Source organism: Microtus pennsylvanicus, chromosome 9 (assembly GCF_037038515.1).
Source record: "Microtus pennsylvanicus isolate mMicPen1 chromosome 9, mMicPen1.hap1, whole genome shotgun sequence".
NCBI classification, from domain to species: Eukaryota; Metazoa; Chordata; class Mammalia; order Rodentia; family Cricetidae; genus Microtus; species Microtus pennsylvanicus.
Window position 1 is genome coordinate 106843696 of NC_134587.1, and position 71218 is coordinate 106914913.

The following is a 71218-nucleotide window of genomic DNA, read 5'->3' on the forward strand; positions in this document are numbered from 1 at the left end:
TCTTATTGACCAGGCTGTCCTCAAACTCACAGGGATTCACCTGCCTCTGTTTCCCAAGTGCTGGGATTAAAGGCGTGTGCTACCACCGCCCGGCTGCATTAATTTTTAATCATTGTGTGTTCATAAACCTTTCACTGTTTCTGAATTTTTTCTTCTCTCACATTCAGTTATGCAACTCCTTTTGGAGTACTGGATTAAGAAGTTTTGATCTATCTTTATAATTTGAAGCTAATCTCCGTAGTGTATTTTGATTCTGGTCAGGTATGGCCAGCCCCTTCTGGTGGTACAGAAACTTGCTAACATTCAGATGCAATTAAATCAACAGCAATGAAATGAACACCATATTATTAACATAAACTTGAACACCATCTCTCTTCACAGGTTGGTGGGGTCCATTGGCATACCAGGCTGTAGGCCACAGAAAATGTGGGTCTCTGTTCTCAAGCTTTTCTAACAAAGTCTCAGGACACCTGCTGAAAACTCTCCTGTACGTGCTAAGTCTTGGGACTTTCTAATAGGAGATGTATCATCAGGCCTAATATAGAAAGCAGTTGAAGTGACCCAGCAGCACATTTGTTGACCTCATACATCCAGGGTTGCCCAGCTCCAGTCTAGCTCCAGAACTGCACTGTGAAAAGAGTTAAGCACAAATGGAGGGAGAAAGTGTGATGGCCACTACATATATTTGGGGAAACTTCAGCATTGTATGAACGTGTTACTGGTCAAATGCACATATCAAGTGCTTGACTCTCCCCATCCTTCCTGGAAATGGGTGGCGTGTTTTAGGAGTCTGTAACCTTTGAGGTTATAGCTGTGAACTTCACCCTCGATGAATGGGCTTTGCTGGATTCCTCCCAAAAGAAGCTCCACAAATATCTGATGCAAGAAATCATCAGAAACCTGAGTGGTCTGGGGGAGAGTGAGGGATTCCTCTGTCTAATCAATGAGAGGACAAGCATTTCAGCTGCACAATGCAAGCCCATGATGTGAAATGTGAAAGGACAAATGCTGTGAATGCATTATGCTCTGTCCTGTGCTGCCAGTGAACTAAAGTGCAATTCCTCTAATGCTGTACTTATTCAAAGAGATTTTCCTGGTCTGCATTTTAGGAAAAAGGCAAGACACAAAAATCTTAGAGATGATTATCAAAATTCAACGAGGAATCTATCACATTTAAGACTGCAAGCAAACAATGTGAGTATCAGGGAACTTCAGAGAAATTATATAAATGTAAGGAGTGTGAAAGATCCTTCATTTCTCCCCAGTGCTTCATGAAGCATGTGAATAACTCAAAATGGAGAGAAACTGTAAGAATGTCAGCAATGTGGGAAAGTCTTCAGTAGATACAATTGCTATGATTTCAGCCAAACCAACATGGCTGACACTTCTGGGTTCTAGGGCCATGCATTGCAGAAAAGTCCATTGCAGAAGTGTCTAATGGCCCCAGGGATCTTAAAGGACCCTGCCTGACCCACGTGCAGCATGGTTGCACCACCTACATCTGACACAACTGCATGAACACTTGCACGTATGCATGAGCTCCGTCAGCTGTCTATGATGTCACCAAATCATCCCTTTGTATCATGTGCTAGGCAGCCCTTAAAAGCTGGATGCACCATCTTAATGCTCTCTCTCTGCACACCGACCTTACCAGGCCTGTACATGTCCCCCTTCTAATAAGCCCCTAAGCAGGTTTGTTGTGTGTTCTGTGTTTTCTTTTCACTCACAGGTAATATCAACAATTATGTTCAAAGTCATACAAAAACTCACAATGGAGAGAAATCACATGTATGCAAGCAGTGTGGGAAATGCTTTTTTACACTTGCAGACATTCAGAGACATACGATCATGCGCCATGGAAATAAACAGTTTGTGTGTAAGATACATGGTAAAGGTTTTCACTGTTCCAGTTCATTTGTGATCCATGAAGGAATTCACACTAGGAGGAAGTTTTATGCATGTAAGCAATTTGATAAAGCTTTTACTTATCCTAGTAGCTTTTATCGCCATGAAGAGATACATAATGGAATGAATCCCTAAAATGTAGACAGTGTGGGAAAACCTTCACTTAGTTCTGTATCCTTCCACATCATGAAAGGGATCACAGTGGAGAGAAACCATATGAATGTAAACAAGTTACACAAGTGTTTTTCAAAATTGTTTTAAGTCATGAACAAATTCACACTGGATTGGATAAAAGAATGATGCATGTACACCATATGGGAAACTTTTCACTGATTGCAGCCCTCTTCGTTGTCATGAAAGGATTCACAGTGGGGAGAAATCCCATATATGTAAGTTATGTGGGAAAACCTTCAGTTGTAGTGATTCCCTTAGATACCATGAAAGGATTCACAGTTGAGAGAAACCCTATGTATGTAAGTTATGTGAAAAAGCTTAACTTACATTCATGTAAGTTCCTTACAAACACATGAACGAATCCATACTGGGGTTAAGTCCTATGAATACAAGCTTTGTTTAAAAAAAAAAAAAGCCCTCACCTATCATAGTTCCCAGTGGATATAAACCCTGTATCTATAAGTTGTGTGGGAAATCTTTCATGAATCACAATTATCTTCAATATAATGCTAAACTTCACAGTGGAGAGAAACCTCATTTTTAAACTATGTGGAAAAGCTTTTGTGTGGTCAAGTTCTTTACAAACACATGTATAAATTCATACTGACATTAATGGCTGTGAATGCAAGCTATGTGGGCAAATCTTTACTTATCATGGTTCTCTTCATTAGCATTTGAAGGTTCATAGTGCAGAAAACCCCTATAGATTGCAACAGGAGGAACTGTTTGTGAAAACCTAGATATATTTGTAGTAGGAGAAGCAGGCTGTGTCCTGCCACCTGGCTAACTTAATCCTTAAAATAACCACACAGAAATTGTATTAATTAAATTACTGCTTGGCCCATTAGTTCTAGCCTCTTAATGGCTAACTCTCACATCTTGATTCAACCCATTTCTAATAATTTGTGTAACACCATGAGGTCGTGGCTTACTGGTGGTCCTTGGACTTCCCACAGGGCAGGGAACCCTGATTGCTCTTTGGGCTGACGAGGGAGGGGGGCTTGACTGGGGGAGGGGGAGGGAAATGGGAGGCGGAAATCTTTAATAAAGACAGAAATCTTTAATAAATAAATAAATAAACACAAACAAACTAGTAATTTCTTTTCCAAAGTGGGAGAGGTGCAGAGTGTAGAAAAGCAGCAGGTGGCCGTTGGGCAAAGTCAGAGGCAAATTCTGCACAGAAGCAGTTACATCCAAGGTCAGCTGGTTTCCACGGAGAGAAGACTGGGCTGAGAACGACTGTGGCTGGAACGCGGGATTTGGTTCCAGCTTGTCGGGTTGGCATCCCTTATTCTGTCACAAAGGCTCAGTGTATGAATCAAGAGCACCAGTGAGACTTTCCTCATCCGCCCTAGTACTGTCCTAGTAGCTCAGGGAGTCCCGGACTGTTCAACAGCACGGTGTGACACTGACCCCCGAGTAACCATGAGGACAGCTGAAGCGGCCAGTGTGAGCTGTCCTACCGGGATCCCGTGAGCGAAACGGAAGACCGTCACTCGCCATCTTTCTTTCTGGTGCCGCCATAGTTGAGGCCCTGTCCTGTTAGTTTATGGAGTTTAAAGCTGTTAAGCTATTTTTTTTCTTTCATGACCTCCACACCAAGAAAGAGAGTCAGGTCGTAGTTGTCCAGCGATTCGGATTTAAAAAGTGGCGACCGATGCGACTTGCTTGATCAGGAGCGCCGGAGAACGGTGTGGAAGTTCCTCGTCCGCCATCTTTCTTCCTGGCACCACCCTCGCCGCGCCGTCCGGTCCGCTGAGGGCGTCCCGGGTCGCTGGACCTCAGCGGATGGACGAGCGCTGCAGCCGGGAGCCGCGTGAGGCCGCAGGAGGCCCGGAGCGCAGCCATGGTGAGCGCCCGGGTGCGGGGCGGGCGGCCGCTCAGGTCGCGGGGACCGCGGCGGAGCCTCTGCAGCTGCGCGCGGGCTCCCCGAGGACGCGGTGGCCGGGTTCGGGCCGCGGCGGGGCGACGCGCGCCCGCTTTGTTTCCCTGCCTTTCCGGTTCATGGGAAACCGTTTCTAAAATCCACGATTTTGTCCCCATCCGATGACTGTCGGTTGCGATCCTTCAGTTCCCAGGTCCAACCCACACTGCCGAGTTTACCGGACCGGGCGACCCCCGGGTCCTCTGAGAAACACGGAATGGAGACGTGTGGCCGTCTGTGATGCGCTGGGACTATTTCTGAGTTTTCTGCGCTTCCATTGGACCTTGCGTGTTTATGCAGTATTCTGTAGGGTTCTGTTCAGTTCTGTTCCGTTTTCTTTCGTTTGTTCTCTCACCTGCAGTGTGTTTTGAAGTCAGGTAATAGGAAACATGGAGCCTTGGGGATTGTTTCTGAACCCGGGTTTGGTGGCACACGCCTTTAATCGCAGCACTCGGAATGCAAAGGCGGGCGGTTTGTCTTGGACATTTTAGTTTGTCTATTCATGACTTCCTGACAATGTGTCTCTGGGAGATAGTTCATTATCCACTAGGAGAAAATGTATTGGGCATTACCTGTTGATTTTGTACCCTCCTGCCTTCCTAAATAGTTTATAACCTCAAAAAGTCTTTTTGGTGTTTTGTTGTTTGTTTGGTTGGTTGTTTGTTTGGTTGGTTGGTTGGTTGGTTGGTTGGTTTTTTTGAGACAGGGTTTCTCTGGTCCTGGAACTAGCTCTTGTATACCAGGCTTTAGACAAGACTGGCCTCGAACTCACAGAGATCTGCCTGCCTCTGCCTCGCAAGTGCTTTTTTAAAGACATGCATTTATTTTATTTATTTGAGTGCTCTATCTGCATGGATGACTTTTATGCCAGAAGAGGGCATCAGATCCCACTAGAGATAGTTGTGAACCACCATGTATGTGGTTGCTGGAAATTGAACTCCGGACCTCTGGAAGAGCAGCCAGTACTCTTAACCTCTAAAACATCTCTCCAGGGCCTGTTGTAATCTTTTGATCTGTTCGAGGTTTTGTTGGATATGTTGCTTTTTACACAGAGAATATAACTGTGTACCCCAGGCCGGGCGGTGGTGGCGCACGCCTTTAATCCCAGCACTCGGGAGGCAGAGGCAGGCGGATCTCTGTGAGTTCGAGACCAGCCTGGTCTACAGAGCTAGTTCCAGGACAGGCTCCAAAGCCACAGAGAAACCCTGTCTCGAAACACCAAAAAAAAAAATAATAATAATAACTGTGTACCTCAGCTGGCCTGGAACTCTAAATCCTGCTGTCTTAGCCTCCCATGTACTGTGATTCCTGGTGTATACTATAGTACCTGGTTATGGTTTTCTGTGTATTGAAACAGGAATAGTTTCACTTTCTTTCTGATTCATATACTGTTATTGCTTTTAGTTGCATAATTGCTCTGGCTAATTTAGTACTATATTCAAGAAGAGTCACGAGTAGTAACCTAGTAATTCTTTCTGATCGTTGAGAAAATGCTGTCTGTTTTTTCCCTTAGTTAGCATGTTGTTACTAGTCATGTGTTTGTCATGAAAACCTTTATTAGCTTAATGTATGCTTCTCGTTTCTACTAGATTCTGAGCTTTGAGCATGATGTGGAATAGAACATTATCAAAGGCTCTCTTGCTTCTATGTCTATTAGCTTTTTAATTCTTGATTTTGTATGGCAATCTACTTCTGCATATCTAAAGGAAACTTTACACATCGAAAGATACTTGACTATGATTTGTCAAAACACTTGACTGTCATCATTCCCATTTCAGTGTATAATTTGATTCTTTACGGGAAAGGGAAATGTGTGCATGTTTCCAAGTCAATATTAATTTGTCCTGGAATGTATTAAGTTGATTTCTGCCATTAATGTGTGTACTGGCTCATTTTATGTGAGCTTAATACCAGCTACAGTCATTTGGGAAGTGGGACCCTCAACTGAGAAAATACCTCCATCATGTTGGCCTGTGGGCAAGCCTGTGCTACATTTTCTTGATTGATACAGGAGGACCCATATTACTGAAATTTTTGAGGATTTATTATATGCATTCAATGTATTTTTATCATATTTACTTTCGCTTCTCCTAACTCCAGATTTATCCCCAGTCCCTACCTCTTCCCGATTCCCTGTCCGGCTTAGCCTCTCTTTCAACATTACATTATATTTGGTAAAGGTTTCTTTTCATCTATTTGTATTATCATATATTCATTCTACAAAACAATTAGCTTTATTTCCTAGAATAGTTTCACAACTACAGGTCTTACAAGTCCCCAGCACATGGTGTGTGCATCATGTATAAATTTTTAGGTGAGAACTAGGGATCAAAATTAGGTCTTTATGCTAATCTGTCTTCTTGGCCCTGGGTTTCTTAATATTTTTTCCAGATTAAACATTTTGAAAGTTGACAGTTTTCATCTGATACAATGTAAGAAAGCATTTCACAGTATATTTAGGTTGGGGGGGTATTATTTTTGTTAGTTTGGTTAGTTGCTTTGAGTGTGTGTGTGTGTCTGTGTGTTTGGATTTGCTAATACTTTATCACCTAATATGTGATGTGTTTTGGAAAATATTCCATCTGATGCTGAGAAGAATGTGTGTTCTGCAGTTTTTGATGGACTGTTCTGTAAATGCTGTTAAGTGCATTTGATCTATGGTGCAGTTTAACGCTGAAGTTCCTTGGTTGATTTTTCTTCTGGGTGACCTATTTGTGCTATCAGGGTATTGACACCACAAGCTGTTATTTTGTCTAAACCCTTTTGCCCAGTGCTGTTTGTCTATAAGATACTCAGTTCATATATATTTACATGGGACATTCTTTATGGACTTCCTCTTTACTTATGTATAGGGATCTTCTGATAAAAGAAATTCTGGGTTAGTAGTCAACTGGATAAAGATGTGTTGAGAAATAATTATATTTTCTAAATATATCTGTCAGTAAGCCTGTTCTAACAATGCCATTCCCCTCGTTTCTATTTCTCTTAGCCTTTTTGAGGAAAAACTAAAGTCTTTTCACATTATCATAGTAGATCATCCTTCATAGGGCTTTCAAACTATTTGATTGCCAATAAGATGTCAAGTACAAGACTTCTCAAGTTTTCTTTGTGCAAACAAAGATGTGCAGCTTCTTAAGGAAGAAGTTGAGAGATGAAGTGTTTGTTCTGTATTATCCGTCAAACCAGCTCCTTGGGAACTAATCCTCCAGAGCATATTATCATTCTGATCAAGTAGGATCCTTCTGATAAGCATGTCAGAAGCTTGCGGACATTTAGAGGGACAATGGGAGCTAAATAAGTAGTCCATTGCTGTCTCAAACTAGAACAGTGAGCCCCTTTCCACAGGTAGGCTAGTGAGGTCCATCCAAAATGCCAGTACCCAGACCCCAGGGAAAGTTGAAAATGTATCTTTTTTATATGTATGCTTACAGATGTTTACACAAGTACACATGCACATGTGTATACTTATGCATGCGGACGTTAGAGAACAGCCTTGGGTTATTCCTTGGAAATGACCTTTTGAGAAAGGACCTTCTTTTGCCTGGAGCTTACCAAGTGTAGGAGACTGCCTGGCCAGTATGCACCAGGGAGCCCCCTGTATTCATCTGGAATCTCCAGTGCTGTGTTCCACCATGTCCAGCAATTTTATGTTACTTGTGGGGGTTCAAACTCAGGCCCTCATGCTTGAGGGTCAAGCACTGTTCCAAGCCCTGTTCTAAGAATAGTCTCCATATAGCTGGTGTTAACTCTATTATGGATACTTACTAGTGGGATATGTTTTTAAGACAGAGCCTCACTATGTAAGGCTGACCTCAAGGAGACCTGCCTGCCTTTGCCTTCCAAGTGCTGGGAATAAGGCATGTACTGCTATGCCTGGCCTAGTAGAATTTTTTTTTTTATGAGAGGTGTAAAGAACCATTAAACAGACTTTCTGGATGACCAAACAGCATACCAGGCATCTGCTTTTCCTTTATAATATAGTTTCAGCGTAGCATTGGAATGATACTGTTAGAGTGTGGGCATTGACCAGAACGCTGATGAGCACTACCTGGGTTTAACAGTTAGACAGTACACCATTCTGTAAACACTGTGCACATGAGCAGAGTGCTCCAGTATGTCTCACCCCTCCTCATTTCTCAGGGGTCTGTATCGTTCGAGGATGTGGCTGTGAACTTCACCTCAGAGGAGTGGGCTTTACTGAATTCTTCCCAAAAGAAGCTGCACAGAGATGTGATGCAGGAAACCTTCAGGAACCTGGCTGCCGTAGGTAAGGTGGAAATCATTGCCTCATTTAGACCACGAGAATCAGATCAGTGTTTGCTGATCAGTGCAGCTCCATGTTTCATACAGAAACAGAAATTCTGATGAATAAACCAGTCATGGTCATGTTGTATCGGGAGCCTACTTAGAATCTAATACTTTCCTATAGTGCTGGATTAACTCAAAGTGATTTTTCTGGGTCTCCATTCCAGCAAAAAGGCAGGAAGATCAGACCCTTGAAGAGGATGATGAAAATTTAAGGAAAATTCTTCCCACTGAAGTTCAGACTGGATACAGTCTATGTGAGAATCAAAAATATGCCGAGAAACCAGGCTCTTACAAGGACTGTGGGAATGTCTATAGTCCTCCGCAGTGCTTTGTGGAACATCTAAAGACTCACACAGAAGAGGAAAGTTACGAATGTAAGCAAACTGAGGACGGTTTTAGTGGACACCGTGATGTTCATGACCCTGAAGGAATGCATGCTAAAGAAAAACTTTGTGTTTTAAAGCAGAGTAGGAAAGATTGTTTGACTCTTGCTGGTATCCAACAGCATGTAACATATGATGGACATGGGCCATATATATGTAAAGTATGTGGTAAAGCCTTTCACTCTTCGTGTTCTTTCTTGACACACGAAAGAACACATACTGGAGACCAGCTTTATACATGTAAGCAGTGTGGTAAGACCTTCACTTATTCCAGTGGCCTTCGCCGCCATGAAAGGACCCATAGTGGAGAGAAACCCTATAAATGCAAGCAATTTCTGAAAGTCTTTCCTTCTTTGAGTAAGGTTGAGGGTCATGAACAGACTCATAATGGAGTAGAATACATATGTAATCAATGTGGGGTAGCCTTCAGTGATCACAGTTCCCTTCAATGCCATGAAAAGATTCACAATTTGGAGAAACCCTATGTATACAAGCAATGTGGAAAAGCTTTCACTTGTTCTAGTGCCTTGCGAAGACATGAACGAATTCATACTGGGGTGAAACCCTATGAATGTAAGGTATGTGGGAAAGCCTTCATTGATTGCAGTTCTCTTCAATGTCATGAAAGGATTCATAGTGGAGAGAAACCTTATGTGTGTAAGCTGTGTGGAAAAGCGTTCAGTCGCCAAGGTTCTCTTAAATGCCATGAAAGGATTCATAGTGGAGAGAAGCCCTATGCATGCAAGCAATGTGGGAAGAACTTCATGCATCACAATGCTCTTAGATACCACGAACAGATTCACAGTGGAGAGAAATCCTATGGGTGCAAGCAATGTGGGAAAGCCTTTGTGTTGAGCAGCGCATTGAAAAAACATGAACGAATTCACAGCGGATTGAAACCTTGTTTGTGCAGGGTGTGCGGAAAAGCCTTCACGTTTCATAGTTCCCTTCATTGCCATGAAAGGACTCACACCGGAGAGAAACCCTATGTATGTAAACAGTGTGGGAAAGCATTTATGTATCACAGTTCTCTCCGTTGCCATGAAAATATTCACAGTGCAGAGAAACCCTATGTGTGTAAGCTGTGTGGGACAGCCTTCACTTTTCACAGTTCACTTCAGCGCCATGAGAGAATTCACAGGGGAGAGAAACCCTATGTATGTAAGTTCTGTGGGAAAGCCTTCACTGATCACAGTTCCCTTCGATGCCATGAGAGAATTCACACTGGAGAGAAACCCTATGAATGTAAACAGTGTGGAAAATCCTACAGTACTCATGGTTCTCTTCGATACCATGAAAGGATGCACTGTGTGTAAACTACATTGGAAGACGTTCTCCTCTTTGAATAGGTTTTAATCTCATTAACTAAAAAACAAAATATATGGTTATAAGCAATGTGAATAAGCCTTAACATGTTCTGGTTCGCTTCAAAAAACATGAGTGCAGACACATTGGAGAGTATCTCTAAATATGGAACAAAGGGAGCTCCTTTATTGCCAGCTTTTTCTAGCAAGCATTATGGCTTAACGAATTTAACCTGTATTAATGTAAAGATGTGGGATTATCTCCACTTGCCTCTGTTCAGTTTCAAAAAAAAAAAAACCACTAAGGGGATGGGGAGATGGCTCAGTCTATATAGTTCCAGCGACAGAAGTGTGGGTCCTGAGTTTAAATCCTCACTACCCATATAAAAGCCAGACGTGGTGGCACATGCCTGCAATCCCAGTGCAAGGGAGGCAGAGACAGAATATCCCTGAGCTTGCTGGTTATCTAGTCTCAAATCTGTTCAGGTTCAGTGAGAGATCTTTCAAAAAGTAAAGTGGAGAATGATTAAGGAAGACTTCCAACATTAACATCAACCTCTAGCCTCCCCTTGCAAGTATAATGTGAGCCACACACATGAACACTCATCCTCACATGAATGCGCACCACACACACACAAAGAACACAGTGATCAGAAGAAATCTATAAGTCTTCACTTGGCCAGCACATACACAATCAAAACCTTGTAAGTAGAATCGTCATTTGTAGCATGTGTCAGAGGCTGATGTAGAAGGATTCTATTAACAGAACTAATGTGAAGAGCCTAGCATAAAATAATGGATGGACTGCTTTAGAAATTGCACACTTCAAAGGAAATGTTGTAATGTTTATGAATGTTTGTCAATGGCACATTCTTAGGTGGATCTAAATTATGTGCTTCTAATTTTATTCTTGAAAGTAAATGTTTAAGTGAAGTTATTGCTAGGATTTACCCAGGTCCATATATTTAATCTGTAATTTCAGTATTGGTAATTCACTTAATAACTTTTTCTCCTTTTAATTTAAAATGTTGAAATGTCCTTTTAATATGTGAGCAGTTTTAATTTTTTTTAGTTTTAAAATAATTTTGTCCAATGAACCTGTAAAAAACATTTAATTTGGGCTGGGAAAATGACTCAGTGGATGAGCATCAGGACCTAGGTCAGATCCCTGGTACTCATGTAACAAGCCAGATATGGCCAAACATACCTGTGTCCCTAGTACTGAAAGTAGAGAGTAATGCAGGAAGGACTTGCTAACCAACCAGTCTAGGTGAGAAACGAGCTCCAAGGTTAGTGCAAGACCATGTCTCAAGCAATAGGCAGAGAATGGTAGGAGAGAATAGTTGGTGTCCTCTTCCATACAGACAAGTTTGGTACTCACAAATATGAAAAGTTATTAATACTTGGGATTTTCCTACGAGGCTTTTGTCATAGGTCATGTATATAAATTCAGAACAAATGACTTTAAAGTGGATTTAGCTATTTTTCATTTTTAATATTTTCTCCAAATAAGATTTCTGTACATATTTTATATTTTGACTGTTTTCAACAGTGTATACATTGATATGTGTTATCTTTTTCATATATGGACAGTATATCTGCAAAAAAAATCATAAAAGAGATCAATTTCACAATTTTTCAATTTTTTTCCTTTCATGTTAGAATCATTATTGTCAAAATATGGTGAAATTTTCTTGTATAGTAAAATCCTACTAACTAATGCTCTTTTCCTACATAAATTTTTCATATTTATGTTATAGCTTTTTATCATAATTTCCCCTCACTTCTCTTACCAGAAGATGCTTCCCACTGGCTGAAGTGTGCTCTGGCCAGAGATTACCAGGACCACAGCTTTAGTCACATGGAATGTAATGGATTCCAGAATAAGTCTATCTACACACCGTATCTGACTTGTTCATCAGAAAGTCATGTTCTTTTTTATTTTAAGTTTAGTATTTTGTGCACGTGCAGTGTATGTAAGAATTGTGAGTGTGGTGGGAACATTGGTGTATGTGGGTGTTTGTGTGTGTGCACCTTTGGAGACCAGAGGAGGATATTATCCTTCTGTATTACTCTTTGTGAGTGTGGTGGGAACATTGGTGTATGCGGGTGTTTGTGTGTGTGCACCTTTGGAGACCAGAGGAGGATATTATCCTTCTGTATTACTCTTTGTGAGTGTGGTGGGAACATTGGTGTATGCGGGTGTTTGTGTGTGTGCACCTTTGGAGACCAGAGGAGGATATTGTCCTTCTGTATTACTCTTTGTGAGTGTGGTGGGAACATTGGTGTATGCGGGTGTTTGTGTGTGTGCACCTTTGGAGACCAGAGGAGGATATTATCCTTCTGTATTACTCTTTGTGAGTGTGGTGGGAACATTGGTGTATGCGGGTGTTTGTGCCTGTGAACCTTTGGAGATCAGAGGAGGATATTGTCCTTCTGTATTACTCTTTGCCTTCCTCCCTTGAGACCAAGTTGCTCCCTGAACGACGAGCTAGGCTAATAGTCATCCCCTAGTTCTGTTTCTCTAGAGAACCCTGGCTAATGCACCAAGAAAGCAGTATGTTAGGTAAATTGCCAGAGTAGAAACCTAGGAAGGGGCATGAACAGTCCAGTATTGCGGTTTACTCTCACTGCACACAAGTTACACCTTTCACAGTAATTTTCAGACATTTCTTTGACAACTTTATAAAGTAGGAACATAGAAATGAGCACAGGTCATGTCGATGAATGTAAGAACATACTACTTGCCAATGGAAGTGAGACATTTTTGTGAGACAAGGGAATTGGTGAACCAGGGTTGAAACTGACTCAGTTATAAAGAAAGGTAGGTATTAGCAGGTGACATCATACTAAAATACATGTCAGTCTCCATGGAAACTTGCCGTGTAAAGAAGCTCTCACTGTTGGCCTAATGTGTCAGCCTGTGTCCTTGGTTCTGGCACACATAAACACAGGAGCTGGTGATAATCTTGTTCCGTGTTTTAGCAAATATGATAGCAGCTAGTCAACCTCTAATACTACAGTCGTTCACGCTGTTCCTGAGTGTAAACACGGTACTGTTTATGTATGGAAATCATCTTCCGTGGGGAGATGGCACAGTGAGAGGGAGTGCTCACTGTACATCTGTCTAGTGGTGCAAGCCAGCTTGCTCTATAGACCTCACGTCTCCAGCTTCCAAGGCTGTGATTACAACCAGGCCACAGAGGTCTCCATAAGTTATGAACTGATTGGCCCATTAGCTCGGGCTTCGTATTAGCTCTTATAACATATATTAACCCATTATCCTTATCTACGTTAGCCACATGGCTCGGTACCTTTTTCAGCAGGGTAGATCACATCTTGCTTCTTCTGTGTTCTGGGCAGGACTGGGAGGAATGGGCTTCCTTCTTCCCAGAATTCTCCTGTTCTCATTGTGCCACCTCTACTTCCTGTCTGATTGTCTCGCCTATACTTCCTGCTTGGCTACCAACCAATCAGCGTTTATTTAAAACATAATTGGCAGGTATAAAATTGTTCTACCGTACCACCTATCCAGCATTTCCTGGGTCTCAGGGGACCTAAACTGGCAAGCAATTAACTGCTGAGCCATCTGCCCAGACAAACATTTGGATTCTTTAGTATGCTAGGGGCCGGGCGGTGTTGGCGCACGCCTTTAATCTCAGCACTTGGGAGGCAGAGGCAGGCTGATCTCTGGGATTTCGAGGCCAGCCTGATCTACAAGAGCTAGTTCCAGGACAGGCACCAAAGCTATACAGAAACCCTGTCTCGAAAAACCAAAAAAAAAAAAAAATAGTATGCTAGGGGTGCTTTCTGGAATGACTGGATTCTTGGAGTTTCCAGCAGAAAAATGTCCATCCATATGGTCCAGACATCAGATCCCACACACCTGGAAACAGTGATACCCTTGCATTTACTCTGGTCGCAAGCACTAAAGCAGAGACACATCTAACATGAAGTGCCTTCAAGCATTCCTACAGGTCAAGGAAGAATTCCCAATGTCTTCAATGTTAAATACAAAAGGGGAGCAGCAGATATAGAAGGGAGGTATCACATAAATACCTCCAGGAATGTGTTCTATCAGGATAAAGGGCCTCAGGCAAGGATTGGGCCTTGGTTGGAGAGAGCATTAGAAAGGAATAGTATATCATGTTCGGGGTGGGAGGAGTCTTCAGAAAAAAAAACGTGAATAAAGGAAACTATGGCTTCTCTATCCTGTTGGGATAGCAGTAAACCCTACACCATGTTTTTCCATTTGAGATAGCCTACTGGCAAGGAATATGGAAGGGCCAGGTAATGGGTAGGGCCATAAATTAAAGGCTATGAAAACCACAGCACAGAGCAGCTTCTTAACACTGTGTCACAGAGGGAGCACTGCTTGGGAGTTGCCACACCAGCTCCAGTGTTGTCTGTGTGACATGACTTATGTCATTAGGCCGGACGGGAGCAACATGTCCCTCGGGGTTAGGCTTCCTGGCAGAGTGTTCAACCCCTGGCCTCATATCAGGCTATGGGTCTGTATAGTCTCTTTTATGACTATGTTTTTTCTCATGTATTAATCGAGCAATATCTCTTGGGAGATGGCTGATAGACGGGGAGGGACTTGATGTCCCAGAGGAACATGACGACAATAGAAAGATAGAAATGGAGCCAACAGTATCGAGTCAGGAAATTAATGACCTACTTACGAATTTAAGTAATAGCCAATCATGGAACATTTCCACAAAAGATCCACCCATAATCAGGGCCTTGTGAAGGTGGTCTGGAGGCAAAATGAAACTTTTGGGGACATTCTCAATGGATTGCAATAGGAGGAACTGTTTGTGAAAACCTAGATATATTTGATTGTAGTAGGAGAAGCAGGCTGCATCCTGCCTGCTGGCTAGCTTAACCCCCGAAATAACCACACAGAAATTGTATTAATTAAATTACTGCCTGGCTCATTAGTTCTAGCCTCTTATTGGCTAACTCTCACATCTTGATTCAACCCATTTCTAATAATCTGTATATCACCATGAGGTCGTGGATTACCGGGAAAGTTTCAGCATGTCTGACCAGGTAGCTCCATGGTGGCTCTCTCTTCCTGCCTTCTTTCTCCCAGAATTCAGTTCTGTCTCCCTGCCTACATAAGTTCTGCCCTATCAAAAGCTAAGGCAGTTTCTTTATTTAACCAATGAAAGCAACACAAATGCAGAAGAACCTCCTACACTACTTAATAGTGAAACCATAAAAGTCCAGGCACTTATTGGGAATGAACACTCAGATAGAAAGAGTCCATTGGTAATTCCCGCTACTATGATGTACGGTAGAAAGCATTATTTAATTCAAGGAAGGTAGTAGCCTCTTCCAAAAAAAAAAAATGAAACAACTCTGGTTGGTTTTTTGTTTTTTGTTTTATTGAAGCAGCATTTCTCTGTGTTGCCCTGGCCCAGGCTGGCCTAGAACTCAAGAAATCCATTTGCCTTTGCCTCCTAGTACTGAGATTAAAGGTGTGAGCCACCACCACCTAACAAATTGCGCTTTTTAAAAGAAAGAAAGGGATTTGAGCAGCCAGGCATGGCGTTTGCACACTGGTCCACCAGCACGGGGATCTGGAGGCCTGCCCCCATCATATGGCCTTCCAGTACCTTCATAAATTTTTATTTAGCTGCATGCCTTGATGTTGTAAAACGCTAAATTGTGTGGCTTTAAACCTTTCCTCCTGGGTCTCCAGCGTTTTGGGGGACTCTGCAGGACCTTCAGGCATTACCCCAACTCTGGATCTGAGCTTCAAGGAGGCTGTGCGGATTGGAAGTGGCACCGCGCCCCCTAGCGGCCACGGTGAGAAGCACGGTACAGAGCACAGATGCTTCAACCACAGCTCCTGCTTCCTGGTCCCTCCCTTCCCTCCCTTCCCTCCCTCCCTTCACCCCTTCCTCCCTCCTTCATTCCTTCTTCCGTTCTCTCTCCTTCCTCCATCTTCTCTCCTCTTTCTTTTCCCAGATCTTCCTCCCCTTTTCGTGCGTAGAGGATGAACCCAGGACCCATAACAAGCCAGGCAAGCACTTTTCTCCTGAACCACACACACAACTACAACTTCCAAATTCGTTGAGATTTTGCGGAGTCGCGGCTCAAGGCAGACGGTCAGTGTGTACATCTCACTGTGTAAGCCTGCTGGCTTGGCAGGACTATTCTCCTGCCTTAGCCTCCTTGGTCGTGGGACAGGGTTGCTTGATTATACTTTTGGGCTTTATCCTGTTGTAGATAGGCTCTAGATATGCAGGTCAGAATGGCTGAGGACTCTCCGTACTCCTGCCTCCTGCCTCCTCAGGGCTTGGATAGATGGTGAGGACCATCGCTTCCAGTCTTAATGTCCAGAGTTAATGTTCTCTTTTTCTGTCTGGTTGGGTCCATCTAGTTGCTATGTGCCTTATGAGGTTTGCATTCTTTTTAAAAAGATTTATTTATTGATTTAGTATGTATAGTGTTCTGCCTGCATGTCAGAAGATAGCACCAGATCTCATTATAGATGGTTGTGAGCCACTATGTAGTTGCTGGAAATTGAACTCAGGATTTCTGGAAGAATAGCCAGTACTCTTAACCTCTGAGCCATCTCTCCAGCCCCCCCTTTTTAAATGATTTATTTATTTTTATGTGCATTGATGTTTTCTCTATGTGAGAGTGTAGATCTCCTGGAGGTGGAGTTACAGGCAGATATGAGCTGCCATGAGGGTGTTGGGACTTAGTTTGCTTTCCACCATGACAAAGGCTGGGCAGTGGAGATGCACAACTTTAATCCCAGCACTCGGGAGGCAGAGGCAGGTTGATCTCTGTGAGTTTGAGGCCAACCTGGTCTACAGAGCTAGTTCCAGGACAGCTAGGGCTGTTACACAGAGAAACACTGCCTTTAACACCCCTCCCCAAAGGAAAAAAAACCCACTATGACAAAAAGGAACTTGGGGAGGAAAGGATTTGTTTGGTTACACATCCTGAATCACAGACCATTGAAGGAAGCCAAGGCAGGAACTCACTCAAGCAGGGCAGGAACCTGGAGGCAGGAGCTGAAGCAGAGACCATGAAGGGTGCTGCTTACTGCTTTGTTCCCCATGGCTTGCTCAGTCTGCTTTCTTATAGAACTCAGGACCACCAGCCCAGGACTGACCTTGTCCTTCCACATCAATCAAGAAAACGTGCCTCAGGCTTGTCCACAAGCTCATCCAGAGGCATTTTCTCAGCTGTGGTTCCCTCTTCTCAGATAACTCTAGCTAGGGTCAAGCTGAACAAAGTGACCAGGACACTGTGTGTCTTGTGGATGCTCATTTTTGAGGACACTGAGGACATAAGAACAAATATAGGGCTGGTGAGGGGACATGCTGGGCAGAGGCTTGCCATCTTGGTTTTGATCCCTGGGATCAACATGGCAGAACACCTGACTGTCGAACGTTGTTCTCTGACCACACACATACCAGCTAAATACATTACTAGTAATATACAAGTAATTTAACACAAACCTATTTAGTTTGACTGTTAAGATTTGCCAATGTGTACAAACACTCCACCACCACTGATGGTCAAGATACTTTGACATTTTCTAGGCATGGTGATTCAGACATGTTATTCCAGTTTTCTGGGAGGCTGAGGCAGAAGAATCACAAAACAGAGTGAATTCAAGGATAGGCCTTGTCCCAAAAGAAAAAGAAAAAAGTGAACTGGGGATGTAGCTCAGGGGTAGAGCCCCTGCCTAGAACCCCCAGTGAGTGACTGGGCGTGGCTCACAAATCAAGCCCCTGTCTAAACCACTAATAGCAGCACAGACACTTTCCACCTGAAATCCTGAGTTGCACAAGATTACTTAAGCCTTGGGTCTCCTGTCACTAATAACAGAAGCTTAAAAATGGCAGCATCACTGGGTAGTGGTGGCACATGTCTTTATCCCAGCACTCAGGAAGGAGAGGCCAGCCTGGTCTACAGAGTGATTTCCAGGACACCTAGGGCTACACAGAAATCCAACATGAAAAACAAACAAGGAAACAAATGGCAGCATCAATTAATGACAGAGCTGATAGCCCTGATGAGTTCTCATTCCCCCAGTCAGCTCTATCACTATCAAAACAGCAGAATAATTTGTATGTGGCCTAGCTAGCGAGGGTCACCCTGAGAGTCTTGAGAATCCACCACCCCAATTCCTTTAACCTGTTGTGCCTAACCTCCTGCCTTTTTATTATTAAAAAGAGATGGAAATGTAATGGTCTATCCTGTCCCTTTAAGAGATGAGCCACGCCTACTCCCTCTCCCCACCTGCTGAGGCAGGCACATCTTCCTTCTGAGCCCTTTCCATCTCTCTCCCAAAGAGGTAGCTGCTGCTATTGCTCATGTTCTCTCCCACTCTCTCTCTGCTTCTCTCTCTCTCTGTCTCTCTCTGTTTCTCTGTCTCTCTCTGTCTCTGTGTGTGTCTCTCTCTCTGCCTCTCTCTGTTCTTTCCCATTATCCCATTCTCCCCTTTCCCTTCCATATCCACTAAATAAATATCCAGCCTCACTCTGCATGGTGTGCCTATCCATCTCTGTCTATCACCCACCACACGTCTCCCTGCCTGGGACTTGCTGCTCTCAATCTCTTACCTACCATGTGGCTCCATACCTGAGATTCACTGCCCCTCATGGCCCTCACTGCAGGATTTTATTTAAACCATTACAGCCACTATCACTTATAGGTGGAATCTGGAGCAGCTGAATAAACAGAAAATTGGGTTGAATGTAGTAGATCATGCATATAACCTCAGTTCTCAGGAAGCTGAGGCAGGAGTCATGAGTTTGAGGCTCACCTGGGCTACAGTGTGAGACTGTGTCTCAGAGAACAGCAGCTGACAGCAACCAACCAACTATTAACTACAGGAGGACAAACCAAACCAAGCAATCAACCAGTCATAAGAACAACAAAACCTCAATTCAACCTACCAACCAATCAACTGATCAACCAAACTACTGACCAACCAACTAACAGATCAACCAACTACCAACCAATCAACTGATCAACCAACCTACTGACCGATCAACCAACCGATTAACCAACTACTAACCAGCCAACCACAACACTAAAGCCTCCATGGAGATGGAAAGGTGGCGCAGTGGTTAGAGCGCTGGCTGCTCTTGCAGAAGACCTGGTTTATTCCCAGCACCCACACGACACTCACAGCCATCTGTAACCTCAGTCCCAGGAGATCCAGTGCTCTCTTCTGGCCTCTGAGGGCACCAGGCACAACCATGACACACAGATAGAAATGCAGGAAAAACACTCATACACATGAAATGATGAAATGAAATAAACAAATCCTAAAAACAAAAACCAAACCCACAAAACACCCCCAAACTAACCAACTGGCTGACCTTCCTACTGTCCAACCAACCAAGTAACCAGCAATGAGAACAGAGCAGTAGATGGAACAGAGGTCACCTGAATAGGCAGATGCTGGCTAGCTGATTCTCTCAGCCACTCTGGGCTCTGGTACACAGCCTAGAAGGAGGACAATGTGTTAATTAAACTGCTTTAATGACCATGACTATATGTAAATCAGAAAGATGATTGTCTTAATATATACAACCTTATCTCTCAATTAAATATTAAAAGGATCAAATAAGCTAAAACCTGGGATTATTATTAAAACTTGAGCTTCCACAGTGGTGTCTGTCTTACCAAATCCCTGGACAATGTTCAATATTGAGGAAGGATGGAGAGGAAGGGGCAGTTACTGGGATGTGAAGTGGGAGGGGGTCTGGCTGAGAAGTCTGGCTGGAAGCAAGAACCTTGACACAGTTATCAGCTGCTTCTTTGCCTGCAGGAAACCTGCAGTTTTCCAGGAATCTCACCAGGAACTCCATCTACACATCCTCACTTCCCTGTGCAACCCCAGTGGCTCTGGTTTTATCAGATTATAGTTTCAGCCAAGGTGGCCTGGAGCCCTTATCAAGATGGTGGTGATGGGGGGGGGAGAAGTTTCCTAGCAACCCTCTGAGTTGGTGTTTGAGAGCCGCCAAACTGGCTTACACAGCGAGTGCTGGGAGCCTAACTGAGATTCCTGTGAGTTCTTCCCCACCTCATTTCTGTTCTGAGAGGTCCCCCCTTTTTTCTTAATCTTCATGGTTAAGAATAATGGCAGAAATATCTCTTAGTGAATTGTGTTTGGTGATGTTTTATTTATGTTTTAATAAATAAAGCTTACCTAACCATCAGAATGGCAAAACAAAGCCAATAGAGACCAGGCAGTGGTGGTACTCACCTTTAATCCCAGGATTTGGGAGAAGCAGACGGATCTCTGTATATTCAAGGCCACCCTGGGCTACACAAGATCAATGCTGAAACAAATCCAGGTAGTGATGGCTCACACCTTTAATCCCAGTACTAGGGAGTTTTGCGCCTTTAATCCCAGCACTAGAGGGAATATAAAATGGGAGGAGAGGTTTTCTGCTTAGTCTGTTTAGTCTGCGGTCACCCAGCCTTGGTAGAGGTAAGACTTTCTCTAGTGGCTTGGCTGCTTTGCTTTTCTGATTTTGGGGTTGAACCGTAATATCTGCCTCTATGTTTTTATTATTTGTGCTACAATTGTGGCTTTTGCAGAGAACCCACACCCATGCCAACCTGACTGCATTAATTCTTCTCTTAAGGAGCTTTCTATTTTTAAAAAGATAAATAATTATTATTGGTGTTGTGCATGCTGTGTACCCGTGTGCAGCCTTGCCTGTGTGGGTGAGGAGGTCTGAGCACAATGTCGAGCAGTCCGTTCTCTCCTTCCATAGATTGCCACAGGCTTGTCACGATGCCTTTACCCACTCAGCTTCCTGCTTGTCCCCTCTTTCTAATTTTTTTTTTTTGACGCAGGGTTTTCTGTGTAACATTCCTGGCTGTCCTGAAACTCACTTTGTAGACCAGGCTGGCCTTGAACTCATAAGAGATCCGCCTCCCAAGTGCTGTGATTAAAGGCATGTGCCATCACTGCCAAGCCTTTTTCTGTTTTTAAGAAGATCCCCAACTCAAATCCAAGTTCTGGTTTTGCCTAAGTAGAGGACTCTAAAAGGTGAAGAGAATGTAGGCTGGAGAGTGGGTCATTGATTAAGAGTATATATACTCCTCGGATGGCTCACAAATTTCTGTAACTCCAGCTCCAGGGAATCCGAAGAGGTGGATCTGTAGGGCCCAGCCATGACAGATCAATAGAGGCCCGAGTCTCAGTAGTTTACCCTAAGGCAACACCTGGTTCCCAGAAAGACCACAGACTGAGATCACCCAGGCACCAGCTAGGAATAGACCATCCAAAGGAAATTCCTAATAATCCTAATCATTGTAGACAAAATCACCAGCCAACACACACCCATTGCTTTTCACCAGGACACCCCTAGACAAATGTCAGCCAATCAGGGATCCTGAACCTTAGAAATCCTTTATCCCAACCTCTGGTATAAGAACCTCACCCCAGCTGAGCTCAAGATTCTCCAATCGTGCCAATGCTTTGGACACATGGAGAGTCTGAGTTCGAACTCGAATAAAGGCTCTTTGTTTTTTGCTTTTACATACAGGACTCTGTCTTCTAGTTGGCTTTGGGGGGATTCTGTGATCTGGGCACAGCAATGCCCTCTTTTAGCCTCTGCAGGCACTGCACACACACACACACACACACACACACACACACACCTCCCTCACAATCAGTTAATCAAAAATCTTTACAGAAAAGATGAAGGGGACTTCTGGCCAATGTGAGTGACTTGGGTTTGTGGCTCTGTCCCCTCCCTTCTGATGACAGAAAGACCCTTTAACATAGTTTGTTGACTCCTAGAGTTTGATGGGTGCAGGTAGGTAAGCAAATTACTTTCCAGTGGTAAGTAAATGTTGCAGTGGTAGGGGGAGCCTTGGTGCTTCAGTCCCCAGGGAGGGCCCATAACGGGCTTTGCCTGACAGATAAGTGGGTTCCAAGACACTTCGGAGTGGAGGGAACCAGTTCTCCTTGTGTATACTAGGAGACAGCTGCCTTGGACCAGGTGGGTGAGTCTCTGTCCTCACACTACAAGACGCTGTACCTGGGACGTTCTAATCTGCAGAGCAGCCAGAGACCCAGAGACAGCAGTTCCATCCCAGAGACCTCCCTTGTCTCAGTCCACAGCCAATTGCAAGTTCCCACATGGTCAATTCCTCTGTCCATCCTGCATGCACTGCCAGTGTCCGTCACAAGCACCTAAGCCTACCCATTCTCTTCTACTGTCAATCACAAGTCTCAGCCCACAGCATCCTCTTCTATTGTCAACACAAGTCTCAGCCCACAGCATCCTCTTCTGTCAATCACAAGTCTCAGCCCACAGCATCCTCTTCTGTCAATCACAAGTCTCAGCCTACAGCATCCACTTCAGCTGTCAATCATGGTACTCAAGACTGCTGCTTTGTGGCCAGCCACCAGACCCAGTGTCTTCCCTGTGCTCTGGCCGGGCTTCACGGTTCCCACAACCCTGTGGTTCTGTCTGTCTGTACTGGGAGGTGCAGAGCTCCTGGTCTCACTGTACACGGTACTCACAAAGTGAGTCAAGGGTCCTCACAGCCAGTTCTGGGCCAGGAAGGTGGGGGAAGGCGAGGGTTTCTAAGCCCCAAAGGGAAAAGAATTTCTACTTTCCATGGTGTGTATGCTTTGAGGAGAAAACTGTGGACCAGAGACTAGGGATAAATCAACACATGGTGTCACCGGAGACGCTGGAAGACCAGTGAGTGATGTGGGAAGACAGTAAGGAGGTTCTGCCTATCCCTGTGAGCTCAGCTGAGAGAAGGCCCTGGACTTAGCTGGTGCTAGCCCATCTATCTTGGGATCTCAGCAGATTATGTACCCCCTAGGATTCAGTTTACCCGAAGTTAGATGATGGTGAAAAGTCTCTTCCTCACTGACACTGAGGATCCAATAACTGCCCTCACTTTGTCTCGCTGTAAGGCCCAATTAACCTTGACTCATTTCTCGGTCTCCCAGGATGCTGGGGTTACAGGTATGACCCACCATACTTGGAGAAGGAGTTTACACTCTTGAATCAAGTTCTGAAGTATTATTTATATCATAAAAGAAATGTAAACATTCAAATAGTTGGTAGGGTGCAGCTCAGTAGATGAGGGCTTGCTTACCGTGCTGGAAGCCCGGGATCCCATCCCCAGCACCATAAAAAGATCAAGGATTTACTCCACAGCAAGTAACTGCAATAAAGATACGTTGGTTTGGGTTGGGGCGTTTCTGAACCTGGCACCACTGACATTTTAAGGTGGATGCAGGCTGGCAAGATGGCTCAGTGGGTAAAGGTGCTTGCCACCAAGTCTGAAGACCTGAGTTTGATCCTTGAACTAAGTCGAGCCCACTTCCCCAGGTGTACCCTTGCTCTCCTGCCTCAACAACACTGCTTTTAGCCTCTCTGTTTAATATTTCTCTCCGTGGGGAGATTGTTCATGAAGTAAAGGGCCTCACCTCCAAGCCTGAGGGTATGAGTTAGATACTCAGAACCGACTCCCAAAGTTGTCCTCTGACCTCCATGTATGCTGTGACTTTAAATAGACATGATACATAAAAATCCTTCCTGTTGCAGGACAGACACTGCCTCCCCATCCATGTCCCTGCTCCCAGCTCCCTTCCCTGGAGGACTCACCTGGAGCTGTCCTGGAGACACCCAGCTGATGGATACATGGTCACAGACAGTGGTCCAGGCTCAGTCTTGAGAAAGGAGTGTAGAGGTGGGCTCTGGTTTACCTCTGAGAGTTTAGACTTGAGAACAGGAGTTGAATTCAAGACTGCTGGCTTCCAGATGTTGGGTCCCTGCCTGTGAAGAACAGCTGGGGATGTCTCAATGACTTCCTGTTGTCTCCTGGAATGTTTGGGTGGCCCCACTGCTAATCTAGGAAAGTGCACCCCACAAGGGTCTGGAATCTCTTGCAGGTTGCTTTTGAATAGGATTTATTTTTTTTAACGTGTGTGTGTGTGTGTGTGTGTGTGTGTGTAGTACCTTTGGAGGCCAGAAGAGGGCGTTGAATTCCCTGGAGCTGGAGTTACAGGAAGTTGTGAGATGGCCTGATGTGGGTGTTGGGAACTGAACTCAGGTCCCCTGCAAAGAGCTGTAAATGCTCTTAACTTCTGAGCCATCTTTCCAGACCTTGTGATGTCATCTTTGTGTGTCAAAGGTTGCCTTAGAAAATTAGTGCTTCTCTCCAGCAAGCCCACCCCTGTGATAGGATGGTGGGGGTGGCCTGGGACGGTGCTTTCCTTTTATAACTTCCTCGTTGTTTGAAGCGTGTGTGTAGGTCAGAACACACCTTTCTGGGGTTAGTTCTCACCTTCCAGCTTTACATGGGTTCTGGAGATCCAACTCAGGTTGTTGGTTTTGTTGGGTAAACACTTTTACTTACTCAACACCCCTCCCCTACATCCCTGGGTTCCTCAGAAGAGTCCCTGCCTCAGGCCCAGGTCCAGGGTCTCTGCCAGTGAGCTACACCTCTGCTCTTTGGACTCACCACCGCTCCCCTGAGTCTCTGTTTCTTTCTCCCCTTTCCCTCTCTCTCACATAAATGATGGCGGGAGAAGGTGTGCCAAAGCCCACAGGTGTGGGTCAGACTATGACTTGCTGGGACCAGCTCTCTCCTTCCAACACAGGAGCCCTAGATACCAACCGCAGCCACAGGCCTGCACAGCGAGCCCCGTGACCCTGGAGCCTTCTTGATGCCCCCTCCCTTTTTTCCCTACTGTTTGAAACAGGATCTCAAAACTTTTCCAGGCTTGTTGAACTGCTTTCTGTGCCTCAGGCATTATTTAAACTAGCAATCCCCCTGCCTCAGTCCCTGAGCAGCTGGGATGGTAGTGCTGTGTCACCAGGCCTGGCGGTCACAGGTATCGTGAACTGACTTTAGAGATCTTTCCTTCCACATCTCTGCTGTTTGTTTAAGATCTGATGCTGAGGACGAGAGATGGAGAGGGGCCAGGATTGGCTGGCTCTTTGCCAGCAAAACCTTCATACATCTTCATCCCTGACAGCACCATTCATGGGAACCTTGCCTACTTCTCTTTTCTGAGACTCTCCTGTAATCCAGGCTGGCCCTGAATGACCACTGTGTAGCCAAGCTTGAGTTGGGACCTGGTCTTCCTGCCTCCATCTCCCAAGTGCTGGGACAAGCATCTATCCTTCTGATTTATATGGTGCTGGGGATGAACCCAGCGCTTGTGCATGCTAGGCAAGCACTTTGCCCACTGAGCTACCAGCGCTCTGGATACTAAGGTCCAAGTAAAGTTTTCTGAAACTACAGCTTTAAGTTCTTTGAAATTAGGGGGAGAATGAAGGTGTCCTTAAGTTAAAGCCAACCATAAAATGTGTTTTAAATGTTATTCTGGTGGGGCTGGAGAGACGGCTCAGGAGTTGAGAGCTTGTGTCAGTCTTGCAGAGGACCCGAGTTTAGTTCCCGGCACCCACAGTGGGCAGCATACAGACAGCTCTAGAGGATCCCATGCCTCAGTCCTCTGAGGACACCTGAGCTCACATGCACAGCCCTCCCACCACACACACATAATGAAAAATAATAAAAATTACTGGCAGCCTAAAGCAGTCTACAGAGGCAACAGTGGTTGCCTCGCCTTTGCCCCAGGGTACTTTGGGTCTGACTCCACAGCAGCTGTCCAGAGTTCATCTTCCCAACTCCTCGGTTTCAGTGGAAGCTCAGGGGTGGACTTATAAAAGGCATCTGGCTCACAGAGTGCAATTAAAGAAACTGAACAAGGGCCATAGCGATGGCTCCGTGGGGAAGGGCTTACTGCTCAGTCTGATGGTCTGAGTTCAGTCCCTGGGACCCCAAGGAGAGAACTGACTCTTGTGCAAGTTGTCCTTGACCTCCATGTGGGCACCGTGCATGTGCTTGCACACACGCGCAGACACACACGTCTGCAGCAGGAACAAATCAAATGAGACTCACTGAGGGCTCGCGTGCTCTGGTGGGAGCTGGGGATGAAGTCAATGCATCTTCTTACCTCGCAAATGCCTGCATACCCTCAAACCTGGCCCAATCATGAAATATGGACATCAACAGGTCCTTTCTAGTCTCACAGAGATACCCAGGAGTCCCAAAGTCCCTGTCCAGCTCCCTCAATGCCCAGGTCCATACACACCTGCCCACACTTTTTCTAGAATGTCTTCCTGACAGAACCTTTTCAGAGAACAGTCCTCTGCCGATATCACTTGCTTTGCTCTGAGGTGCCATTGAAAGTGCTCTCTGAAGACAGAGACCCTGGGGATGCAATTGCATCAGGACTCTTCTTTTTATCTCTTGGGTTTTTTGTTTAGATGGAAAATTAATAGCTCTGGGAGGTGTAGCCCTTGAGACTGGAATTTTTCCCGGAAGATTTTGGAAAATATTTTCAACTTTCCACTCTTGGAATCAGCTCAGTGATTGACTCAAAGCCAATTGTAGCTGAGAACTTAAAACTCTTTCCCATTTTCTTGTGGGAACAAGGGCTAGGAGAGCTGGTTCTTCTCTTTTCCTTCATTTTAGTATGGACACACGCACACACATCTAACTCCTAGGGACTGGGCTATGCTCAGTGGTAGAACACTTGCCTAGCGCATCCCACGCTCTGGGCCGCACTCTTGAGACACACATGCTCAAAGTTTAAAAATTCTGTTGACATTTACTGATTTGTGTGTGCAGGGGTGGTGTGCATGTATCACATCGTGTGTGGAAGTCAGAGGACCACCTCTGGGAGGCATTCCTTCCTTATACCACGTGTTTTAGTGATTGAGCTTGAGTTGCCAGCTTGGCAGCAAGAATGTTTACACTGTGAGCCATTCTGTTGACCTGTAGACAGATGTACACTAAAGGTATAATAAGGAGGAGTGAGCATATAAGATAATACAAAACCATTTACAACAGGAAATGAAAAATGATTACAGATCCATGAACTATACTGAACCTGCTACCAAAAACACCCCTACAAAATAAGAATCCCACAGTCATATGGGCTCCTTGTTGAATTAATTTATGGGAAAAGTGAGAAAAGTGAGACATGCTTAAGATTATCTTTAGTTTTCTATAGTGCTCTTTCTCTCTCTCTCTCTCTCTCTCTCTCTCTCTCTGTGTGTGTGTGTGTGTGTGTGTGTGTGTGTGTGTGTGTGTGTGTGTATGCAGTACCCATGGAGTTCAGAAGAAGGTGCTGGATCCCTTGGAACTGGCATTATAGGGGATTGTAAGCTGCTATGTGTGCTAGGGACTAAACTGGAGTTGCCTGCAAGAGCAACCAGTGCTCTTAACCACTGAGCCATATCTCTGCCCCCTTGGTTTAGTTTTGATAACATTTTTATCACTATATATTAATTACATGTAATAATGTGTTTTATGAGTGCAGCAGATGGAACCGGCCACCAAGAGAAGCATTGGCAGCGCAGCGGGAGGTCCAGGTCAGACTGCTGGGAGAAGCATCAGCAGTGCCTTCCAGAAATTACCTGACCACTGGAGCCTCAACCTCATCTCTGCCTGCACCTAGAGGAGTGACCATCTTAGCCTAGGGCCAGCAGGCACCTGGAGGAGTGATCACCAAAGGCTCTACCCTGCCTATACATGAAGGAACCCTCAATTCAGCCACAGTCTCCAACTTCACCGATTAGCAAAAAAGGGACTCCCCTGACACACAGGCTCTACTTCTTCCAATTGGAGGAAGAGTTAGGTAGACAACAGGGTAAGAATACACTCAACAATATAAAGAGCAATACAGCACCACCAGAAACTAGTGGTTTTATAATAGCAAGACCTGAACATCCCAATGTACATAGAGCAAAAGAAAATGACCTTAAAAATAACTTTATGAAGATGATTGAGTGTAACATGAGGGCCGGCTTGTTGGCATTTCTGTCCTGCCAAGTACCCCACAGCCAGCAAGTCCCAAAGAAAATCACACAGAGATCGCCATAAGTTATAAAACTGATTGGCTCATTAGCTCAGGCGACATAGTAGCTCTTGTAGCTTATATTAACCCATTGTTCTTATCTATGCTAGCAATATGGTTTGGTACCTTTCTCAGCAGGGCAGCTCACATCTTGCTTCTCGGTGGTCTGGGCTGGAATGGGAGTAATGGGCTTCATCCTTTCCAGCATTCTCCTGTTCTCATGGTCCACCTCTATTTCCTGCCTGGTTGACCCACCTAAACTTCCTGCCTTGCCAATCAGAGTTTTATTAACATACATGATTGACAAAATACAGACAATTCTCCCACACCAATTGAGGCCCTTAAAGAGGAAATGAACAATTCTCTAAAAGAAGTGGAGGAAAAAACAAACAAAAAAATTAGAAGAAATCAACAAATCCCTTAAAGAAAACCAAGAAAAGGCAATCAAACAGGTGAAAGAAATGGTTTAAGACTTGAAAACTGAAATAGAGGCAATAAAGAAAACATAAACCAAGGGAAACCTGGAATGGAAAATCTGGGTAAACAATCAGGAACTACAGATGCAAGCATAAACAACAGAATACAAGAGAGAACTGCAATAATCTCAGGAGTTAAAGATATGATAGAAGAAATAGATTCATCAGTCAAAGAAAATGTTTAATCCAATGAATTCTTAACACAAAATATCCAGGAAATCTCAGACACCATGAAAAGACCAAACCTTAGAATAATACAAATTGAAGAAGAAGAAGAACTCCAGCTCAAAAGCACAGAAAATATATGCAACACAATCACGGAAAAAAATTTTCTCAACCTAAGGAAGGACATGCCTATAAAAATACAAAAAGCTTACAGAACACCAAATAGACTGAATCAAAAAAAAAAGTTCCCTCACCACATAATAATCAAAACACTAAACATACAGAATAAAGAAAGAATATTAAGAGCTGCAAAGGAAAAAGGCCAAGTTACATATAAAGGCAGACCTATCAGGATTAAACCTGACTTCTCAATAAAAACATTGAAAGCCAGAAGGTCCTGGTCAGGCATTATGCAGACACTAAGAGACCACAGAATCCAGTCTGGACTACTATGTCCAAAAAAACTCTCAATCAACATTGATGGAGAAAACAAGATATTACATGAGAAAACTAGATTTAATCAATGCCTAGCCACAAATCCAACCCTACAGAAAGTACTAGGAGGAAAACTCCAACCCAAGGATGTTAGCTGTACCCATGAAAGCACAGGAAATAGACAATTCCACACCAGCAAATCCCAAAGAAGGGAAACACACAAACACTAAGACCAACAACAACAAAACCAAAAATAACCGGAACTAGCAAACACTGGTCATGAATATATATCTTAACATCAATGGATTCAATTTACCTATAAAAAGACACAGGCTAGGGCTGGAGAGATGGCTCAGTGGTTAAGAGCATTGCCTGCTCTTCCAAAGGTCCTGCGTTCAATTCCCAGCAACCACATGGTGGCTCACAACCATCTGTAATGAAGTCTGATGCCCTCTTCTGGCCTTCAGGCATACAAGCAGACAGAATATTGTATACATAATAAATAAATATTTTTAAAAAGACACAGGCTAACAGATTTGATACAAAAACAGAATCTGTTCTTTTGCTGTATACAAGAAACATACCTTAACTTCAAAGACAGACATTACCTCAGAGTAAAAGGTTGGGAAAAGATTTTCCGATCAGATGGATCTAAGAAACAAGCAGGTGTAGCTATCCTAATATCTTAACAAAATAGACTTCAAACTAAAGTCAATCAAAATAGATGAAGAAGGATATTTCATATTAGTAACAGGAAAATTTGTCAAGATGAAGTCTCAATTATGATCTTCTATGCCCCAAATACACAAGTACCATCATTTGTAAAAGAAGCATCACTAAAGCTTAAATCTCACATCAGGGCACACACACTAATAGTGGGAGACTTTGAAACCCCACTCTTACCAATGGACAGGTCTGCCAGACAGAAACCTAATAGTGAAATAAGAGAACTAAGAGATGGTATGACTCAAATGAAATTGACAGACATCTATAGAATATTCCACCCAAACACAAAAGAATATACCTTCTTCTCAGCAGCTCATGGATCCTTCTCTAAAATCAACCACTTACTCTGTAACAAAGCAAATCTCAACAGATACAAAAAAAATTGGATTGGCTCCCTGTGTCTTATTGGATCATCATGACTTAAAGTTAGAATTCACCAACAACACTAATTGCAGAAAGCCTACAACCTTGTGGAAATTGAGTTATGCTCAAGGGAATCACCACTGAGTCAAGGAGGAAATAAATAAAAAAAATTAAAGACTTCCTAAAATCCAATGAAAATGAGTGCATAACATACCCAAACTTATGGGGCACAATGAAAGCAGTGCTAAGAGAACAGTTCATAGCACTAAATGCCTACATAAAGAAGCTGGAAAAATCCCACACTAGTGAATTAACAGAACACCTGAAAGCTCTAGAACAAAAAGAAACAAACTCACTCAGAAGGACTAGATGACAGGAAATAATCAAATTGAGGGCTAAAATCAATAAAATAGAAACAAAGCAAACAATACAAAAAATCAATGAGGGAATAGTTGATTCTTCAAGAAAATCGACAAGATAGACAAACCTTTATCCAAACTAACCAAAGGCAGAGAAAGAATATCCAAATTAACAAAATCAGAAATGAAAGGAGGGACATAACAACAAACATGGAGACATGGAGGAAATCCAGAGAATCATCATGTCATGTTAAAAAATCTGTATCCACAACATTGGAAAACTTAAAGGAAATGGACAATTTTATGAATAGGTATAGTGTACTAAAATTAAATCACACTGAGGGTAACAATGAATAAATAAGATCTCCTGAAACTGAGAAGCTTCTGTAAAGCAAAGGACACAGTCAACAAGACAAAACAGCAGCCTACAGAATGGGAAAAGATCTTCATCAACCCCACATTGGGCAGAAGGCTGATCTCAAAAAAAAATGAAGAATCAAAAACCTAGACATCAAAAGAATGAATAATCAATTAAAAACTGGGGTACAGACTTAAGCAGAAAACTCTCAACAGAGGACTCAAATGGCCGAATGACACTCAAGGAATTGCTCAATATCCTTAGTCATCAGATAAATGCAAATCAAAGCAACTCTGAGGTACCATCTTACACCTGTCAGAATGACCAAGATCAAAAACACTGATGACAGCTTATGCTGGAGAGGATGTGGAGTAAGGGGAGCACTCATCCATTGCTGGTGGAGAGCAAACTTGCACAGTTGCTTTGGAAATCAGAATGGTGATTTCTCAGAAAATTAGGAATCAATCTGCCTCAAGATCCAACAATACCACTAATGGACATATAACCAAAGGATGCTCAATCGTACCACAAGAACATTTGCTGAATTATTTGTCATAGCCAGAACATGGAAACAGCCTAGATGCCACTCAACCGAAGAATGGATAAGGAAAATGTGGTACATTTACACAATGGAGTACTACTCAGCAGTAAAAAATAATGATGTCTTAGCCCAGCGGTGGTGGCACACGCCTTTAATCCCAGCACTCGGGAGGCAGAGGCAGGCGGATCTCTGTGAGTTCGAGACCAGCCTGGTCTACAAGAGCTAGTTCCAGGACAGGCTCCAAAACCACAGAGAAACCCTGTCTCAAAAAAACAAACAAAAAAAATAATGATGTCTTGAAATTTGCAGGCAAACGGATGGATCTAGGGGAAAAAAAAACATATTGAATGAGGTAACCCAGACTCAGAAAGAAAAATATAATATGTACTCACTCATCAGTGGATTTTAGACATAAAGCAAAGGATAATCAGCCTACAGTCCACAACCCCACAGAACCTAGACAACAAAGAGGACCCTAAGAAAGAAACACATGGATCTGCCTAGAAAGCAGAAAAAAAACGAAATCTGAGTAAATTGGGAGCGTGGAGAGCATTGGGGAGGGTTGACAGGGAGAAGGGAGGAAAGGAAGGGGAATTGGAATAAATGTATTGCTCAATAAAAACAATTTTAAAAATAATGTGTTTCGTTAAGACACTCTTGTACACATATGTCATGTGTTTGATCATATTTACATCCTTGACCTTCGCTTCTATCATGTGAGTTTCAGGGTTCAAACTCAGGCTGTCAAGCTTTGTGGTAAGCAAACTTATCAGCTGAGCGATCTCCCTGGTCTGTCACCCTCTCTTGTACCCTCCCATCTCCAAAGATCTCCTTCCTTCCTTCCTTCCTCTTTCAGCCAGCACCACTTTCTACTGTCACATCCCTTTTTGACTTTTGAAAAATCAGTGAGTCATTTAGAGTTGCTTACAGGGACACAGGCATGCAGCCTACTTCTACAGGAAGTGTCCCCCACACACACTGAAGCTGCTAACTGCCAAGAGTTTCTTAGGTGAGGGTGAAAGCTCATGTTTTCTTAGGGAAGTAAATGGAAGCACACACAAATGGAGGCCTAGGTCGTGTTATGGATAGGGGACAATACTGCATGGATGCAGAGAAGCCACAGAGTGCTGGAAAAAAAATTATATGTATTTGTGTGTGAGAGAGCACACATGCCGTACCGCACATGTGGAGGTCAGAGGGCAACTGTGGCAGTTGATCCCAGGTTGTCAGGTTAGGTGGCAAGTGCCTGTACCACTGGGCCATCCTGTCAGCCCTAAACACTGGCTTTATAATTTCTGTGGAAAAAGGATCAAAGAGCCCAGCGGGGTGGCCCCTTTGAGTGCTTGGCATTTATGCCAAGATGCTGGGGCTTTCTGTATGAGTCTGGCCCTCAACTGTCCTGTGGGCTGCTGGGCCTTGGATTTTACTGCAGGGTGGGAATGCAGCCTTTTTGGCCTTAACCTGGGGCCGTGCAGCAATGCAGTGTGGTTTCTGTGTGGCTCCTTCCCCTTCCCCCACCACCGGAGGGGAAGTTGCTGCATGCCACTTATCTCTGCTCTGAGGGGAAGTGTGCAGAAGGTGGGTCGGTCCACCTGCTGCCCCGCACTCCTCCATACCACATGATGATGGGGACCTTGTATGTCTTATGTGTCCTGAGTCCAAGCCGCAGGCCAGGGATACTGTAGATGCTCAGTGGCCCACTAAAGTGGGTGTAACCTCACCTCTCCATCTTAAGGAAGACAGAGGCTCATGGGAGGCAAGCTACTTGTTTGAGTTTGCACAGTCAGCTTGGACTCAGTTCCAGTGAGCTTGGAAGTTATCTCCTTCTGACCGCTAAGGAAGAGAGGTGGGGTTCTAGTCAGCAGGTAGCATCTTTGAGAGTCTAAAAAGACCTCAGGATCCAGGCATGGTGGCACGCATGACTATAATCCTGGCACTCAGGAGTCTGAGGTAGCAAGATTGTGTGTGTGCATGCACGTGTGTGTGCATTTGTATGGGTATATAGGTGCATATGCACGTGTCCTTGCCTGTGTATGGAAGTTAGGGGACACCTCAGGCATCACTTGTCAGGATCACTCACTGGCCTGGAATTCTTCAGACAGGCTACGCTGGCCTCAAGGGTTCATCTGCCTTTATGCCTCAGTGTTAGGGCTACAGGCACATGCCGCCATGCCTGGACTTGTTTTTTAATGAAAATTCTATTTATTTACTCATTTATTTGTGGTGTGAACATGTGGAGGTCAGAAGACAACTTGTAGGAGTTGATTCTCACCTTCTAGGTCACAGGCTTGAAGCAGGCCATTGGGTGTGGGGCAAGTGACTTTCTGTATTCAGCCATCTCCCTGGCCCATGTCCAGCTTTTTCCAGAGGTGCTGGGACTCAAACTCAGGTAGCGCCTCATGCTCGCTGAGTAAGCACTCTTACCCACCGAGCCATCTCTCCCTCCATCTGTCTGTGGTTGATGGAGCTGCTGGAAGGGGCCTTGAGTCACTGGTCCCTTAGGCCACTGTGCCCTGGAATCTGCAGCCGCGGTTCATGGAGGCTGCCTGAAGAGGCCCTGAATCACTGGTCCCTTTGGCCACTGGGCCCTGGGATCTGCAGCCGCGGTTTATGGACGCTGCCTGAAGGGGCCCTGAGTCAGAGTCACAGTAGTTCAAGGCTTCCATGTGGAGCCAGGCCTGGCTTCCAGCCCTGGTTCCTGAAACCTTCATGATCTTGCACATTGGTGACCTCAGCACCTGTCAAAGACACAAGGACACGCTTGTGCTGCTGCCCCACCTCACACCTGTCCTCGGAGACTTTCTTTGTCTCTGTTGAAAAGTCGCCTCCTGGGCTGGAGAGATGGCTCAGCGGTTAATAGTATCGCCTGCTTTTCCAAAGGTCCTGAGTTCAATTCCCAGCAACCACATGGTGGCTCACAATCATCTGTAATGAGGTCTGGTGCCCTCTTCTGGCCTTCAGGCATACACACAGAAAGAATATTGTATACATAATAAATAAATAAATATTAAAAAAAAGAAAGAAAGAAAAGAAGGTCGCCTCCTGGGCTGGAGAGAAGGCTCAGAGGTGAAGAGCGCTGACAGCCTTTGCAGAGGACCCGCGTAAGCAAGGTTACAACTTCCTGCAGCTCGGGCAGCTCACAACTGCCTGCAGCTAGGGCAGCTCACAACTGCCTGCAACTCCAGCTGCGGGGCTCTGACCTCTGGACTCCTGCACTCACGTACAAACCCAGTCACAGACATTCGCGGACACAGTAACTACAAACAAAACCTTATAAAAAGCCGTGGCTGGGCTTACAGATGTGCGCTGTGCTTGTGGCTTTCTGTGTGGGTTCTGGGGATCTCAACTCCTTACAACCACCAGGCAGCTGAATTCCTGACTGATCTGTCTCCCCAAGCAGACTTATTTATTTATTTGATTGTATTTCTTCTTGTTGTTGCTTTTAATATATTTTATTTATTTATTTTTGTTTACAGAGTCTCGCTAGGTAGCTCACTATGTAAATCAGGCTAGCATTGAACTCATAAGATCTGTCTGCCTCTGCCTCCAGAGTGTTGGGATTAAATTCGTGAGCTGTGGTGGTTTAAATAAGAATTGCCCCCATAGGTGCATATATTTGAATGCTTAGTCACCAGGAAGTGTCACTATTTAAAAGGATTATAATAGTTTGGAGTTGTGGCCATGTTGGAGGAAGTACGTCCAGGTTTCAAAAGCCAGACCCAGTATCTCCCTCCCTCCCTCCCTCCCTCCCTCTCTCTCTCTCTCTCCCTCCCTCCCTCTCTGTCTCTCTCTCTCTCTCTCTCCCTCCCTCCCTCCCTCTCTGTCTCTCTCTCTCTCTCTCTCCCTCTCTTTCTCTCCCTGCTGCCTGTAGGATGTGAAGCTCTCAGAGCCATGTCTGCTGTCATGCTCTCCACCGTGATGATCATGGACTAACCTCTGAAACTGTCAGCAAGCCCCACTTAAAATGCTTTCTTTTAAACAAGCTGTCTCGGTCGTGGTGTTTCTTCACAGCAATGGAATCACCATGCTAGGCAAGACTTTATCTTAAATTGTGTGTTTGCGTCTCTGTGTAGGCCTGTGCTTGTGAGCGTGAGTGCCCAAGGAGGCCATAGGAAAGCTAAGATTACAGTACAGGTTTTCACTGTGGCCCACGCTGACCTTGAGCTACCTGCTTGGATGACAGGCACATGGCACTGTGACTCTGTTGCTGGCCACAACCACCCCCATCTGGCTGACTGGGCTGGAGGTGGCACTGGGGTGCAGACGGAGATATCTCCCTTACCTTCTTTCTCAGCAGAGCCAGGAGGGAGGAGGTGATTTTCTGGGAAGAGCATCCTGGGTATGGGAAGAGAAGCAAGAGGCCATTAAGGAGCCCCAAGTGGCTCCTGGTACAGGGCCATGTGATCCCAGCACTATAAATGTCCCTCCATTGACAGGACACTGTTCTCAGTGGGGTGAAACAGCACTGGAGGGGGAAAGTTATGAGCTTTAGGTTCTGACAAACCTGAGATTTTATTTTCTGAGCTGTGCAACTTGGATTAGACTCTTGCCCTCTCTGAGCTTCAGCTTGCTTTTTTTGTTGACTCTCAGGACTTAGTCCAGACTGCTCAGAGTGTGGAGGGAAACAGGCCTTGTGAGGATGCTGGGCACCTGAAGAAGGCAGAGAGTTCGTGTAGACTAGCCAGGGCACAGTGGGAGGACTTTCCTCACACTCTTACATGGAGCAGAGTCCCATAGTGTTGGCCAGCCTGTGTCCTCACCCTCTCCTTGGGGCTCCATCTCCACCCATCTGCCCACTGCTTCCTCTAAAGCCCCCACGTGAGAGGTATGAAATCCTGGGGACCCTGAGTGTGGGGTCCTGATTGGTTCCCCTCTGCTCCAGGCTGGCTCCGCCCCCATGAGGTGGCTACCTGGCTCAGCCCAGACTCCTCTAGCCAGTCCTGGTCAGGAGCCAGAGACAGTGAGAGAAGGACCTGGGGAACACAGTGCTCCTCAGAGAAGGTACCAGGCTAGGATGGGTGGGCTGAGGGGCCCTGGCCTGGGGTGGGAGGGGCTGGCTGTCCTAGGCTGGGTCAGCACAGGGGTCAGCATCAGGTCTTGATTTCTGGCCACCCGTGTATGACTAGGACTCAAACCAATATCTTCCTCCTGCATACTCTTCTCTTCCTTCATTTCTTCCTTCTCCATCTCATTCTCCTTCTGTTCTCCCTCTTCTCCTTGCCTTTCCCCTGCACTGCCCTGGGTCTCCCTACCTCCCCAGGCCTTATCTCCAACCCTTTCCCGTGCCTCAGGATCTCACCTTGTGTCCATTTGCCCTGCAGGATGCCACAGCTGAACCTGTCCTGGCAGGGCCTGGGGCCTGCAGTAGCCTCCCTGTGGCTGTTCCTACCCCTGGCTGGGGCCTCTTGCCTCCTGGCTTACATCCTGGTCCAGGGTTACACTGCCTATGAAACCTCTCAACGCCTTCGCTGTTTCCCTCAGCCTCCCACACGAAACTGGCTCTTAGGTCACCTGGGCCTGGTGAGTGCAGCAGTGAGGTGGGCCTGGGCTTTCAGGGTAGAAGGACTTGTGAGGAGGTTGGAATGGGCTCAGGGAGCTGTGAGCAGGGAAGAGTTGGGGTCTAGAACAGCAGAATGACATCATTCCAAGGAAAAGGTTCTGAGCCTTTTCCACCCTGCATCCATCTCTAGGGGTCTTCCCCACGGATGGCCACGCTGCAGGGCTCCCAGCATGCCCTCCACAGACTGAGGACCCTGGTGTTCTCAGGTTCTCTGTGCTGGGCTTAAAGCCTCCCGAGGGGAGATCAGGACCAGTCCCCTGCCTCTGTCATATCTTTTCAGCACATCTCTGGCCTCCCACTGGTCACAAAAATGAACTGCAATCCCACCCAGGCACACCCAGGACTTGGGGGGGAGGGGATGCTGGGAGAGCTCTGAGGTCTGATTTCCTGCCCCCTTCAGTGTCTTTCTCTTATGTCTGGCTTCTCTACTGAGATGTACCAATGAGCCCTGTTGCTCAATCTAGATATGAGCTTGTCACTGGCTTCCCCTTTCAGACTCCTTCCCAGAACCCATCCTCCACAACACACCTTCAGTGTTGACTTAGATCTGCTTTTCCCTCTGTGTGATTTGGTGACATTTGCTTTCCTTGTAAATGGCGTGGTGCCAGGGGTGCAGAAGTTCAGCTAGACCACAGGCTACTCTGCCAGACCCGGGTATCAGGAGATGACGGGTGAGAGCTGCCACCCTGTTGGAGACCTAGGGGTCACCTCGACTCTCTGGGGTCTGCCAAGGCTACAAGTTCCCCAATGCAGTCCTTCCTAGTGGAGGAGCCAGGGGCTACATGGGTGCCACACTGGCTTTTCCTGGGTGGATGTGGACAAGTGTGTATTCACCCCAACAGGGCATCCAAGTAGCAAGTCCGCTAGTGTCCAGCTTGGTGAGAACAATGGGTTTGTTAGGAGTTTTGACAGAGAATAGGGGAAGGCTTACTTATAGGATTATGGCTGATCCTCAAACAACTTATAAGGTCCCACCCATCCTGAGTGACAGAGTCATGGAAGCTGGACCACAGAGTCCCGACTTCAAAATCCTCCTTTTCCTGTGTACTCTAGCATATCCAAAGATACCGTCTCTCCAGACTCCAGCATATCCCAAGATATCACCTACTGCTGGGGGGAGAGTCCTAGCTGTAGTCCCGGAAGAGGGTCTCCTGACCCCCTCTCTGGACTCTAAAAATTCTATCACCATTACCATGGCTACTACTCTAGTGTTCTGCTGAGGTTGCCATGACTACCAGGAAACATTGGAAACGACATCCTGTTAGGCACAGATGGAAAAGTGCCATATAAAAATGGGCCCCCTAGACTATGGAGGGATATGTGATACCTTGGGGACAAGTCCTGAGACCACACTATCTCCCCATGTCAGTTCCCTCTTGTGGTTGCCTCTGATGCTGGGACTGCATGAGAAAATCCACCTTCCAAAGCCAGGGTGGACATGGTGCTGGCAAGAGACTTGGGGGAAGCATGAACTAACTGCTGCTTAGCCAGGACAAGCTTTGACAGCTCATGCATTTCCACCGTCCAGACTCCTGATGCCTGTCTTCCTTGGGGTCTCATGAGCCCCTCCCCAGAGGGAATGTTTCAATTTAGAGGAAACTGTCATATTTTAGACATAGTTTAGAGGAAACTGCTACGTATACCAACCCTGCCCATGTTGAACGCCCAGAGCCCATCCGGTGACACTGGTTTGAAGTTCCTGGAAACTCCAGGAGGCAGGGTAGAGTTGGAAGACATAGGCCACCAGGGATGGGCTCTTGGGGTATCTTGTCCTCTGTCCTTTTTTATCTCTCTTTGATTCGTCCATGTGAGGTAAAGAAGTCCCCTACCATAGCTGCTATTGCTGCAATGTGAAACATCAAGTTGGTGGGTTGAGCAGTCATGGACCGGATGCTCTGAAACCTGGAGTAGAGCGAGTCTTCCTCCTTTCACTCACAGGTTCACAGACACAACTAACACACAGTCATAGGGGTTCTGGAGGAGTCTGATGAGAATTCAGACAGTAATGGCTGCACTTAGAAATAATGGCTGTGCCCATGAGGTAATGGCTGTGTTCCTAAGGTAATGGCTGTGCCCAGGAGGTAATGATTGTGCCCATGAGGTAATGATTGTGCCCATGAGGTAATGATTGTGCCCATGAGGTAATGGCTGTGTTCGTAAGGTAATGGCTGTGCCCAGGAGGTAATGGCTGTGCCCAGGAGGTAATGATTGTGCCCATGAGGTAATGGCTGTGCCCAGGAGGTAATGATTGTGCCCATGAGGTAATGGCTGTGCCCATGAGGTAATAATTGTGCCTATGAGGTAATGGCTGTGCCCAGGAGGTAATGACTGTGCTCATGAGTCTTTTTTTTAATGTTTTCTTTATTATTTATTATCTATACAGTATTCTGCCTGCATGTACACCTGCAGACCAGAAGAGGGCATCAGATCTCATTACAGATGGTTGTGAGCCACCATGTGGTTGCTGGGAATTGAACTCAGGACTTTGAAAGAACAGTCAGTGATCTTATCCTCTGAGCCTTCTCTCCATCCAACTCATGAATCTTTAAATGGGAAAAACCACTGAGCTCGTAGTTGGAGTAGAGCCTACCTGTTCTATGGAATTTTCCTCCAAACTGCAACATTTCTTCCTAACTGAAACATTTTCTCCAGAAAGGAAAGGGGGCAAAGCACCTCAGGAGGAATAGAAGTTTAGGAGATTCTTGGGGATCTTAACCCAACAATTTAAAAAGGGGTAAACATTTGCTGAAGAGAGACTGACCAGACCAACTGCACACAGAAAGATATTCTGACTGTGGAGTTGCCTGTGAGCTGCATAGAGAGCTCCAGTGAGCTTTATTTTTCAGAAACTTTCTGGGGTGGGGTGCAGTCTACAGCCAGCGACCCCATGGCTTTTCAAGTGGGGCTCCTCATCAGAGAGTCACTCATCTGGTAGGTCAGCCTGTTGAACACTAGTTGTCACCTACTGTATACTCTGATGGCCTCCAGCAACCCCAGCACTCGGGAGGTGCAGCAGCTGGGTCCCCAGAGCTCTTTGTCTCACCAGTGAGCCTCAGGTCAGTGAGAGATTCTGTCTCAAGAAAACAAAGTTGGGCTGGTGAGATGACTCATCAGGTAAAGGTGCTGGCTGCCAAGCCTGGTGATTTGAGTTCAATTCCTGGGACCCCACATGGTGGAAGGAGAGAACCAACTCCTGCAAGTTGTCTTCTGACCTCCACAATATATACCATAGCACATGACCCTATAGTGATGAGGCAAGCAGGCCTGCTTTTCATCCCGCTCAGCTCCCACACGGCTAGCTTAGCCCTGGAAATAACACAGAAACTGTATTCATTTAAACACTGCCTGGTCCATTAGTTCTAGCCTCTTATTGGCTAGCTCTCACATCTTGATTAACCCATTTCTATTAATCTGTGCTTACCACAATGTCGTGGCTTACTGGGGAGATTCTAACCTACGTCCATCTCGGGCTGGAGCTTCATGGCGTCTTCCCGACTCTACTTTCTTCCTCCCAGAATTCTGTTCTGTCTTCCCCACATGCCTATGTTCTGACCTATCAGGCCAAGCAGTTTTCTTTATTAATTAACCAATGAAAACAAACAGATAGATAGAAGACCCTCCTACATCATGACCCCACCAACAAACAGAATGTGATAAAAAATATTTGTAAAAACATTTCAAATTGTGTGGTACCTGAGGTTGACCTCTGGCCTCCATACTCTCACGTACATGATCATGTGCACATGTGCACACACACAAACATGCACACATAGATAAAATACAGTGTTTAGGATCCGAAGTGAGGATATGTCTTCTCTCCCAGGACTGAGGATGGGGCTGGGGGCACCTGGGCAGGGCTCAGCCGTGTGAATAAAGTCCTGGATGGAATCCCTGGGACTCCCAGTGCCTCCCCACCCTATGTGTTCTCTCTGGCAACCCAGAGAAGCAAACACTGGGCGAGTCCTTTTCTTCTACAGATCAAGGCCTCGGAAGAAGGGCTCCTGTACATCCAGAGCCTGGTGCGAACCTTCAGGGATGTATGCTGCTGGTGGGTGGGGCCGTGGCAACCTGTCGTCCGCATATTCCACCCTGCCTTCATCAAGCCCGTGCTCTTGGCTTCAGGTAGACACCATGCTGGTCCCAGCTTGCACACCCGTGAGTCTCAGGTGACCTCAGTGCAGCCAGGAAGGACTGCGGTAGGAATGTCTCTGCTGCAGCTTCCTTCAAACCCACCCGACTCACCTGTGGGCATTTCGATGGCCTCCATCTTTGTAGTGTGTGTTGTTATCGGGCTGCGCCTGGTTCTCACCTGGGTTTATATGACAATGGTTTCTCTGGGGACACAGACAATTGGGACATGTTGGCTTCTCACTGGCACTTGTCTAAGGTGTTGGAAGCAACAGTCTTTTTTTTTTTTCCTGGAGAGTCTGAAGTCTGGGACCAGGAGTTTTCGGGGCTATGACTGAGACCTTTTGAGAAAAATCTGAGTAATGCTGAGGCCTGTTTAGGTCACATCAGGGAAGTTAATTTTATTATTTTTGCTTGTATTTAGTGTGTGCATATGTGTGTGTGCCACAGAGCAAGTGTGGCAGTCAGGGGACACCTGTAGGAGTCATTTCTCTTCCACTATGTGGCTCTCAGGAATTGAACTCAGGTCATCAGGCTTGGTGGCAGGCACCTTTACTTGCTGAGCATCTCACTGCTCCCAAAATGAACTTTTACCCTCTAGAACTATATTTTCCTAAACACTATGTTTTATTTTATTTCATTTTATTTTCATTATGTAGCTCTGACTAGCTTGGAACTTATGCAGACCAGGCTAGCCTGGAACTCACAGAGATCCACCAGCTTTTCTCTCCATAACCCCAGGGTTAAAGGCATGCTCCCCCATGCCTGGCCCAGAAATGGACTTTCAAATCACACCTGGAGCCTGCCAATGGGGAGTGCTGAGGTGTGCTCGTCACAGTTAGGGCAGGTCATGTTAGCCTATGTGTGTCTCTGTCACGTGGCTGTGTCAGGAGATAGCAGCACGTGCTGGAGCGGACAGGAGCACTGGGTCTCTGCAAAGGTCTGCAGAATGGGATGCTGTGCTTAGCAGGGCAAACATGCTCAACCACGCAGTAGCGTGTAAAGGCGTGCTACAGTCTGTGTCACAGCAGGCTGGGTCCCCTCTGTCTGCTGCGGCTGCATGTCTGGCCTCTCTTCTCTCCCTCCCTCCCTGCCCTCCCTCCTGCCATGGCTCCTGATGGTTGGTGCCTGTTCCCATCAGCTTCAGTTGCTCCCAAGGACGCCGTCTTCTACAGCTTCCTGAAGCCCTGGCTGGGTGAGTACGTGAGGAGCGGGGGAACGCCCCTGGGGGCCGGGGGAAAGTGCTGCCCTGGCTGGGTGAGTACGTGAGGAGCGGGGAACGCCCCTGGGGGCCGGGGGAAAGTGCTGTCCTTGCCCACTGCCGCTCTGCTCCATTAGGAGATGGTCTCTTGATGAGCACTGGTGACAAGTGGAGCCGCCACCGTCGCATGCTGACACCTGCCTTCCATTTCAACATCCTGAAGCCGTATGTAAAGATTTTCAAGGACAGCACCAACATCATGCACGTGAGTTCCTGGAGCCCAGGCCCATAGCTGAACCCCCGGGGAGGAAGAGCTATAGACAGACCTGGTCTCCGGTCCTTGCCTCAGATGGAGGCTGTGATAAAAGACCCTACTGGAAGCGACTTTAGGGAGGAGATCTCTTTGCCTCACACTCCACAGTTTGCAGAGTCACGGTGGCAGAAGCGTGAGGCAGCTGGTCCCATTGCGTAGTCAGGAAGCAGAGAGGGATGAAAGTGGGCGCTCAGATCACTTTCTCCTTTTGTACAGCCAAGGAGCCCAGCTGGGGCGGCCCACTTTTAAGATGGACAATCAAGTTTAGTTTACCTGTGTGTACATGCATGTACACCTGTGTGCATGTGCATCTGTGTGTGCATGTATACCTGTGTGCATATGCATGCATTTGTGTGTATATGCATGTACACCTGTGTGTGCATGTATACCTGTGTGTGCGTGTACTCTTGTGTGTGTGCATGTATACTATGTGTATGCACATACATCTGTGTGTATGCATGTACACCTGTTTGTGTGAGCATACACCTGTGTGTATACACCTGTGTTTGCATGTACACCTGTGTGTGTGCACATGTATACCTGTGTGCATGCATGCAGTGGCGATCAGAGATCGACTTTGGGTATCATTCCTTAGTTGCCATCTATCTTGCTTTTTTGACATAGGGTCTCTTGTTGCCTGGAATTCACCAATTAGTCTAAACTGGCTAGCCATTGAGCCCTAGGAACCCTCCAGTCTCCACCTCTCTGGGAATAGGATTACAGATACATACCACCATGACCACTGTTTTTTTCACATGGGTTCTGAGAATTGAACTCAGAACCTCATGCTAGGATGGCAAGCACCTTTCTGACTGAGCCACCTCATCAGAACCCAGAGATATGTTTTAAATAAATCTATAACACTGAGGATCCAGAAAGCTAACACTGGCTGAACACCTCGCGTGCCAAACATGGTCACACATGCCAATTCTGTAATAGCCGCTGTCTGTTTTTACTTTCACAACCTTGTGAAGTAGACGGTGCTGCTGCGCAATAAGGGTGACCCTGGAGGTCTGACCTATCCGGGAGCTTGTTCAAGTCCACCCAGGCAAAGATGTGAGCTAGACATGGTGGAGAATGAGTTCCGTCTTGTTTTGGCACACAGCAAATCAGATTAAATCAGATGCTGTTTCAAGAGGTTCCTTTTTGTTGGCTGGGGTTGGGAAGAGGTTCAAAGTCCCAAGGTCCAGCCCATTTCTGTTGCCTTCTCTGACCAGGCGAAGTGGCAGTGCCTAGCCTCCAAGGGAAGTGCCCGTCTGGACATGTTTGAACACATCAGCCTCATGACCCTGGACAGTCTGCAGAAGTGTGTCTTCAGCTTCAACAGCAATTGCCAGGAGTGAGTCCCTGGCCTGGCCTGGGGCCGTGACCCATAGACACAAGGGAGGGGGGACTGGAAGGGAGAGAGTGAGCAATGCATGGTGTGGGAATGCAGGGCCTGCACCCAGCAGTGAGGACGCATCTTGGAGATGAGGGTGTCTGGGGAGGTGGTGGCCCAGTTCTAAGGACCAGGAAAAGTTGGCCAAGTGATGTGAACTTCATTATGATATTTCAAGAAAACCATTGAGGGTGTTTAAGTTTGCAGTAGTCAGATTGCTCCCACTGTAACAAAATATCTGGGACAATTTCCATCAAGAGAAGAATTGTTTGCAGCCAGGATTTCAGAGGCTTCAGTCAGTTGGCTCCTGTGATGAGGCAGTATCTCAAAGTCGGAGCATGGAGAAGAAAGAGGAGGCTTTTCAAAGTAAAGAGAGAGATAGTGGAGGGGCTCATCGGTCCCCACCTGGGGTTACAGTTCCTGGGGTATTGAAGGCTTGCTGTGTGACATGATTCTTGAGGAGATGTAAACAAATATCTACTCATCCCAGGTAGGGAACCTGTGACAGATCAAAGGATACCTCAAAAGTCCAACTTGGTGAACCAATGAGTTCCATAGGGGTCACTTACAGAAGCAGAAATGACTCACAGACAGCTGCATCACCAAAGCCCACACAGCAGGGCTGACAGTTCACAAAGCTGGAAGCTCGGAGCTCTCTGCAGCCCTACAGGTCAGAGGGCCTCCTCTCTCCAGGAGTCCTTACTAATGTAATGTTGGAGAAGGGTGGGCCTTGTGAACCTGGTGAATTTCAGGAATTACCTGAGACTAGCTGTTTACTTCCTGAGTCTTAAAGAATCTTGCTCCAGCAGGGAATGTTTCAACTCAGAGGAGAGTATAGTACAATAAGGCAGTTAATGGAAACAGAGAGATACTTTCTTCAGTGGTGTAACCACTGGTAAGTGGTGCACACTCCTGCAAATAACTCTAATCAAACTCACTGAGTCACCAGTGATACCAATTAGTAATTATAGACATGGGAGTGGAAAGAAGACAAGTGGGGAAGAGGAAGGGGAGGGACCTGGGTGGTGGAGGAGGAAGGGGAGAAGCCTGGGCGGAGGAGGAAGGGGAGGAGTCAAGTATCCACACTGTACTCTGGGACATAGAGGCAGCTCACACAGACTCAATAAAGGACAGGAGATGGACAAGAGTCTCAGGGCTCTTTCCTGTGGTGGATTAACTGACTTTTTCCCTGGAACAGTCAACCAAACACTTCTTCCCCTAAGGTGGGCACTCAGAATAGACCAAAGTCCACCTCTGTAAGACCAATGAGTACTGAGGCAAAGACACAGCTCTCACCCAAAGGGGAGAAAAAACCGCTTATTCTGGAGCCAAATATGAGTGACAGTGGCCCTGAAGTTGACTCAGGTTTCTCCAAACTCTGTTTCAGCATGGTCAGAGTTAGAAGACAACAGAAGGAAGTCATAGATTGGGGAGTGTGCAGAGTTGGTTCAGGGTTAAGAGCACTTGTTGGTCATGTGTAGGGCCCAGGTTCAGTTCCATCCCCACCAGAGTAGCTCACAGCCATCTGTAGCTCCAGTTCTAGGGGTCCTGCTTTGGCCTCTGTGGGCACTAGGCATGTATGCGGTGCACATGTATACACGCAGGCAAAGCACTCACACATAAAATAAAATAAATAAGTTTAAAGATATTTAAAATCATAAATCAAGGCACTTTAAAAATGCATGGAAGGAAACATCAGGTCGGTAGGTTAATGCAGATTGGGGATGTCCAATGTGGGCTCAGGAGTCATCTGACGACACACTTAGCCTTTGTTGGTTGCTGGGAACTATGGTTTTGTTAAGTTACTGCATTTGAAAAAGTTTCACTTGTTAGTCACAAGTCACAGAGACAGGCAAGAAATGATGACTGTTACGGGGCTAAAGACAGTCCAGGCTATAGTTAGATTCTGCACCTGAAGCATTCCAGGTCTCCACAGTTCCTGAAGTTCTAATCAGCGAAGCAGCCTTGCAGAGGCTCAAGATCAAGTGCAGTTCCTCCTAGGAACGCCTGTCACAAGGCTTTCTGGACATACAACGCACAGTAGAAGGGTTACTTCTAGGAGCTACACCGTCACCAAGACCTTCCTCATCGCGGATGGTGACCTCACGGATGTACATGGAGTCCCACTTTCTAGATAACTTGTGGCAGGTGGTAGGAGACAGAGAGAAATAGTTGGAGTTGGAGGTGAGGGTCTCCTGACCCTCCTTTCCTCCATCTACTGAGAGGCACTAATAGGTCTGATACTATCACCAGAGACCTGGGTACCACTGTATTGTTCTGATCTAGTTACCATGGCTCCTGGGTAAAGTCCAAGGTGGCATCAAGAGTAAACACAGGCTTCTAGCTTCTCCATCCCCATGGGCAGCAGCTCCTGGCTGCTGACATGTTTCTCAGTGTTCATGTATGTTAAAGCTTCACCTCCTCTATGCCGACACCCTCCAGGAAGCCTAGTGAGTACATTGCTGCCATCTTGGAACTTAGTGCCTTAGTGGCCAGAAGGCACCAGAAGCTGCATCTGCATGTGGACCTGCTCTATCACCTCACCCGGGACGGGATGCGCTTCCGGAAGGCCTGCCGTCTGGTGCACGACTTTACCGATACTGTCATCCAGGAGAGGCGTCGCACCCTTCCTGATCAGAGTGAAGATGATGATGTCCTCAAGGCCAAGGCCAAGACTTTGGACTTCATTGATGTGCTGTTGTTGAGTAAGGTGGGTTCCTTAAGGGAAGCAGTTGTCTGGGGCTGGGATAACAAAGCTGAGCATGTTCTGTCCTTACTATGTCCTGGACCCTATGCAGCCTCCACTCACCACTGGAACCTGGCCCTGAGCCCTTCACCACCAGGCGAACTAAAGTGTCTGGAACCGTGCTTGGGTATCTACATCCATTGAGTCACCTCAGACTAGAGAGGGGCTCTAGGCACAGGAAGGCTGTTCTTGACTTCCCAACTATGGGTCTTTGCACATAACATGTACAAAGGGTGGGAAGGAGAGACCCTGAATACCAGCCATGACAGCTCTCCTCATCCCCATTTGCCACACTCAGACCCAACACCCCAGACCCCTAGACTCACATGGGCATGTGTGAGAAAGGAATAAAACCCAAGGTAATATACCATTGATATTGTCATGTCAAAGTAGAAAGGGTTAGAACCCTTCAGGAGAGACCCAGCCACGGTGGGTGTGTAGCACTTGCTAACATAGCCAGGGGCAGAGTCTTGCACAGACCAGTGGACAGTGAGAGCTGATTTCTCCTCTCCTTTGGGGCTAGGGACAGGGATCAGTTGATATAGTACTTGACTAGCATGCACAAGGCCCTGGGTTCCATCCCAGCACTTTGTAAACAGGACATGGTGGTCCCTCCCTGTCATCCCAGCATTCATGTGTTGGAGGCAGGCCGGTCAGAGGTTCAAGACTATCCTTGCCTACAGAGTGAGTCTAATGTCAGTCTGGGTTACATGAGACCCAGTCTTACAAAGAATTGAGGGAAAGAAAAGAGATGGATCTTAATGTAGAGGGCAGTAGGCAGTTTGAGGATAGGGGGAACACGCCATACATCAGTGGCTTTAGAGATGACAACACAGGGACTTCTATAGCTGAAGCTCTGGGGACCTTTAAGTTTTAGAGGAGAAGTTAGTGTCATTGAGCAGTAGGCACATCTTCTTATGACTGCCCAGGAGCAGAACAGTCCGTTCGGCAATAACAGCAGCTAGGATGACAGACGTCAAAGCTCCCCATTCCCAGGGTCTCCTTCATGGGCCTACAAAATACTTTTACCTGTATATGTAGCATTAAAAGAAAACTTTGTGCATATGTTCCCGTATTGTGTAGGTCTGTGCTCATGTGTGTATGTTTTCGCAAAGAACAGAGGTTGGCATTGAGTGTCTTCCTAGATTGCTCTCCATCTTGCTGTATTTTAAAAATGGTTTTAGGTTTATTTATTATATTTTACATGTATGAATGTTCTGTCTGCATATATGTGCCTGGTGCCCAAGGGAGTGAGAAGATGGCTTCAGATCTCCTTGACCTGGAGTTATAGTTGTGAGGCACCTTGTGGGTGCTGGAGATTGAACCAGGGTCTTCTATAAGAGCAGCCAGTGCTCTTAACCACTGAGCCATTTCTCCAGCCCCTCCACCTTGCTTTATTTATTACATTTGATTGGTTGATTGATTGATTGATTGATTGATTGATTGATATGTGTGGGGCATGTGTGTGCTCCCAGGTCATAGAACAACTTGGGAGCTGGTTATCTCCTTCCACTATGTAGTAGCATCCTTGACTTCAAACTCCTGTCAAACTCATGTCTTCAGACTTGAAGGTGAGTGCCTTTACCTGCTGAGCCATCGCACCAGGTCACTGAGACAGGATCTGTCACTGAACCTGGAGCTCAGCGATCAGCAGCACTGGGTAGTTAAGAGCTCCGGGAACCCGCTTATCTCACCTGTCCAGGTGCAGCATGCCTGGCTTTTATGTGGGTGCTGGGACTCTGAACTCAGGTCCTTGCAAGTGCTTTACCGACTGGAGCCACTTCCCACCCCTGGGGCGGTCACAGCTATTCAAGCAGCACGGGTTGAATGCTATAAGGGTTGAGGCTTCCTCAGGACAGCTGTCACATCTGTGTCTGCTTCCCTGTGAAGAGGAAGGATGAGGAATGGCGGCAGGAATGAGGAAAGAGGAAGGGAGAGAGCGAACTGTGCTCTGAAAGGTGAACTGGGTTTACTTACTGACATCTACAGGCATGCAAGCCAACTATTATCTCCCGGGAGATAAGACACTTGGGTTTCTATTTTAATAGCATTTTAAAATCACGCTATTTATTTGTTCATTTATTATTTGTTTGTTTGTTTGTTTATTGTGTGTGTCTCTGTGTGTGGGTGCTTATGCCTCAGTAAACACAGGGGCCAGAGGACCACTTCAGGGAATAGATTTTCTCCTTGCATGTGGATCTCAGATTAACCTCAACTCATCAGGCTTGTGACAAGAGCCTTCCTCTGCAGAGCGATCTCTCTGGCCTTCTCCTAGACACACATGGGAGCATGCTCTTTGGCAGCTGCTCTGCGTCTCTCTTCAAAGGCAATCCACATTCAACTTCTGTATCCCAGGGTGCCACTCCCTTCTCCAGACACTTGTAGTGCAGGATCAAGAACATTGATGAGTTTCTGCTTCCCCCAGAGGCCAGCATCCATGACATCATTGGCATGGGGACTCTGGTGACGGTGATTAACACAAGGACAGAGTTGTGGTTGATTGGGTATCGTGATGGACCAGGGGTCTTCAGAGACTGTCCCAGGTTAGACACAGGAGTCCTTCAAACTGGTGCCATTTGGTGTCTTGCTTCGTCTTCAGGATGAGCATGGAAAGGCACTGTCTGATGAGGACATCCGAGCAGAGGCCAACACCTTCATGTTTGGAGGTGAGCCTTCTGTGAACTGCTGCAGAGAGGGAAGGGGTCTGTCTGGGCATCCTGGTGACATGGCAGGCAGACCCTGGATCCCTCTGTTCCTTCCCCTTCCCTATCCTTCCGGGGACTGAGCCACCTATGTGGTAATACTGAAGTAGCCCACAGACCCCAGGCTGCCTGTCTGCCCCTCAGGCCATGATACCACGGCTAGCGGGCTCTCCTGGGTCCTGTACAACTTGGCAAGGCACCCAGAATACCAGAAGCGATGCCGGCAGGAGGTGCGGGAGCTCCTGAGGGACCGTGAACCTGAGGAGATTGAATGGTAAGTGCAGGTCCTGGGGTGTCTCTGAGCCCCTCTCTTCGGCTCCTTTCTCTAGAGAAAAGACAAGAAGTGAGAGGAAAAGAGGAGGCTTTTACATAGGAGAGAGGGACTTTAAAAGATGGAGGGGAAGGGGAAGGAAAAGGAATGAGGGAGTGGGAGACAGAAAGCTGTGTGTGTGCATGCATGTGTGTGTATGTGCATGTGAGGGCAGTGCTTGCAGAAGCCAGAAGAGTGTGTCAGAGTCTCTGGAGCTGGAGTTGCGCAGCAATTGAGAGCTGTCTGATGTAGGTGCTGAGGACTGAAGTCGGGTCCTCTTAACTGCCGAGCATCTCTCTGCCCATTTGTTGATTTTTTTTTTATACTGTTGTTATTAGATGTTGAGGCCTCTCAGGAAAAGATTCTAAAGCTACCTGACTAAACTTTCTTTGTACTTCCCTAATTCTTTGATTTAAAAATCTTTTGATTACTTAAAAGTTAATTGCTAATAAACACACAATTAAACTAACTAATCAGTAAGTTAACCAACTGTTAATTAGTAGTCAATGTATTTTGAGATGGAGTGTCACTGAGTACCATAGGCTGCTCTGAAGTTCATAATCCTCCTGTCTCAGCCTTCCACTGTTGGGATTTTTTTTTTGTTCTCGTTTTTAAAAATTACGCTGTTGGGGACTGAACTCAAGTGTTCAGACTTGTTGGCAGGTGCTTTTACTCACCGAGCTGTCTACTCGGCCTGTGCTTTCACAACGCTCAAGATTATTTTATTATAGGGAGAAAGGTTTCACTGGGTCACAGAGGAGCTGAGGGCTCTCACTTTGACCTGATTACCTGCTGGCTGGGGTTCTTTTCAGGAACGACCTGGTGCAGCTGCCCTTCCTCACCATGTGCATCAAGGAGAGTCTGCGGTTGCATCCCCCGGTCACTGCTATCTCCCGCTGCTGCACTCAGGACATTGTGCTCCCAGATGGTCGGGTCATCCCCAAAGGTGCCCATAGCATCGGGGAGGAGAGGGAGGGTCCTGGGCAGACAGTGGGTCCAGCGCGCTCAGTTTGTCTTGACTGCTTCACTTCCTCCGCAGGTGTCATCTGCAGAATAAGTATTTTCGGCACCCATCACAATCCAACTGTGTGGCCTGACCCCGAGGTTCTGTCCCTTTATTCTCCTATGTTGTAAGCTGCGGTTCTAGAGGAGAAGGCGTGTGTGTGTGTGTGTGTGTGTGTGTGTGTGTGTGTGTGTAGCGCAGGCTGTCCCTGACCTCAAGCTGTAGCCGATGACGTAAAACTTCTGATCCATCTGCTTCCACCTCTTGAGTGTTGGGATGACAGGTTTCCGGCACTGTGCCTGGTTTATATGGTGCTGGAGATGGGATCCAGGGCTTTCTGCCCGCTAGGCAAGTGCTCTATGTACTCAGCTACCTCCCCAACCCTAACCATAGGTCATACGAAGCAGGGTCTTGGGGATCACAGGCTAACCTGGAAAGCCTACATAGCCAAGATTGGCACCGAACCACTGATCCTCCTGCCTCCACCTCTGGGGTGCTGAGATGACAGGTTTTCACCCATTCAGTTTTATGCTTGTAGAAGGAGCGGCAGGCTGCATTCCTGCCCAGCTCCCACACAGCTAGCTTTACCCAAAATAATTACATGGAAACTGTATTCTTTTAAACACTGCTTGGCCCATTAGCTCTAGCCTCTTATTGGCTAACTCTCATATCTTGATTAACCCATATTTAGTAATCTGTGTAGCACCACGAGGTAGTGGCTTACCAGGAAAGATCTTAACCTGTGTCCGTTTCAGAGAGGAGAGGCATGGCGACTGCCTCACTTCCCTTCTTCCCAGCATTCTGTTCGGTCTACTCCACCTATCTAAATTCTACCCTATCAGGCCAAGCAGTTTTCTTTATTAATTAACCAATGAAAGTAACAGATAGAAAGAAGACACTCCCACATTATATGCTGGTGTGGAAATGGAATCCAGGGCTTCCAACTGCTCCTAGCCGGAGGCAGAGACATCAGTTCTTACCTTCCACGCGGAGGACTCTGCTCCTGGTTGTGGTGGCAGAAGGCACTCACCCACCGGATCTTTGTATCTCCTGCAGGTCTATAACCCCTTCCGATTTGATGCAGAAAGCTCCAAGGGTAGGCCATCCCTGGCTTTTATTCCCTTCTCTGCTGGGCCCAGGTGAGGCCAGGAGTGAGGGGGCGGGGTCTGGGGCTGATAAGCAGAAGGAGTTTGGGTGGTATGGGGGTGGGGGGCGTTAGCATCTCCCTCCTGCCCCTTTGCACAGGAATTGTGCAAAGGTTTGGGGAACCAGGGAAGGGAAGGTGAAGATCCCCTCTCCGTGCTCAGAGTCCTTCCCTAGACCGTTTGGTTACTGGTCTGGATCAGGCTCCAAGCATACGGATACTCATGCATTGCTCCGGGGCCAGGTTCTAGTGCTGGGTTGGTTCGGGGTGGGGTCTAGAACATAATCAGAGTTCCCACCCTGCCCTCCCACAGGAACTGCATCGGGCAGACTTTTGCCTTGAGCGAGATAAAGGTGGCCCTGGCGCTGACCCTGCTGCGCTTCCGCATCCTGCCGGACGACAAAGAGCCACGCAGGAAGCCGGAGCTGATACTGCGCGCAGAGGGCGGGCTATGGCTGCGGGTGGAGCCGCTGAGCACATAGTGACCCCACACCTGGCCTCGGACCACCCCCCTCCCGCGAGCATTTCCAGCAATAAAAATCTTTGTCACCGGTGTCTGAGCCTGGCCAAACATCAGCAGGGAGGCTTCCATGAGCCACAGGCAGCCATGGAAGGTGTTTGAGCAGTAGAGGGACAGGTCGGATTTAGGGGACAGGAAGATGAATATTGTTATGAAAAATTTCTGCACCCCAATAAGCCTCTCTGCCGACACAATAATCAGAATCAGACCAAATCAAACCGAATTAGAAAAAGTCCAGGTTTGATGGATATAAGGACTCCCGGATGACTTTCCAGCCTCCCAGAGAGCAGAAGGGAAAGGAAGATGAACAGAAAACCAGGTGTTTGGGCTCTAGGGAAGGGTACAGTTTAAATACCCTGTGATAACCGTCTTCAATATCTCCAGAAAGGGATCACCATTTGGTGGGCTTTCGGGGGGGGGGGGGGGCAGAGTATGGACTGAGACAATTTCCAGGGGAGGGGATTTGGGGTGGAACTTCCACATAAACATTCCAGACTCTTTGGATATATGGATGCCAAGGACTGAGGAGGCAAAGCCCTGGGCACACTTGAGGTGAAACGATCCTCCATGGTGACGGTAGGTGGCACTATTACCGAGTTTGGGTTCTGGGTTGAACAAAAAGAAAGAAGCAAACCTTTGGTGAGGGCTGACAGGTTAAGGTCACAGGCTTTGCTTAAAGGACTGGGGTTCAGCTCCCAGCATCCACATGGGGGCTCACAACCGTCTGTAACTCCAATTCCAGGGGATCCCACGTCTTCTGGCTTCCACAGGTGCCAGGCATGCATGCATGAAGGGCAGACAAAATAGCCATATACTTTAAATAAAATAATGGTTTTTGTTTGTTTGTTTTTTCAATTTTTTGAGACAGGGTTTCTCTGTGTAGCCCTAGCTGTCCTTGAACTCACAGAGACCTGCCTCCTGAGTGCTGGAAATGATTTGGTGGCAGGGGCATGAGGTAGCTGGCCACATGGTGCTCAACTCACGTGCTCCTTTTTTGTGTGTTTAAGATTGATTTTATTTGCAGGGCAGTGGTGCCAAACCATTCCCACCGTGTCGGACTGCGACTTGAGCTGAGAACCAGAATTAACCTTCTCTGTTTTCGTTAATTTTCTATCGCTGTGAAGAGACACAGTGACGGGGAACTGTACAGAGTCTATAATTCTATACTGTATTATAGTGTGCTGTAGAAGAAAGTGTTTACTGAGAGCCTACAGTTCCAGGGGGTGAACCCCTGACTCTCATGGCAGGGAGCACGGTGGCAGCAGGCAGGCATGGTGCCGGAGCAGTAGCTGAGACCTTACGTTTCATCCACAAGCATGAGGTAAAAACAGCTAACCGGGAATGGCCTGAGCTTTTGAAACCTCAAAGTCCCCTGGCTCAGTGACACACCTCTTCCCACAAGGCCACTGTATTAGTAAGGATTCTTCAGAGAAACACAGCTTATAGACTGAATGTCTATAAACAGGACCTAGTAGAGTGGCTCGCAGGCTGTGGCCCGAGTGTTCTAACAAGGACTGTCTAACAAAGGAAAGGCCCGGGATCCAATAGTTGTTTGGCTTATAAGGTAGGATTGTCTCAGCTGGTTTTTAGTATATGCCAGAATCTTGAAGAAGCAAACCACAGTGCAGCCCCTCACGGTTCCATTGGTGGCTTCTTCTGCCTTCTGAGACCCCCCTGTTTGTTCCGTGGAGCCTCTGATGCTACATGCTGGCCAAGAGAGACAGGCTTAGCCCTCACTGTCAGCCCAGGGCTGTCACAGATGTCAGGAGGTGCATCCTCTCCTCCCCAGCTTTGCTCCAGTCTTCATGTCTATTACAGAACACCTGCAGCATTTGGGGGGTAGCATGGAGGAGGTCAGGGATATTCCATTTGACTCCTGAGATTTAAAGCTGAACCCCGGGAAGAAAAAAAAATCCCCTTCGAAGAGCGCTTGAATGCTCCACTGTGTGACTGGGCAGGTCAGCCCCTCTCTCTGTCCTTCAGCTTCCTCATCATATATAACGGGGAGCGATCCGACACAACTCTAAGGAGCGAGCATAAGGGATTTGGGGTTGTGCCTGGTACATAATAAGAGCCTCGGTGGGAATCACAAGCTTCTCTGGGCACCGTTAATTCATTTTTTACACTCCAAGGCAGGTGATCTAGTATGTGTGCTTGTTGCAGCAGCTCTGCCTACCTTGGTGGCTCTGCATATATTTACAAAACAGGTTGAAAATCAGTTTATTGCTATTATTATTTTTCATATGTTTATTATTCATTTTGGGAATGACCATTTAAATGTTTGATATATACAATTGTTTTGTAATATAAAATATTCTGTACATTCATTCTCATATATTATACACTATAAATACATAAGGCATTATAATTTAGTATATGTCATATAGGAATTAGAATAACAAAAAGCCTGTTACTAAAATTTCACAAAAATAAGAAGATAGTATATTAAAATAGTAATAATATTTATGAGAGTCATCACCTAAAATCATAGGTTACTTATATCTCATAACAATGTATTTATAAAATAGATCTTTTCATACATGTTCCCATTACAGTCTCTCCTGCCCCAACTCCTCCCAGTTCCTCCCCACCTCCTCTTCCATCCAGACCTACTCTCTTTCTGTCTCACTAGAAAACAACTTCTAAGGGATAACATAAGATAAAATGAAATGTAATGAGAATAGGAGCAAACAAGCGGCGGGGAAAGAGCCCGAGAGAGCGCAGCAGAGCAGGTGTAAACCCAGAGTCCCATAAAACACAACATCAGAAGCAAACGCTTGTGCAAAACCTGTAGGGTGACAAATAAATACAAATAAAATAAAATACAAGAAAAAAAAAAGTCCTGACATGACATTAAGAGACACGGAACTCCTGCAGAAGTGTTGAGCTCTTCTGTTGGCCGGCGCGGGCTGGTCATGCAGCCTGCCCTTTACAGTACTTTGTTTCTCCAGTGAGACACCCTCGGAGAATACAAAGTCTTCATTTGCCAGTGTCAGCGTCTGGGTTAGGCCGGGGGCCAAGTCTGCTTCTCCTTCCGGCTCTAGGATCCCCTCTGGCGCAGACCGGAGCAGGTCGTGAGTGCGTGCTGCCTCGGTCTCCATGAGTCCCTATGTACAGCTGCTGTGCTAGATGATGGGCCTTATTTCCTTGGTGTCCTCCATGCCTTCTGGATCCTTTTCTTTTTTGGTTTTTCAAGACAGGGCTTCTCTGTGTAGCTTTGGAGCCTGTGCTGGAACTCACTCTGTAGACCAGGCTGGCCTTGAACTCAGAGATCAGCCTGCCTCTGCCTACCGCCTACCGACTAGGATTAAAGGCGTGCGCCACCACCGGCATCCCTTCTGGATCTTACATTCTTCCTGCCTCCTCTTCTTCAGGGTTCCCTGAGCTCTGAGGGGAGGGATTTGGTGGAGACATCCCTCTTAGGGCTAAGAGTGCCAAGGTCTCTGATTCTCTGCATACCGTCTGGCTCTGAATCTCTGTATTTGTTCCCATCTGTCTCAGGAGAAAGCTCCTCAGAAGGCAGCTGAGGAAGGCACTGGTCTATGAGAGCGGCAGAGTCCCTTCACTGCTATGTTCCTTTTGTAGAGCAGGAGTATTTGGTTTTACCCAAGGTTCCCAAGGGTTATGTAGTCTCTGGTCCTCGCTCACTCAAGCAGTGTTGGGCCTTACATCAAATCAAATGTTAGGTGGTTACTCCCTCAAGCTTTGTGACACCATTGTCCTAGCATATCTTGCAGGCAGGACACCATTGTAGATGACTGGGTCAGTGTTTATATTTCTCCTTTGGTCACTTTCAGAGTACCTTCTAGTACCAAGAACACTAGACAGTAGGGATGAAGGCCCTGGGAAGGCACCAGTTTGACTTCATATTCAATGAGTTGTGTAGGTATTATTTTTAGCAATAGGGCCTTGCCACCAATTTGGCCTTGCCATCAATTTGCTAGCATCATCATTATTGTTGTTATTATTATTTTGTATATATGTAAATGTATGCACTCTTTCTCTTTCTCTCTCTCTGTGCATGCGTGCGTGCCTGTGTGTGTGTGTGTGTGTGTGTGTGTGTGTGTGTGTGTGTGAGTGTGTGTGCCCACATATGTGCAGTGCCTAAAGAGGCCAGAAGAGTATGTCAGATTCCCTTGAGCTGGAGTTACAGATGGTTGTGAGCTGCGGTGGGTGTTGGGAGCCAAACTTAGGTCTTCCAGAAGAGTAGTAAGTGCTCCTAACCACTGAGCCACTTTTCCAGATCCCCGGCCAACCTTTTATTGTTTCTGGGTTTTGTTTTTGTTTTTTGTTTTTTTGGTTTTGTTTTGTTTTGTTTTGAGAAAGGGTTTCTCTGTGTATGTTTGGTTGTCTGGAACTCACTTTGTAGACCAGGCTGGCCTCCAACTCACAGAGATCCACCTGTCTCTGCCTTTCCAGTGCTGGGATTAAAGGCTAGCACCACCACTCCCCGCCCAACCTTGTTTTATAAGATGTATTTCTTCCTGAACTTGGACCTTACCATTACGGCAGGTTTCCCGGCCAGCGTGTAATCAGCATGGCAGAAATGACTATATTCTAAAGAGACTCTTTGGTTATGACTGTTAGAAATGGCCACCAAGAAACTGTAATTTCCCAGGACCTCATGCTGGTATGAGGACAGCCTGGGCAGCCAGAGGGGGTGTTCTCTCCTGGAGCAATTTCCAACCTTCCAAAGGTTGGCAGTGGTGGCTGGAACCTCACCTTGTCCAGGATGGCTCAGATGCCTACAGAAATGCCCCCTCTCTACAGTTTAACTTCACTCCAAGACCCTGAAGGTGGATTTGGGGGAGTTGCTGGGTCTCTTTGCTCCTCTTCCCAAAGTGACCACATTGACCAAATCTCCTTTTTCTGCTTTTTATTGTTAATTTGACTTTTCCAGTTGGCTTATAGAGGATGGTGACTGAGCCTGGCTTCTTGGGACAAAAGCCATGGCCCCAAGTTCTACATTAAGTGAGCCTCAGAGATGTGTTTGTTTCTCCTGCCCAGGGCTGGGATGACAAGCCACCGCTCCGGCTTGTTTCCTGTGGGTTCTGGGAATCTCACAGTCTCATCACTGACTGAACTCTCTCCTCAGACCGCTTCCTTCCTGACAGCCTCACGGTCTTCTTGCCTCGGGGCCTTGGCATTTGCTGCCCCCCCCCCCCACAGCATGTTGTACTTGTAGCTCTTTGAGACAGGGTCTCCGAAGCCCTGACCTCTGTCTCTACCTCCCAAGGACTGGGAAGACAAGTATGCTTCCCTAAGCCCCATTTATGAAGTGTTGGGGATTGAACCCAGAGCTTGCTTTCTTTCTTTCTTTCTTTTTTTTTTTTTTTGTTTTGTTTTTCATTTTTCGAGACTGGGTTTCTCTGTAGCTTTGGAGCCTGTCCTGGAACTAAACCAGACTAGCCCCAAAGATCCATCTGCTTCTGTCTCCCGAGTTCTGGGATTAAAGGTGTGCACCACCACCGCTCGACTCAACCCAGAGCTTTCTGCATGCTAAGTGAGCACTCTACCATCCGAGCTACAAGCACCCTATTAACTGAGCCCCAGCCCCAGTCACTAAAATCCATTCTGGGTCTTGCATTTTGGTGCTCAGCAGATTTACCTCCTCTAATCAAGATGCAAGCTCCATGAGAAACTTCCCTGTCTCCTTCATCTTGTTCTGTTCCCAGTTGTGGCCAGATCTACAGTAATGCTCAGGCCTTATGGTCATCAGTACTCAATCCCTGCAGCAGGGTCCTCTACTCAAAAGGAATTGCTGTTTGGCAGTCTGTTCAGGCCCTGGTACTGACTGGGCTGTTCTCAGCCTTGGATGGAGAACCTGCATTTTACAATGAGCAGTCAATGGAGAGATGGACAACTCATCAAAGTGAGGCTGAGAATGAGTGCTCCCCCCAGACAGGACGTCTGCACTAAGCCTCCCCCTTCACCCCAGTGCTGAGGCTGAGAATGAGTGCTCCCCCCAGACAGGACGTCTGCACTAAGCCTCCCCCTTCACCCCAGTGCTGAGGCTGAGAATGAGTGCTCCCCCCAGACAGGACGTCTGCACTAAGCCTCCCCCTTCACCCCAGTGCTGAGGCTGAGAATGAGTGCTCCCCCCAGACAGGACGTCTGCACTAAGCCTCCCCTTTCACCCCAGTGCTGAGGCTGAGAATGAGTGCTCCCCCCAGACAGGACGTCGGCACTAAACCTCCCCCTTGCCCAAGTCTCAGGGCACGTCTCAGAAGGGGTAAGAACTAGAGGGTGGAGAGGAAAATTGTGAAATGCCAGCTTCTGGACAGGATTTGGCCGTCAAGCTTATGTTGTTGCCTGTACATGATCAAGCCAGTCAAAATCCCCTCAGACATGGGGGGTGTGAGGGTCTCCAGGCCCCACCCCTCATTGAGGAGCTGCTGGCACTGGAGAGTTACTGGGGAGGATGCGGTCACTGGCACATTTCCCATGATCTAGTGGATATCCACATACCCACGCATGTATGCGCAGCACTAACTGTACTTGGGTAAATAGGGAAGGGAGGTGTTCCAGGAATGGGGGGATTGGAGGGGGGTGAGAGGAGCGGTACATGCGTCATTTCATTGTGTACATGTGTGAAATTCTCAAAAATAAAGGAAATAGTTAAAAAGTGTTGTAACTCTGCTGTTAGGGAAACCGAGCCGTGTTGGGAGAATGAAACCTCCATGGCTCACCACTTACCAGGGACTGACAGTGTCAGCCTCCATAGCTTCCGGGGAAACACACTATTGTGTGATTCCAACAATGACCACTAGAGGGCCAATGTGCTGTCCCGTTCCTCCTAGGGAATCCAACCCCGGATTTTCAGTTATCTATACTTTATAGTATCTGAAATACTCTATAGTATATGAACACATTTTGTTTATAATTTTCCTTGAATTAATCACTTAATTTATTTATCTCTGTGTGTGTGCGTGCATGGCATGGGTTGAGTGTGGGGTTTTGAGAACAACTTGCTGGAGTTGGTTCTCTCCTTTCACCACAGGAGTCCTGGGGATAGAACTTAGGTCATCAGGCTTAGCAGCAATGCCTTTATCCCTCGAACCGTCTTTTGGGCCCCACCTTGTTTTTTGAGCCTGAATCTGTCCCTAGGACCTGGGACTCACTGATTAGTTTGGCCTGATGGCAAGCCTCAAGGTTCATTCAGTATCTGTCTCTCCAGCAGTGGGATTCTAAGTGTGCACCACCATGCCAGCTTTTATATGGGCTCTGAAGATGAAGGTCAGGTCCCCATGTTTGGTGGGCAAGCACTTTAGGCAGTGTGGCCTCCCCAGTCCCAATTTTCTTTTCTTTCCATCTCTTGGTATTGGAGTGAAAACAGCAGAGAATAGTGGGGGAATGTTGGGGTGTCAGAAAGGACCCGTGCTAGCCCTATAGGATTGTAAGGTTTGTGTGGCATAGGCACATGCTCTTGCCTGGTGTGTGCATGGAGGACAGAAAAGAGCCTTCATGCCCTTTATCACTCTCTGATTTATTCTCATTGAATCTGGACCTCATATTTTTGGGGCTAAATTGGGAGCCAGCAAGCCGCAGCAATCCTCTTGTCTCTGCCCAGTGGGGCATGCTGGCTGGTTACAGGCCCTGAGGCTTGTGTTGCAAGTGCTCTTAGCCACCAGCCTGCCCTTCAGCCCTCTGTTTGGCTTATATGAGTTTCCAGCCTCCTGTCAATCATATATAACACAGGTCCTATCTCAGACACTGTTGTTGTTGTTGTTGTTTACTCCCTAAATACAAGCATGATACCATGTATGTCTTTGATACCTTGGAAGAACGACTCACAGAATTCAGTAGTAAATATCCATCCCTGCCGGGCGGTGATAACACACATCTTTAATCCCAGCACTTGGGAGGCAGGTGGATCTCTGTGAGTTCGAAGCCAGTCTGGTCTACAAGAGCTGGTTCCAGGACAGCTAGTATTGTTACACAGAGAAACCATCTCTCTCTCTCTCTCTCTCTCTCTCTCTCTCTCTCTCTCTCTCTGTGTGTGTGTGTGTGTGGTGTGTGTGTGTGTGTGTGTGTATGTGTGTGTGTGTGGTGTGTGTGTGTGTGTATGTGTGTATGTGTGTGTGTATGTGTGTGTGTGTGTGTGTGTGTGTCCATGCCATGCAGAGGTCAGATGACAGCTTGTGGGAGCTGGTTCTCTCCTTCCACCATGTGGGTCCCCAGGATCTAGGCCACCAGACTTGTGGGCAAGCACCTTTACCCACTGTCTTAGTTAGTGTTCTGTTGCTGTGAAGACACCTCCCTCCCCCGCTCATACAATCTTTCCTCCCTCTCTTCAGCAGGACTCCTGGAGCTCAGTTCAGTGCTTGGTTGTAGATCTCTGCATCTGCTTCCATCAGTTACTGGATAAAGGCTTTCTGATAACAATTAGGATATTCACCAATCAGATTATAGAACGCCAGTTCAGGCACTCCGTCTGCTGTTGTTAGGAGTCTTAGCTGGAGTCATCCTTGTGGATTCCTAAGAGTTTCTCTGGCACCAGGTTTCTCCCTAACCCCAAAACTAAGCCCCCATGAAGTTATCTCATTATTCTCCCCTCAGCCCCACCCCTAACCTGTCCAACACAATTTCCCTATCTTTCACCCCTTATCCCCAGTTTACCCTGGAGATCTCATCTATTTTCCCATATCAGGGAAATCCATGCATCCCTCTTTGGGTCCTCCTGTTACCTAGATTCTCTGAGTCTGTGGCTTGCAGCATGGTTATCCTTTACTTTACAGCTAATATCCTCTTATGAGTAAGTACCTACCATGTTTGTCTTTCCGGGTTACATCACTAGGTACAATTTTTTTTCTAGTTCCATCCATTGGCCTGCAAGTTTCATTATGTCACTGTTTTTTACAGCTGAGTAATACTCAATTGTGTAAATGTACCACTTTTTTTTCCCATTGAGTTGAGGGGCATCCAGGTTGTTTCCGGGTTCTGGCTATTATGCATAACACTGCTAAGAACATAGTTTAGCAAGTGTCCATGTGGTGTGTTTGAGCATCCTTTGGGTATATGCCCAAGATTGGTATACCTGGACTTGAGGTAGATTGATTCCCAGTTTTCTGAGAAACCACCATGCTGATTTCCAAAGTGGCTGTACAAGTTTGCACTCCCACCAGCAGTGGAGGAGTGTTCCCCTTACTCCACATCCTCTACAACACAGGCTGTCATTAGTGTTTTTGATCTTAGTCATTCTGACAGGTATAAGATGGTATCTCAGAGATGTTTTGATTTGCATTTCCCTGATTGTGGGAAGTCCTTCTGTATATATGTTGCTTTTATTGGTTAATGAATAAAGCTTCTTTGGGCCTATATCAGGGTACAATATAGCCAGAGGGAAGTTTGCTATAGAGAGAGATTAGGCAGAGTCAGAGAGATGCCCTGTAGCCACTGGACGAGGAAGACGCCCACCCACTGGTACCGGTAAACCACAAGCCTTGTGCTAATACACAGAATAATAGAAATGGGTTAATTTAAGATCTAAGAACTAGCTAGAAATATGCTTAAGCTATTGGCCAACCAGTATTGTAATTAATACAGTTTCTGTGTGATTATTTCAGGTCTGGTGGCTGGGGATGAATGAGCAGTCTCCGTCAACAGATCAGTGCCTGCTTCCTTCAGTGGCTAAGTGTAGTCTCTCTGACTCTGCCTACTCTCTCTATATATCAGATTTCCCACCTGGCTATATTGTGCCCTACTGTAGGCCCAAAGCAGCTTTATTTATTAACCAATAAAAGCAACATAATACAGTTTCTGTGTGATTATTTGTCGATTGCCTTGGCGGGCTACTTAGTCTAGGGTTAGTAGCCCGCCTGGCGGTTCAGTTATTCCAGGGTCACGGAGAGGCACTACCTGGAAGATATGGGCTAGGAGACAGGAAGAAGGCTATGCAAAGTTTGTCAAAGCCTCCGTTTATTAGGGACGAGATACAACTTTTTATAGGGTAAGGAGTTGGGGGATGGGCACAGGGTTCTGGGCTCTTGCCGCGTGGTTCATGTTGGTCACATGGTCCTCGTTGGTCACGTAGGCAGGAGGTTATCTTCGGTCAAGTCACTGTAGGCCTGGAAGTTGACACACCTAGCTCCCTAGATAGTTTGGAATGTGGGGTGGGTTCCGCTAACAGATAGCTCTCATTAACAGCCAATTTGGGTGTGGGGTAGGCTCTGTCAATAGAACCATTCTTAACACAATTAGGGGTGTGGGGTTCTCTGCAGACTCCCCAGGGTGATGGTTCCTGTAATGATTTTAGGAGAAAATTGGCTCCTGACAATTATTTGGGGTCTGGGAGGCCAGGAACAAATGAGCAGTCTCTGCCTACAGAACGGTGCCCAACAAATGTTCCGGGCTGATGCCCACCACTCACTGGTCCAGATGTTTGTGTGCCCACTCGGAGTCAGGAGGAAAGTAGCTGAGACCATGGTGCGGCTCAGCGCCCCTGGGCAGGTGGTGGGATTGTGTCTACTAGGAGTGCACAGGCAGGAGAGTGTTGGATTCCTGCCACCTTACGCAAAGATATTTCCAGGCTGCAGTTTGCTGCATGGCAGATAAAAAGGGTTTATATGTTACACGGTGCTACCCAGAGTTGAGGTAGTGAGGATGGCTCCCACCTGGCATTCCCAGAGCTGGCAGTGAATTACCTCCACCATGTTAAAAGGCCTAGAGAGGCAGAGGCAGTATCTAGGGCAGTAGCGACCACATTGCTTACGAATTTAAAATGCTCTTTGTCAGAAATGGATTTCAGATACACAATAGGACAGATTCAGATATAAAAGACCTCTAGATGAGACCCCGTGTGTTTAAAAAATGTACATAGACTTGGGAGAGAGAAGAAAAAGAATATAGAGAATCATAAAGAGAAGTAGATTGTCAGGGTCCGGGACTAGCCCGGACCATAAATTATTTCTCGGACCAGAGGAGAGGTATGGGAATAAAGACGCAACTCAATAACTTTATCAGGAGGGAGTTTTCAGGGATCCCCCATGAAATCCTGAGTTCACATCCTGAAAATTTACCCCAATTTATTCTCCAAACAGCATTTATAACAAAACGTAACCTGAGAGGGAAATTCATTGGCATTCTGTTTCCAAGGTAGCCGGGAGAATGACTGGTCCTATCCACACCTTTGTATGCCCATTTTGTCACTGTCGGGGCCCGTGAGGGTCCAACATAAATTCTCTGATTTCCTAACCCGGCTGGAACGGAGTCGCGAGGAAAAAAAACAACACAGCTTACACTGTCATCATGGAAAAGGCCAGAATCTCTGTTTATTGTCCAAACATTTTACATACCCACACCAAATTGAGCGGGGAGGGGGGAAAACACATTACGCCATCACCTAGGCAACCAGGTGCCTGGGCTCAAGTCAAGTCCACAGCTAGCAGTCAGGTAAGCCCTGAATTAGCATCTCTATAAGACACCTTCCAAATTACAAAAGGAAGGAAGCATCAAACATCTGAACTCCTAAGTCATCAGCTTCAGTCAAACATCTCTTCTCAGGTAATCCACATTTTAACAAAGGAAGCTAGGAGCAGGCATCCTGGCCTTTGTTAAGGGCAGAGACAGCTTGTCTGCAGAGCTACATGATCAGCTCGGACCGGGCTAATGGCTTTTGTGCCATATCGAAATATGGGCCCACACGTCACAACTTCCTGTCTGTCTTCCTGCTCTGTCACGTAGACTGAAGAACACCTCTTTCCCAGGCAACCTCCCAAAATTACAAAGAAGGAGCAGGCGACATTAGCATATCCTGACCTTTGTTTAGGCTGGCATTAGTTTGTCTGGAAAGGCTTGGTGACCACCTTCTGTGTGGCAGGAGCAAACTGTGGCCTGAAATTCTGGCCACCATACAATGTAGAAATGTGGGCCTGTATAATATCTACAGTAGATAGTTTTAAAAAATAAAACAAAGTCTTTAAAGAGACAGAGTACAGACAGTCATAAATTAAAGGAGTAAAGAAAATAAGCCATGTAAAGACAGAAAATACACAAAGAGTCTGGGTTATGTATACTATTTTTTTCTTTGAATTTTTTTGACTGTGAATAAGCTCAGTACAGAGAGACATTTCATTGTATGGGCTGCTAAGCTAAACCAATATATGTGTGTGTGTGTGTGTGTGTGTGTGTGTGTGTGTGTGTGTGTATTTTAAAGGTCTCTTGACTTCAAAATTTGGGTGTAAAGATATGTTGCTTTGGAAAAGCAACTCTTACACAAGAAAGCATTAATAGGGGCTGGCTTACAGTCTTAGACGTTTAGTCCATTGCCATCCTGGTCGGGAGCACAGTGGCAAACATGGCGTTGGAGTAGCAGCTGAGAGCTACAGTCTGATCCACAGGTAGAGAGATGGGGGGGGGGGGCTGGGCCTGACTTGACCTTTTGAAACCTCAAAGCGCACCTCCAATGACACACATCTTCCTCCAGCAAGGCCACACCTCCTAATCTTTAAATGCTTTTAGACAGTTCCACTCCCTCATGACCAAGCATTCAAGTATGTGAGCCTATGGGGCCATTCTGATTCAAACCACCTGCGCTGGCTAGTTTTATATCAATTCAATACAAGCTAAAGTCACCTGAGAGGAGGGAAAATGCCTCCATAAGATCAGGCTGTACCGAACTCCAGTCAAAGAGAGGGAGGAGGAAATACATGAACAAGGGAGGTCAAGATCATGATGGAGAAATCTACAGACAGCTGAACCAAGCTCGTGGAAACTCATGAGCTCCCTACAGACAGCTGTGGAGCCTCCAAGGGTCTGAATCAGGCCCTCCGTATGCAGGAGTCACTTGTGAAGCTTGGGCTACCCGAGGGCCTCTTGCAGTAGAACCAGGATCTACCCCTGGTGCAGGAGTTACCTTGTTAGCGCCTATTCCCTTTGAGGGGATGCCACACTCAGCCTTAATACCCTGCCCCAAATTAATAATGCCAAACTGTGTTGACTCCCCATGGGAGCCCTTACCTGTTGGAAGGAGTGGATGGGGGGGTGGGCTGGGAGGGAGGCAACGGGGGCAGAGAAAGGGTAGGAGGGAGAACCTTGGTTGGAATGTAAAATGAGTTTAAAAATTAATAAATAAATGTTTTTTAAAAAGATCGGGCTGTAAGCAAGTCTGTAGAGTATTTTCTTAGCTAGTAGATAGTAAAAGACCCTACAGACCCCCTCCTCAAAACCCGCAGCTAGCATGCTCCCGGGGGAACGTCCTGTTTGCTTAAGAACATCCCATGTGCTTGAGAGAGCAGGATGTCTATGAGATAGGAAGACTGCAAGGCAGGATGTCAATAAGATAGGACATCAACAAAGCAGGTTGACTGCAAAACAGGATATCTATAAGACAGGAACAGGATGACTGTTGCCAGACATCCATGCTGAGAGAGGAAACCATTCATGCCCCCACCTCATTCCGATAACCACGCTTTTGCTTCTGTAAACTTGCTTTTGCTCTCCCCTATAAAAAGCCCGCCCTCCAGTTGGCAGGTGCACAAGTCTTCCGAGAGATCTTGCTGCCCACAGGTACCTGTGTCTACTCAATAAACCTCTTGCGATTTGCATCTGTGCGGTCTCGGCCTGTTTCTTGGTGTTGGGGAGGTCTCCTCCCAAAAAAAGGTCCTCGTCAAGGGTCTTTCAATAGGGGAGGGCCCAGCTCACTGTGGGTGGTTCCATCCCTGGGCTGGTGGTTCTGGGTTCTGTAAGAAAGCAGGCAGAGCAAGCCAAGCAGAGCAAGCTGGTTAGCTGCACTCCTCCATAGCCTCTGCATCAGCTCCTGCCTCCAGGTTCCTGCCCTGTAAGAGTTTCTGTCTTGACCTCCTTCAGTGTTAAAGAGTGGTTTGGAAGTGTTAGCCAAATAAACCCTTTCCTCCCCAAGTTGCTTTCTGTCATGGTGTTTTTATTGCAGCAATAGAAACCCAAACTAAGACAGCACCACACCCACTGAACCTCAGCATCTCATTAGCCCGTGCTCAGCATTTTGTGTGGACTCTGGAGAGCAAACTCAGTTCCCAAGCACCAGTCAACTGAGCCATCTCCCTAGCCCTGTGCAGCAAGTCTTCAGCATTCTAATTCAATAGGAAGCCAGAATAGCATGGAGGGAGGTGTGGCTAAGAGCTGGCCCCAGTCTGTTAGGGAAAGAGAGGGTCTGTCTCTCTGAGGAGGGGCCTGGCTCAGTCTCCCCAGGGCAAAAGAGACAGAAACCCCAAGACAGGACCTCATCTTCTCAGCCAGGTGGTGTTCCCTGCAGTCATTCTTTCTCAGGGTTGTCACCCCAGCTTGGTTCTCTTCAGGTAAAAAGACCTGGTCACTGCACAACCATCTCCAGCCTGCAGAGGGGGTTCTGTAGGAAGATGACAAGGCTGGAGCAGAACGGACTCGCTGGTCTGTGTCCCTGAGGTCAGACAACAGAGTTGGGTATCTGTCCTTGCTCCCTATCTTGAGACAGTGTCTCATTTTTTCTTTATTTGTGTGTACAGTAGGTGACCTGGTATTCTCCTATGTCATCCTCCTGTATGACCGTGAGAGGCTGAGATTACAGATATATGTGACAAATCCAGCTTTGTGCAGATTTATTTTCTGGTTTTTTAAGACAATGTTTCTCTTTTAGCTTTGGAGCCTGTCCTGGAGCTCACTCTGTAGACCAGGCTGGCCTTGAACTCACAAAGACCCACCTATCTCTGCCTCCTGAGTGCTGGGTTTAAAGGATTGCTCTGCCACCACCCAGCTCTTTGTGCGTGTTCTAAGAACTGGAGCTCAAGTTTTTATGTTTGTTGACAAGGCCATCTACACAGTTCTATTCCAGTATTTGAATCAATTGTAAGCTATGCACAAAGGAATTAATATGAATATTGTCTTAGAAAAGTTTTGTCAACTCTGGATGATGTGCTTTGTAAGAGATGAGTGAGGCCTTCACCTTAGAAGGATGCAGAAGTGACTGTGCAATATTCTCCATAAGGAAATGTAAAGCTATGTCATAGTTTCACTGTAGAAACCTGCATGGTAAGAGGAAGAACAGTGAAATCTGAGAATAGTTGACTTAATTAAATTATAGCAAGAGTTGGCTTTATATAAAAAAGTATTCAAATCTGCATCCTGTATCTCCAGTTATTGGTGGGTGGGGTGTGGGCAGTGTTTGGATCCCCAAAGAGGATGTGTGGAATCTGCGGAGGGAAGGAAGGAGACAGACAGGATCTGAGGTAAAATGGTGAAATTCCTTTTTATTTATTGACAAGGGAATAGCCACAGCCAAGATTGAAAGTAGACTCAGTGATTCAGGGACGTGATCAAGTGGCTATTAACTTCTAGTATTTTTCCTGAGGAGAAGCCATAAATTCGGCAACTATCTAAATGCCTATTGTTCTCAAAGGTTCAGTTAATTCTACCAGGCACCCTCTGACGTCTATAGAAGGACTACCAGTTCCTCCTGCTAGAGCTGAGGAGAACTACTGCTTTAGCAAGCAGGAACTTTCCTCAAGCCCCTGAGGGAATGGAGGCTCTGGATCCAAATGCCTGACCTTGGGCAAAGGACTTCCTAGGGGACTAGAAACTCCATTCCAACTTAAGAACAGTTTTCCTTCCTCAAGGGGCATGATTCGTTGACTGCACAGAGCTGGTCCCTAGTTGCATTCCCTTGTGTCTAAGGCTTATAGAGTGATGCTCCCGAAAGGGAAGGTCCTCAAAGGCCTTACTCTTTTCCCACTGTACGTTCTGATTTCTCCTTACTTATTAACTGAACTCTTGCCCTTAATGGCCTCAGGCTCTGGATCTGGATCTGCATTTCACCCTTGGGATCTGGAGTACCTAGTAAATCTCTAACTTTCCTATTGTTGGTGTAATTAGGAGGGCACATTGGGATTCCTGGTTCCTCGGTGGTGGGGATTTTTTTTCCAAAGAATTGTTTTGTTTAAAGAGGCTGCCGTTTAATACATTTTCACCTTTCAAAGCCCATAAAATTTCCCAAAGGAAAAGGCATAAAGGAACTCTCATAGCACATAGTGAGAATCATTAAAAATTAAAGTAATAAGGTGCTGGAGAATTGTGGTCTGCAATGTCGATCTGCTGGAACTTTGTCCAGCAGCAATGGTCATCATGTGGTCATGCCGTTTGGGTATCTGCACAGCAAATTACAGAAGCAAAAAAAAAAAGCAGTAGCCATATCATAACTAGCATATATATATTTACATGGGGGTCACTGAGTTGGGGTTACTGAGAACTTATCTTCCAGGGACTGGAGTCAGAGACAAATGGCTGGGGGTACCAAGACACCCGACAGAACATGGAGCTTCTTTAGCCATCACACCCTCTGACCTTCCCACACTGCCGTCTACACACCCACAACACATAGATGTTAAAATATTTAAGAAATGTTTTATCAGAGTGTATTAATGATACATAACTGTGTTTCATTCTGACATTTCCATACATGTATATAAAGTTATGATCACATTCATACCTCAATACTGCTTTCCCCTCAGCCTCCCACTGATCCCCATTCCTTTCCAAGCTGGTTCTTCCTCTTGCCTTTGTGTGTGTGAAGCAATGAGCTTCACTCTTGCAGGAGCATGGGTGAGGGGTTACTTAAAGAGCATGGACATCTTACTAGTGGTCTCTCTACTTAGAGACTGTTAACTGTCTCTGTGGATGCTTCAAAACTGTCGTTGAAGATTTGTGTTATGTTTCATTATGTGTATGTGCAAACACAAATGTCTGTGTGCTTGTGCATGTGAGTGTAGTGACCGTGTGGGCCAGAAGAGGGCACCAGACCTCCTGGAGCTGGAGTTGTAGGTGCTGTGAGCTGTCAGACGTGGGTGCTGGGAACTGAATTCTGGTCCTCTGCAAGAACGGTACATAGCCTTTAAAGCTGAGCCATCCCTCCAGCTTTAAAACTCAAACAACCGACCAATCAAACAATGACTCACTCAATTATTGTGTGTGCACACATTCCTGCCATGGTGCGTGTGTGGGGTTGGAGGACAACTCACCGTATCCAGTTCTTGCCTTCTGTCATGTGGGTTCCAGGTATAGAACTCTCAACAGCAAGTGTCTTTACCTGTGAACCATCTTGTCAACTCCTGGAAGTTTTTGAATAAAGCTGTCTCCGTCTTAGGGTTTAGCTCTTGCTCTGAGGCAGGATCTTTCTTCTCTTCTCTTTCTTCTCCTCTCCTTTCCTCCCACTCCACTCCTCTCCCCTCCCCTCCCCTTTCTTCCCCTTCTCTTGAACTCAGTTTTCCTCATCTTAGAGCCTCCTCAGGGTGCTTTCCACTGGTGCAGGATACAGCCTTAGCCAGTCAGGCAGTGGGAACAGAGGAGAACCTTGAGGCTGTTCTGGAAACTTCAAAACCTGCTGCTTGTGTCTGATCCATCTTGACGATGGCAGAGGAGGGGCAGGAGGACTTCATTCAGCTGAAGAAGGAAGGCTAAGGGATGGGGAGGATGCCTCCCACCACATCCTCTCTACAGCCCATCCCCCTTTCTCTCAGGTGTTCCCGTGAAGCAGGGACTTGCAGATGCCCAACACGACCCAGATTTCATTCGGGGAGAAATGTTCCCACAATTTGGAGGCAAAAGAATGGTGAGGGGAGCCGGGCGATGGTGGCGCACGCCTTTAATCCCAGCACTCGGGAGGCAGAGGCAGGCGGATCTCTGTGAGTTCGAGACCAGCCTGGTCTACAGAGCTAGTTCCAGGATAGGCTCCAAAGCCACAGAGAAACCCTGTCTCGAAAAACCAAAAAAAAAAAAAAAAGAAAAAAAAAAAGAATGGTGAGGGGTGGGGAGTAGAGGAAGGGTTAGGAGGGGGGTCACATGGTCTCCCAGCAGAAGGGGCTGCAAGACTCCCCCACACTGAGGGCTTCTTGAGAACAGTTAAGTCCAGTAAGCTGCTGGAAGGTGAGCTTTGAAGGCACGGCTCAGAGCTAGGTTGCCAGACAGAGCACAGATGGACCCCATTCTGGAAGAATGCGCCTCCTCCTCCCCCAATCTCAAGCACAAACTCCAACTTGCATCAAGGGATGTGAGCAGGGTGTAGAGACTGAGAAGTAAAGGCGCTGGCCGCCAAGCGTGATGATCCGGAGTGGAAGGAGCGCATGGACTCCAGCCAGTTGTCCTCTGACTTTCACAGTGTCGTGGGAACATTAGTGAAGTCACTGTATCTGGCATGAACACTGGATGTTGGAATTGTTTTAGACAAGCCTAAGACCTGAGGAAATCTTCTGTATCTGATCAGGAGTATTTTCTGAGACTTATGGAGCTATTTTTTCTTGTTTCTTTTCTTTTTTTTAGATGTACATTGTTGTTTTGTCAGCATGGATGTCTGTGTGAGGGAGTCTGATCCCCTGGAACAGGGGTTACAGACAGTTGTGAGCTGCCATGTGGGTGCTGAAAATCAAGCCTGGGCCCTCTGGAAGAGCAGCCAGTGCTCATCACTGCTGAGCCGTCCCTCCAGCCCGGTTTATCTGAAGGAGCTTTATGGCCTTGACTTTAATCACAAGACATTCCTGACAAACACAGAATTCTTGTACGATAAGTACTGAGAAGTTCATGGGTCATGCAACACACAGATCAGAACAGAGGCTCTGGTATGAGAAACTTGACTTATTTTAAAGATAACTTTTGTATAACGATCAATAGCAACGCTTCTGCAGAGATGCTCGGGGTGCAGACCATTGCAGATTGTTCCCCTGGCACTGCTAAGTTTCCTTACATCCTCGAATGTCTCTCTGGTTGTCCCGAGCAACTCAGTATACCAACTCACTGTGGCGTGTGCACGCGCGCGCGCGCGCACACACACACACACACGTAGTCGTTCACACGGCAAGGACTACCCTGAATTTACTTGTCATATTCTCCCTCTGCCTGGCATCTTGTGCTGCTCGCTAACTAAACATTAGCTGATGACTCCCCAATAGAGT

The 71218-nt window shown here is 46.5% G+C and overlaps 2 protein-coding genes across 5 annotated transcripts; both read left to right on the forward strand.

Moving 5' to 3' along the window:
• The first annotated feature begins 3815 nt into the window (after positions 1–3815).
• Positions 3816–19698, forward strand: LOC142857881 (uncharacterized). Of its 3 annotated transcripts, XM_075986955.1 has the most exons (4): positions 3983–4380; positions 6395–6435; positions 8144–8270; positions 8476–19698. In XM_075986955.1, the coding sequence occupies exons 3-4, from the start codon at positions 8237–8239 to the stop codon at positions 10008–10010; spliced, it is 1569 nt and encodes a 522-aa protein (XP_075843070.1). In that variant the 5' UTR covers positions 3983–4380; positions 6395–6435; positions 8144–8236; the 3' UTR covers positions 10011–19698. The 3 variants fall into 3 exon arrangements, with proteins under 3 accessions (XP_075843069.1, XP_075843070.1, XP_075843071.1); XM_075986954.1 differs by lacking the exons at positions 3983–4380; positions 6395–6435 and adding an exon at positions 3816–3928; XM_075986956.1 differs by lacking the exon at positions 3983–4380 and having other exon boundaries at positions 6389–6435.
• On the forward strand, positions 3869–52353 carry LOC142857882 (cytochrome P450 4F3). Of its 2 annotated transcripts, none has more exons than XM_075986957.1 (12): positions 3869–3928; positions 40861–41005; positions 42153–42206; positions 42350–42477; positions 43743–43864; positions 46346–46613; positions 49249–49315; positions 49496–49625; positions 50474–50607; positions 50701–50765; positions 51721–51803; positions 52122–52353. In XM_075986957.1, the coding sequence occupies exons 1-12, from the start codon at positions 3926–3928 to the stop codon at positions 52288–52290; spliced, it is 1368 nt and encodes a 455-aa protein (XP_075843072.1). In that variant the 5' UTR covers positions 3869–3925; the 3' UTR covers positions 52291–52353. The 2 variants fall into 2 exon arrangements, with proteins under 2 accessions (XP_075843072.1, XP_075843073.1); XM_075986958.1 differs by lacking the exon at positions 3869–3928 and adding an exon at positions 36646–36843.
• The last annotated feature ends 18865 nt before the right edge of the window (positions 52354–71218 follow it).

What these genes read in the sequence shown, in the direction of transcription:
- LOC142857881 (XM_075986954.1), top strand. An exon ending in CAGGAACCTGGCTGCCGTAG is followed by an intron (nt 8,271 to 8,475) that starts GTAAGGTGGAAA and finishes TCTCCATTCCAG; the next exon opens with CAAAAAGGCAGGAAGATCAG.
- LOC142857882 (XM_075986958.1), top strand. Translation starts at nt 36,646, where the DNA reads ATGCCACAGCTGAACCTGTCCTGGCAGGGCCTGGGGCCTGCAGTAGCC. An exon ending in GCCCGTGCTCTTGGCTTCAG is followed by an intron (nt 41,006 to 42,152) that starts GTAGACACCATG and finishes TGTTCCCATCAG; the next exon opens with CTTCAGTTGCTCCCAAGGAC. An exon ending in CTGTGTGGCCTGACCCCGAG is followed by an intron (nt 50,766 to 51,720) that starts GTTCTGTCCCTT and finishes TATCTCCTGCAG; the next exon opens with GTCTATAACCCCTTCCGATT.